At 40.6% G+C, this 72,089-nt stretch overlaps 1 protein-coding gene across 1 annotated transcript; it reads left to right on the forward strand.

Moving 5' to 3' along the window:
• The first annotated feature begins 12,152 nt into the window (after positions 1-12,152).
• Positions 12,153-54,763, forward strand: LOC127690775 (uncharacterized). The gene is made up of 7 exons (XM_052190299.1): positions 12,153-12,179; positions 15,334-15,510; positions 16,319-16,470; positions 17,593-17,724; positions 18,418-18,694; positions 47,277-47,449; positions 54,661-54,763. Exons 1-7 carry the CDS (start codon positions 12,153-12,155, stop codon positions 54,761-54,763), a joined length of 1,041 nt encoding a protein of 346 aa, XP_052046259.1.
• Positions 54,764-72,089: the final 17,326 nt, after the last annotated feature.

Raw genomic sequence — 72,089 nt, forward strand, 5'->3', positions numbered from 1 at the left:
ATTTATTACTTGGTAAAGATGACAACAAATTTACAAGTAATGTTTTTACACAAAGAAATACTGGCTGATGATAAGAGGATGTAGAGCTTCTTAAACTTTCAGAGTTGATCGATATTTGATCTTATACTCATCAATGCTGATTTTACTTAAATGTAGTACATATGACAACAAATATGATTAGGGCTATTTTGGAAATTATATCCTCAGAGAGAGAGAGAGAGAGAGAGAGAGAGAGAGAGGAGGGAGGGAGGGAGAGAGAGGAGGGAGAGGGAGGAGGGAAAGGGAGGAGGGAGACAGAGGCAAAGAAAGGTGCGAATAACAGAGAAAACAGGACCCCATGTCATGAATCAAGGGTCCTGGGAATCTGGGAACTACAGTTTGGAGACATACTTCTAGACAACCTTCCTGCTCAGTGGCCCACACAGTAATTTCCTCTAAAACTTCTGAGAAATGGATGTATGACGAACACAGATCAGAATGAGTTGAAGTCAGCAGGGAGACCATCTGTGGGCTCTCCTCCTCCCTCTAGCGGACGATCGCCGACACTACAGCCGGTAACAAGGGCTCCTCACTGTTAGGTTGTGGTTTCTTTGTGGATGAGGAGACCTGATAGTTTACAGCCACATTTCCTGCATTTGCTTGTGTTGGTTCCTTCTGAGACAAAAATACTGAAGAAAAACGTTTTTCACGTGTTTTCGCCTGCCTCCGTTTCTTCCCGAGGATTCAGCAGTGCTCCCTTCTAAGTTAGTTTTCTCTCACCACCAGATCTTTTCCGATGTCCCTAGCTGCTGAAGATATGGCCATGGAACCCTGTCCTTTACTCTCGGTCTTTTTTTTTTTAAGATTTATTTATTTATTTATTTATTTATTTATTTGTTTGTTTGTTTGTTTGTTTGTTTATATGAGCACACTGTCGTTGTCTTCAGGCAAACTGAAAGAATGCATCAATCCCATTACAGATGCTTGTACAAGATCCACCAGAGTGGTTGTAGGGAATTGAACTCAGGACCTCTGGAAGAGCATTCCGGTGCTCTTAATCGCTGAGCCATCTCTCCAGCCCGTTCTAGGTCTTTCATGTGAGTGGAATCACTCTACACTGCAAACCCCGTTTGGTGGGTGTACTGGCTGGTTTTGTGTGTCAACTTGACACAGGCTGGAGTTATCACAGAGAAAGGAGTTTCAGTTGGGGAAGTGCCTCCATGAGATCCAACTGTGAGGCATTTTCTCAATTAGTGATCAAGGGGGAAGGGTCCCTTGTGGGTGGTACCATCCCTGGGCTAGTATTCTTGGGTTCTATAAGAGAGCAGGCTGAGCAAGCCAGGGGAAGCAAGCCAGTAAGAAACGTCCCTCCATGGCCTCTGCATCAGCTCCTGCTTCCTGACCTGCTTGAGTTCCAGTCCTGACTTCCTTTAGTGATGAACTTCAAAGTAGAAGTGTAAGCTCAATAAACCCCTTCCTCCCAAACTTGCTTCTTAGTTATGATGTTTGTGCAGGAATAGAAACCCTGACTAAGACAGTGGGTCACCCCCAACTGCACAGAGCTGTGAGAACAGGAGCTCTGTCCACACCCTTGAGCACAGAGCAGCAAAGGTGCTGCCTCCCTTTTTCTAGGGTTAACCCTGACTTGGAGGCAGACCTCTGGTTCATCCTCCCCTCTCCCACAGAGAGATGCTGGTCAGCTCCTCCCTTCCTCAGGGCCTTGCTTTTCCGCTGTACCCCATTCACAGATGCGTGGTTCTTTTTGAGTAACTGTAGACCACCATTTGTGCTGACAGGAGCACACACCTAACCATGGATCGAAAGGGTTTTGCTTGGGTATAGGAAGGCCACTGATTTGCTTGAGTTGACTTTATAACCTGCCACTTTGCTGAAGTTGTTTATCAGCTGTAGGAGCTCTCTAGTGGAGTTCTTTGGGTCACTTAGGTAGACGATCATGTCATCTGCAAATAATGATAGTTTGACTTCTTCCTTTCCAATTTGTATCCCTTTGACCTCCTTATGTTGTCGAATTGCCCGAGCTAGTACCTCAAGTACAATATTGAAAAGATAAGGAGAAAGGGGGCAGCCTTGTCTGGTCCCTGATTTCAGTGGGATTGCTTCAAGTTTCTCTCCATTTAGTTTGATGCTGGCTACCGGTTTGCTGTATATTGCTTTTACTATGTTTAGGTATGGGCCTTGAATTCCTGTTCTCTCCAAGACTTTAAGCATGAAAGGATGCTGAATTTTGTCAAATGCTTTTTCAGCATCCAATGAAATGACCATGTGGTTTTGTTCTTTGAGTTTGTTTATGTAGTGGATTGTATTGATGGATTTCCGTATATTGAACCAACCCTGCATTCCCGGGATAAAGCGTACTTGATCATGGTGGATGATCGTTTTGATGTGTTCTTGGATTCAGTTGGGAAGAATTTTATTGAGTATTTTTGCATCGATGTTCATAAGGGAAATTGGTCTGAAGTTCTCTTTCTTTGTTGGATCTTTGTGTGGCTTTGGTATCAGCGTAATTGTGGCTTCGTAGAAGGAGTTGGGTAGTGTTCCTTCTGTTTCTATTTTGTGGAATAGTTTGAAGAGTATTGGTGTTAACTCTTCTTTGAAGGTCTGGTAGAATTCTGCACTGAAGCCATCTGGACCTGTGCTTTTTTTGGTTGGAAGACTTTCTATGACTCCTTCTATTTCTTTAGGCATTATGGGACTGTTTAGATGGTCTAGTTGGTCCTGATTTAATTTTGGTATTTGGTATCTGTCAAGGAAATTGTCCATTTCCTCCAGATTCTCCAGTTGTGTTGAGTACAGGCTCTTGTAGTAGGATCTGATGATTTTTTGGATTTCCTCAGTTTCCGTTGTTATATCTCCCTTTTCATTTCTAAGTTTGTTAATTTGGATACTTTCTCTGTGCCCTTTGATCAGTCTGGCTAAGGGTTTATCTAGCTTGTTGATTTTCTCAAAGAAACAGCAAACCGGTAGTTATGATCCACTATATAATCAAACTAAAAAAAAATCACTTGACCATTCCATTAGATGCTGAAAAATACTTTCAAAAATATAACACCCCTTCTTGTTATAAGTGTTGGAAAGATCAGTAATTCAAGGTCCATTCCTAAATATAAGAAAAGCAACATACAGCAAAACAGTAGCCAACATTAATCTAAAAGGAGAGAAATTTGATGCAATCCCATTATAATCAGAGAAAAGACAAGGAGACCCACCCTCCTCCTATATGTTCAATATAGTACTCAATGTCTAATTAGAGCAATTAGGCAAGAAGAGAAGATCAAAGGGATACAAATTCGAAGGGAGGAAATCAAGATACTACTATTTGAGGATTAAATAATATCATACCTAAGTGACACCAAAAAATCCAGGAACAAATTCCTACAGCTGATAAACAACTTCAGCAGATTGGATGGATATAAAATAAACTCAGACAAACAAGTCGCTTGCCTCTACTCAAAGAATAATTGGGCTGAAGAAAAGAAATTTGGAAAACTACATTCTTGACAATAGTGAAAAATAATACAAAGTATCTTGGTGTGACTTTAACAAAGCAAGTGAAATATCTGAATGACAAGACTTTCACATCTCTGAACAAAGAAATCAAAGAAGGCCTTAAAAGATGGAAAGATCTCTCATGCTCATTGATCACCAGGATGAATATAGTAAAAATGTCCATCTTACCAAAGCAATCTGCAGATTCAATGCAATTCTCATGAAATTCTGACTCAATTCTTCACAGAGACAGAAAGAGCAATTCTCAAATTGATCTGGAATAACATAAAACCAAGGCTAGCAAAAACCAATCTCAACAATAAAAGAACATATCAGGGAATCTCCATCCCTGATCTCAACCTATACTACAGGGCAATAGTGAAAAATGGCATGGTATTGGTCCAGAGAGAGGCAAACAGATCAATGGAATACAACTGAAGGCCTAATAATGAACCTACACACATATAGTCACTTGATCTTCAACAAAGGAGCCAAAATCATCTGGTGGAAAAAGGAGAGCATTTCCAACAAATGGTCCTGGTTCAACTGGCAGTCTGAATGTTGAAGTCAAATTGATCCATTCTTATATCTTGAGCAAAGCTCAAGTCCAAGTGGATCAAGGAATATGCTGAATCTAATACAAAGGAAAGTGTGAAAGAACCTTGAACACATTAGCACAGGAGGAAAGTTCCTGTACTGAATACCAATGGCTCATGCTCTAAGATCAACTATTGACAAATGGAACAAATTCAAATAGGTTTGAAAAGCTTTTGCAAGGCAAAGGACACCATCTATAGTACAGATTGGCAATCCACAGATAGGGAAAAGACCTTTGCCAACCCAACATCCAATAGAAGGCTAACATCCAAAATATACAAAGAAGTCAAGAAGTTAGACTCCAGAGAACCAAATAACCCTATTAATGAATGGGGTACAGAGCTAAACAGAGAATTCTCAACTGAGGAATCTTGAATGACTTAGAATTACTTAAAGAAGTGGTCACCATACTCAGTGTCTTAGTTAGGGTTTTACTGCTGTGAACATACACCATGACCAATGCACATTTTATAAAGGACAACATTTAATTGGAGAGAGCTTACAGGCTCAGAGGTTCAGTCCATTGTCATCAAGGCAGAAACATGGCAGCATCTAGGCAGATATGGTGAGGGGGAGCTGAGAGTTCTACATCTTCATCTGAAGGCTGCTAGTGGAAGACTGACTTCCAGGCAACTAGGGTGAGGGTCTTAAGCCCACACCCACAGTGACACACCTACTCCAACAAGGCAACACCTCCTAATAGGATCACTCCCCAAATCAATCATATACGAACCATCACCCTCAGTAATCAGGGAAATGCAAATCAAATAACCCTAAGATTACACCATCACAGGTAGAATGGCTAAGATCAAAAACTCAGGTGACAGCAGATGCTAGCAAGGGTGTGGGGAAAGAGGAACATTCCTCCATTGACAGTGAGAATGAAACCTGGCAAAACCACTTTGTAAGTCAATCTGGTAGTTTCCGAGAATTTTGGAAATAGTTATAGCTCAAGACCCAGCTATACCTACCATGGTGCATACACCCCAAAGATACTCCAATATGCAACAAGGTTACATGACCAACAATGTTCATAGCAGCTATATTTATAATAAACAGAAGGTAGGCAGAGGGCCAGCGGTGCATCTGGAGGCCGGCCACGGGGAGGAACCTTGTTCGAGGGAGTCCCTCTGACCAAGTAGAGCGAAGGATCCATCTGGAGGCCTCTGACGGGAGCCTTCCAGTCGCCACCTCTAGATCGGAAGCAGCCTGGGCCACACACCCCGTCCCAAAGCAGTGCAGAGGGCCAGTGGCGCATCCAGAGGCCAGCTGCAGGGAGGCATCTTGCAAGGGTGAATCCTGCATTGACAACAAGACCAACTAACACCAGTGAGATCTAGATGGCAAAAGGCAAACATAGGAACGTTACTAACAGAAATCAAGGCAATATGAAGCCAATTCTCCATTAACAGCAAGTCCTGGATACCCCAACACACCAGAAAAGCAGGATTTGGATGTAAAATCACTGGTCGTGATGCTGTTACAAGAACACATGAAGGACATAAATAAATCTCTTAAAGAAATTCTGGAGGGAAATGATCAAAAGCTAGAAGCCATTACAAGGGAAATACAAAAATCACTTAAAGAAATTCAGGACAATATGGGTCAAACGATACTAGCCAATAAGGAGGAAATGCAAAAATCACTGAAAAAAATACAGGAGAAATTTGATCAACAGGCAGAAGTCATGAAAGAAGAAACACAAAAATCTCTCAAAGAATTACAGGAAAACACAAACAAGCAAGTGAAGGAACTGAGCAAAAAACATCCAGGATCTAAAAACAGAAGTAGAAACAACTAAGAAATCACAAAGGGAGACAACTTTGGGGATAGAAAGCCTTGGGAAGAAATCAGGGACCATAGATGCAAATATAAACAACAGAATACAAGAGAAAGAAGAAAGAATCTCAGATTCCGAAGATGCCATAGAAACCATGGACTCAACAGTTAAAGAAAATGCAAAATGCAAAAAGCTTGTAACCCAAAACATCCAGAAAATCCAGGACACATTGAGAAGGCCAAACCTAAGGATTATAGGCATAGATGAGAGTGAAGATTTACAACTTAAAGGGCCAGCAAATATCTTCAATAAAATTATGGAAGAAAACTTCTCTAATCTAAAGAGAGTGATGCCCATGAATATACAAGAAGCCTACAGAACTCCAATCAGACTGGAGCAGAACAGAAATATCTCCCATCACATAATAATCAAAACCCCAAATGTACTAAACAAAGAAAGAATATTAAAGGCAGTAAGAGAAAGAGGCCAAGTAACATATAAAGGAAGACCTATCAGAATCACACCAGACTTCTCACCAGAGACTATGAAAGCTAGAAGATCCTGGGCAGATCTCATGCAGACTCTAAGAGAACACAAATGCCAGTCAAAACTACTATACCCAGCAAAACTCTCAATTACCATAGATGGAGAAACCAAAATATTCCATGACAAAACCAAGTTCACCCAGTATCTTACCACAAACCCAGCCCTACAAAGGATAATAGGAGGAAAACACCAATACAATCAGGGAAACTTCACCCTGGAAAATGCAAGATAGAAACCTTTCATCAAACCCAAAAAAAGATAACCAATCAAATATAAAAGATAACATCAAAAATGACAGGAAGTCATAATCACTATTCCTTAATATGTCTTAACATCAATAGACTCAATGCCCCAATAAAAAGACATAGACTAACAGACTGGATATGTAAACAGGATCCTACATTTTGCTGCAAACAGGAAACACCTCAGTGACAAAGACAAACACTACCTTAGAGTAAAAGGCTGGAAGATGATTTTACAAACAAATGGTCTCAGGAAACAAGCCGGAGTAGCCATTCTAATATCAGATAAAATTGACTTTCAACCTAAAGTAATCAAAAGAGACACTGAGGGACACTTCTTGCTGGTCAAAGGAAAAACACACCAAGAAGAACTCTCAATCATGAACATCTATGCTCCAAATGCAAAGGCACCCTCATTCATAAAAGAAACTTTACTAAAGCTCAAAGCACACATTGCACCTAACACAATAATTGTGGGTGACTTCAACACTCCACTCTCATCAATGGACCGATCAGGAAAACAGAAACTAAACAGGGACACTGTGAAACTATTGAAGCTTTGGACCAATTAGAGTTAACAGACATGTATATGTATTTATACATATATATAAAACAATTCACCCTATAGCAAAAGAATATACCATTTTCTCAGCACCCTATGGTACCTTCTCCAAAATCGACCATATAATTGTTCACAAGACAGACCTCAATAAATATAAGAAGATCAAAATAATCCCATGCCTCCTATCAGATCACTATGGAGTGAAAATGGTCTTCAATAGCAACAGAAACAACAGAAAACCCACATACACGTGGAAACTGAACAACACTCTACTCAATGATACCTTGGTCAAGGAAGAAATAAAGAAATAAATCAAAGACTTTTTAGAATTTAATGAAAATGAAGACACAACATACCCAAATCTATAGGACACAATGAAAGGAGTGCTAAGAGGAAAACTCATTGCCCTGAGTGCCTCCAAAAAGAAAATGGAGAGAGCATAGACTAGCAGCTTAACAACACACCTGAAAGCCCTGGAGCAAAAAGAAGCAAATTCATCCAGGAAGAGTAGAAGGCAGGAATTCATCAAACTCAGGGCTGAAATCAATCAAGTAGAAACTAAGAGAACCATACAAAGAATCAACAAAACCAGGAGCTGGTTCTTTGAGAAAATCAACAAGATAGATAAACCCTTATCCAGATTAACCAGAGGGCACAGAGACAGTATCCAGATTAACAAAATTAGAAATGAAAAGGGAGATATAACAATGGAAACTGAGGAAATTCAAATAATCATCAGATCTTACTACCATAGCCTATACTCAACAAAACTGGAGAATCTGGAGGGAATGGACAATTTCCTAGACAGATACCAAACACCAAAATTAAATCAGGATCAAATAGATCATCTAAACAGTCCCATAACCCCTAAAGAAATAAAAGGGGTCATAGAAAGTCTCCCAACCAAAAAAGCACATGACCAGATGGCTTCAGTGCAGAATTCTATCAGACCTTCAAAGAAGACCTAACACCAATACTCTTCAAACTGTTCCACAAAATAGAAACAGAAGGAACACTACCCAACTCGTTCTACAAAGCCACAGTTACAGATACCAAAACCATACAAAGATCCAACAAAGAAAGAGAACTTCAGGCCAATTTCCCTTATGAATATCAATGCAAAAAATACTCAATAGAATTCTTGCCAACCAAATCCAAGAACACATCAAAACTATCATCCACCACGATCAAGTGGGCTTCATCCAAGGGATGCAGGGATGGTTCAATATACAGAAATACATCAATGCAATCCACTACATAAACAAACTCAAAGAAAAAATACATATTATCATTTCATTAGATGGTGAAAAAGCATTTGACAAAATTCAGCATCCTTTCATGCTAAAAGTCTTGGAAAGAACAGGAATTCAAGGCCCATACCTAAACATTGTTAAAGCAATATACAGCAAACCAGTAGCCAACATCAAACTAAATGGAGAGAAACTTGAAGCAATCCCACTAAAATCAGGGACTAGACAAGGCTGCCCTCTCTCTCTCCATATCTTTTCAATATGGTACTTGAAGTCCTAGCTAGAGCAATTAGACAACATAAGGAGGTCAAAGCGATACAAATTGGAAAATAAGAAGTAAAATTATCACTATTCGCAGATGACATAATAGTATACTTATGTGACCCAAAAAACTCCACCAGAGAACTCCTACAGCTGATAAACAACTTCATCAAAGTGGCAGGACATAAAATCAACTCAAGCAAATCAGTTGCCTTCCTATACTCAAAGGATAAGCAGGCAGAGAAAGAAGTTAGGGAAATGACACCCTTCACAATAGCCACAAACAATATAAAGTATCTTGGTGTGACTGTAACCAAACAAGTGAAAGATCTTTATGACAAGAACTTCAGGTCTCTGAAGAAGGAAATCGAAGAAGACCTCAGAAAATGGAAAACTCTGCCATGCTCGTGGATTGGCAGGATTAATATTGTTAAAATGGCCATCTTCCCAAAAGCAATATATAGATTCAATGCAATCCCCATCAAAATCCCAACTCAGTTCTTCACAGAGTTGGAAAAAGCAATTCTCAAATTTATCTGGAATAACAAAAAACCCAGGATAGCTAAAACTATTCTCAACAGTAAAAGAACTTCTGGGGGTATTAGTATCCCAGACCTCAAGCAATACTACAGAGCAGTAGTGTTAAAAACTGCATGGTATTGGCACAGGGACAGGCAAGTCAACCAATGGAATAGACTGAATACCCAGAAATAAATCCACACACCTATGTTCACTTGATCTTCGACAAAGGAGCTGAAAACTTCCAGTGAAAAAATGACAGCCTTTTCAACAAATGGTGCTGGATCAACTGGAGGTCAGCATGCAGGAGAATGTGAATTGTTCCATTCTTATCTCTTGTACTAAGCTCAACTCCAAGTGGATCAAGGACCTCCACATAAAACGAGACACACTGAAACTAATAGAAAAGAAACTGGGGAAACCCCTTGAGGACATAGGCACAGGGGAAAAGTTCCTGAACAGAACACCAATAGCGTATGCTCTAAGATCAAGAATTGACAAATGGGATGTCATAAAATTACAAAGTTTCTGTAAGGCAAAGGACACTGTCCAAAGGACAAAATGGCAACCAACAAATTGGGAAAAGATCTTCACCAACCCTACATCTGGTAGAGGGCTAATATCCAATATATAAAAAGAACTCAAGAAGTTAGACCCCAGAGAACCAAATAATCCTATTAAAAATGGGGTACAGACCTAAACAAAGAATTTTCACCTGAAGAATTTCGAATGGCTGAGAAGCACCTTAAGAAATGCTCAACATCATTAGCCATTAGGGAAATGCAGATCAAAACAACCCTGAGATTTCACCTTACACCAGTCTTAATGGCTAAGGTTAAAAACTCAGGAGACAACAGGTGTTGGCGAGGATGTGGAGAAAGAGGAATACTCCTTCACTGCTGGTGGGATTGTAAGATGGTACAACTACTATGGAAATCAGTCTGGCGGTTCCTAAGAAAACTGGACATGACACTTCCGGAGGACCCTGCTATACCTCTCCTGGGCATATACCCAGAGGATTCCCCAGCATGCAATAAGGACACATGCTCCACTATGTTCATAGCAGCCTTATTCATAATAGCCAGAAGCTGGAAAGAATCCAGATGTCCCTCAATGGAGGAATGGAAACAGAAAATGTGGTATATTTACACAATGGAGTACTATTCAGCAATTAAAAACAATGAATTCATGAATTTTTTAGGCAAATGGATGGAACTGGAAAATATCATCCTAAGGGAGGTAACGCAATCACAAAAGAATACACATGGAATGAAATCATTGAAAAGTGGATATTAATTAGCCCTGAAGCTCTGAACACTGAAGATACAATTAGCATATCAAATGATTCCCATGAAGAAGGAAGAAGAGGGCCCTAATCCTGGAAAGGCTTGATCCAGAATTGTAGAGGAGTACCAGGACAGAAAAAAGGGAGGAGGAAAGACAGGAGAATGGATGGAGAGAAGAGGACTTATGGGACATATGGCGGGGGGAACTGGGAAAGGGGAAAGCTTTTAGAAAGCAAATATAGAATATAGACAATAAATTAAAAAATAAAAAAAGAAATTTAGCTATACAAAGAAAAAGAATAATAAACAGAAGGTGAACAACACCCATATCTCCCTCAACGGAGGAATGGATAGAGAAAATGTGGTACATTATACAATGGAGTAGTACTCAGTCATTAAAAACAATAACTTCATGAAATTCATAGGCAAACAGTTGGAAGTTGAAAATATTATCCCACGTGTGGTAAGAAAGAACACCTGTGGCATGTACTTACTAATAGATGGAGTTTAGCCAATAAATGCTTGGAATTCCCATGATACAATTTACAGACCATATGAAACCCAAGGAGAAGGAAGACCACATCAATGTGTGGATGGTACAGTTCTACTGAGATGAGGGAAGAAAAGAATCTTGGAAAGTAAAAGAAGGAGGGTTCTGGAAGGGAGAGAGAGGAGGGGGAGATAAAAAGGGGTGTCAGTTCAGATATTAGAAGAGATGGGGGGAGAAGTATAGAGGGTCAGTAATTTTAAAGGAAGTTTGTATCTGTGGGGGAGTAGGAACTGTGGATAGCCACTATAAAGTCCCAGATGCCAGGGACCCAAGAGACTCCCAGGGCCCAACAGGGAAGACATTAGCCTAAATGCACAACAAAGGGGAGATAGAAGGTATAGAGACCACATCCAATGGATAAGGAGTCTCCTGTTTGAGGGTCAGATAGCCACCTCAAAAATATTAATCGAGAATTCCTCCTGTCCAAAGGAATAAAGAGTGGTGTGGAGCCTGAACGAAAGGCCAACCAGAGACCTCACCACCAAGGGATCCATCCCATCTGCAGACACCAAACCCAGGCACTATTGCTCATGCCAAGAAGCCTGCTGTTGACAGAAGGCTGATATAGCTCTCTCCTGAGATGCTCTGCCTGATACAGATCAATACAAATGCAGAAAACTACACCCTAACATCAGACTGAGCATGGGGAAGATGACTGAGAAGTTAGGGCAAAGAATGAATGAGCTGAAGGTGTTTGCATCCCCCTAAGTAGTACAACAATATCAACCAACCAGAAGATCCAAAGATCCCAGGTACTAAACCACCAACCAAAGAGTATACATGGTGGGATCCATAGCTCCAGTTGGATATACAGCAGAGTACTGCCTTATCTGGCATCAGTGGGAAAGGAGGTCTTTGGTACTGTGTAGGACTGATTACCCAGTGTAGGGGAATGCTAGGGCACTGAGGGAGGAGTGGCTGAGGGTTTGAGGGAACATCCTGATAGTGACAGGTGTAGGTGTGAAGTCGATATTGGTTTGTGGAAGAGAAAGTGTGAAGGGAGATAACATCTGAAATGTAAGTAAAGAAGATAACCAATACAAAAAGAAGAAAGAACATTAAAATGGTCAGAAATGGGGACAGCCCTGGAGATGGACAATGTAAAAAGGAGATCAGGAGCTAGAGATGCAAGCATCACCAACAATACAAGAGATAGAAATGAGAATCTCAGGCGTAGGAGATTCCATAGATGATATTGAAAAGTCAATCAAAGAAAATACAAAGGGTACAAACTTCTAACCCATATCATCCAGAAAAATTCATGAGACAACGAAAGGTCAAACATAAGAATAATAGAAATAGAAGAGGATGTACCAATTTGCAACCCCACCAGCAGTGGAGGGGTGTTCCTCTTTCTTCACATCCTCTCTGGAAATCATCCTTTCTCCACAACCACTCTGGAAATCAGTCTGGCGGTTCCTCAGAAAACTGGGCACCTCACTTCCAGAAGATCCTGCTATACCACTCCTGGGCATATACTCAGAGGATTCCCCACCATGTAATAAGGATACATGTTCCACTATGTTCATAGCAGCCCTATTTATAATTGCCAGAAGCTGGAAAGAACCCAGGTATCCCTCAACAGAAGAGTGGATGCAAAAAGTGTGGTATATCTACACAATGGAGTACTATTCAGCCATTAGAAACAATGAATTCATGAAATTCTTAGGCAAATGGATGGAGCTGGAGAACATCATACTAAATGAGGTAACCCAGTCTCAAAAGATCAATCATGGTATGCACTCACTAATAAGTGGATATTAACCTAGAAAACTGGAATACCCAAAACATAATCCACACATCAAATGAGGTACAAGAAGAACGGAGGAGTGGCCCCTTGTTCTGGAAAGACTCAGTGAAGCAGTATAGGACAAATCCAGAACAGGGAAGTGGGAAGGGGTGGGTGGGAGAACAAGGGGAGGGAAGGGGGCTTATGGGACTTTCGGGGAGTGGGGGGCTAGAAAAGGGGAAATCATTTGAAATGTAAATAAAAATATATCTAAAAAAATAAAAAAGAATATATCTAATAAAAATGAATTATTTTTTCTTATTCAGAAGAAAAAAGAAATAGAAGAGGATGAAGATTACCAGTTCAAAGGCACAGAAAACATCTTCAACAAAAGAATAGAAAAAAACTTCCTTAACCTAAAAACAGAGACAGCCATAAATGTCCAAGGAGGCTACAACACACCAAATCAATTGAACTTGTACAAAAAATTGTAGTGTCACAATAATCAAAAGAGTAAATGTACAAAAGAAAGAAAATATTACAGACTGTAAGGGCAAAATGTCAAGTAACTTACAAAGGCAGACCTATGATGATTACAGCAGAATTCTCACTGATAAAATCCAGAAGATCCTGGACAAATGTCCTGCAGACTGTAAGAGAACACTAATGCCAGCCCTGGCTACTATACGAAGCAAAACTCTCTATCCTCATAGATAGAGAAACCAAGATATTATGCAACAAAATCACCTTTAAATACTTCTCCCAGACCTGAGCACATATGAGGGGCCAGACATAAGATCAATTGTGGGAAACTGACTTCACTGATGTCTGGCCTGGCAGCAGAAGGATAAGACTACAGGATTGTTTTTCATGATACTTTCTCTGGTTGAGTAGCAGGTCTAGCCACTAGTCTGAAAATGCTCAAAACCTCTTCCAGATACTGGAACAGCAATTTTATCACTCCCTTGGCATCCTGTCTGACAACAGTTGATTGTTCATAGCCAAAACTTGTCAATTACCAGAGAATGATTTCTGAATAGATGGAACCTTCATTGTGCATGCAGACCTCAGTGTTCTGGTGCCATGCAAATAAAGAAAAGTTCATGAATGGAAAAACTACAAAACTCTCAGGAGAGTTCAGAGAAAGGTAGATGGACTTCCTTCATACTTTGGTCCAATTGTACCCAATACCAGGAGGGATTCATCCCTACAGTATTTGTTTGGAATGCCTCCCCCATTTCTTTCCAGGATCAGAGGTCAGCAGTTAGCCAATCTCTATTTCTTGTTCATTTTCTAGGACCTCCAGTTTTCCATAATATCTATTCATCTGACTATCTGAGAGACAGACTGGACTTCTGACTTCCCCAACATCTCCACAGACACCGTTGAACCTTGTTGTCATATTACATGGCTGAAGGTGGCAGTCAAAAACAACACAATCAATTTGGAAAGGACTTGCATGATTTTTCACGTATAAACCTGAGAGGTGAGTGGGTATTTTGTCATACATTCAGCACACACGGCAAAGAATGCATAAGTCACAGGTTACAATGCCAAAAGGAGTCCCTCCTGAAATTATGGACCCATTAAAATGAAGATTTCAATGTTTCTGAGCCTTTCTAACCTGTATCCATCCTATTCAGTCATAGGTATCTTATGAATGCAGGATCATAGTCCAATCCCCAAGAGCTTCAGACCTAGAACAGGGAACTCAGACAGATAGTTACTGGAGAAGGGAGAGCTAATAGGACTACAGAGCAGCAACCCAATGTCCCTGTTGACCTTTGCCCACAGAAGCCTTCTCTGTCTGGTTGTAATTGAGAAATGGAGAATGTGGGATTTTTATCACTTAAAGAAGGGACATAAACTTTGTAATTTGATATTCTCTTGAACCTGAGGTCCTATATTGATAAGAACAGGGATTTTTTTATTGCAAAAATAAGATCCTAAAACACAGATTTCATGAAAGCACATGTCTGTCTATACTGAAACAACATCTCCTTTAAAGGCATGTGCACAATAAAAAAATACAATTGAACTTGTATAAAATTAAAGGTACAGCAGAATGATTGTGGCCTCTGGAAAACAAAGCCACCAGAGGACTTGGACTGCACGCTACATGAATGGACCCCAGAAGTAGATTTTTAATGGAGAAGAACCTCCCCCTTCCAAGAATCCTAGAGTGTTAGGTCCTTAGCAACGATGAGCTGCCCATGCCAAGGCCCTAACAAACTCTCCCCATCGAAACTGCTTGACTTGTAATGAAGCAGAGGGAAAACCCTAGCTTTGGAAGGAGAATGTGCCTAGGGCTCTCCTCTGGATCCAAAGAGAGACTCCAGGAAAAGACACTTCAGAAACTGGCCAATATGGGGCAAGATAGTTAGCAGGTAGGCCATGGTACTTGCTCATGTCATCATCAGTAGTCACTCCCCTGAACAATCTCTTGTATCCATGAGAACCCTAGAATATTCTGTGATGTCACCAGTGTTGTGGTGATACCAACTGCCTGTGGGGTATTTCTTCAGACCCTACTGTGTTCAGAAGCAGGCATGTTGTCCATGCTGCGTAGATTATTTCGGAGGGGGAATAGAATACAGACAGAGACCAGACCTAGGCAGAAGAGGCAGAAGGAGGCTGGCCTTCTGTCATGCTGGGAAACAAGAAGGAAGAAATGGTCATGGGGAAGGCACAATGAGTCCTGGGCAAGGGTCAGGGAGCTTCCTGGAAGAGGTGGGCTTAAGAGGGTGCTACCAGGAGTAGAGATTATGATCTGGATCATCAATATTACTCAATGGCAGACACAGATTCAAGAATTTCAGATGATTAGTTTTTCAGAGAGCCAAGAGTTGACAAGCCTGCAGTTGCTTTGCTCAGAAATCTTAATTTCCTCAGTTGCAAATTATGCCAGTGGGAAGTTCTGTGAGAAGAGCAAAATATTGCTGTCAGGATAGAGTATTGAAGCCCTTCGCCCTCAACAGTTTCCTGTAGTTTACATGAGAATGTGATAACAAGGACAGGGAAGGATATTCATCTGCTCATGAATCAAGGTCTCAGACACTTTGGTTTGAACAAACATGATGTGGCCTGATTCAATATATGGGATAGTGTAATAGAATATGAGCTCACATCACTCATTTAAGAAGTCCTGACAGGTATTGGCTTGTGGGAGATATTAGATGCTGGTGTTTATAGTCAATCTTTTTGTGCCAAACATTATGGACTATGTCAGATAAGAGCTGACAGTGCTCTCCACTTCTTCTTGCCTGGGTCTGCTTGAGGGCTAGGGGTACTGCAATAGTGAGTGAGTCATATGTTTAGTGATTGTGATTGGGAACAGGGACATAGCTGAGGAGTCCAGTTCAAAGATGATTTCCTGTTCTTTCAAGGATTTACTGTGTCTCTAGAATTTCCTTTTCCTCTGGCTTATGTTTGGGACTAAACATAGTTTCCCTATCCCCAGTCCTATTATCTCTACAAGTTTGTGTTGATCTACCTACAGGGTCTGTTCAGAAGGCACCATCACAACTCTCCACCATCAATGAGGAGGAGCAGAGAATGAAGAGGTTGGACAAGCTCAAAAGGGATCTCCAGAAGATGGAAAATGAGAGAGACGAACTCCGGGGAATCCTGGCCCATTACACTAACAAAGACTTGAATGACAGGTAGTCATTGTGCCCAGTTCTTTGTTGACTCCCTTGGGCCCTCTCTCCTCTTATTGCAGAATGCTACAACTCCAGGCTGACATCATGTCCTAATTCATTTTGCTGAATGGCTGTTCAAAATAGAACCTGAAGTTCAGATAGAAGTGAGATGGGGTCACAGGCTCTCTTGATTCCTCCAAAAGTATGTCGGCGCCTGTGGCATGAACCACAGTATGGGGATAAGGGGAGTAGTGTGTGAGATCTCATGGTGCATTTTCAGAAGCCTAGACAGTTGTTGGTTTGTTGGAGATGCTATGCACTGTGTGTTTATGGTAAATCATTATTGTAATAGACCTGGATGTACTTTGGGTGCTATTGGTCCTGCCAATAGCTAAAGGGGCCTGGTCCCACATGCTGCCTCTCATTGTGTCTGGATTGGATGCAGGTCATGACTGCTTTTCTCCAATTTTGTCCATGATACTTCAAGGTGATGCCACATCATTGTATTTATGTGGCATTCTGATAGTGTTTGAGTGTGTGTGTGTGTGTGTGTGTGTGTGTGTGTGTGTGTTTGTGTGTGTGTGCACATGCACGCAAGAGCGTGTGTGTATACATATATATGTGTGTGTGTATGTGTGTGTGTATGTGCTTCTGTGTTTTCCAGTTATGATCTGAGGATTCTGTGTAGTGTAATGGGGCCTGAAATTTTGCCTGACTCATATTCTAGGTAATGATGATGAGTCCAGGGAGCCCCACTTTGTGCAGCACAGCAAGTGGCATCTGTATTCATCTCAGGTTCCCAATAGTGATTATGCCCTTTGGAAATTCATGTGCAAAAGATCCAATGATTGATATGTACCCAGGCCTGTGGCAAAGCTCCTGGAAAGTTGTTGGAGAACTAGTGTATGCCTTTAAACCCTCTCAGGGAGCTAAAGCATGGCAGCTCCCATCTTTTACTTCCATGGCTTGACTGTCCCCAGGACAAGGGTCCTAACTTTAATAAGCACCTAGAAGAACCAGTACCAAGGAGGAAAGATGTAGCTTAAAAGGGCAGAGGTAGTCCACAATTCAGCTTGAATTGACTTGATCATTGTATCCTTAGTTCATGGGAATATTTTCTCAATGGGCAATGCTCTCCCACAGGAACAACTTTGAGAAGTTCATGCTTACGATGCAATACTACCAAATGATGACTGGCCTCAAGAAAATGCCACAAAAGGTCAGTGAAGCCTTGTCCAAGAGTGAGGAACTGACTAAAGAAAATCCGTCATACTGGTGAGTAACTAACATGGTCATGACACAAAGCACTAGGCACAGAATGTGTCTGCACATCCTTGTATTTGAACCAAAGTGAGGACTCAGGTTATATACTGTTTGCCTCTTAAAAGGAACCCTGCCTCCTTCAAAGCAAGGCTCTAGTTTTTTTACCTCTTGGATTCATTTTGACCAAGTATGAAGATACTATGAGACCCTCCAGCCATTGTCCTTTCCAACTCAGTATCCTTGAGATAGGAAAGGTTTGCACCATCATGGAGATATCAATCAACCTTGAGCCTCTTGAGCTCTGAAAGGAGATTTATAGTTCTGGTTTCCAGGAGACACATAGACAAATAGACATAGAAAGACTGTCTACATTTTGGGTGTCTTGTCCTCCACTAGAGAAGCTTAGCTCTCTAACTACGGGTAGGTTTTTAACACCATGGACACATTAGTACACATGGGGCCAATGTCCTCTTCTGGAAGATACATGAGAACCTATTGGTGTCAGTGTTTCCAGAAGTACCTTGAGTCTTCTGGAATGTGACTGTCCTCTGCATTTGGCTTTCCCATATGTAATATTCCGTGGCTAATCTGGACTGTAGTCTGAGGCTGATTGGGGATCAGGGCCCATGAAGTTGGTTGGTACATTGAGGAGTAAGAGGAATATGGATGCTCTCTGAGGGTCAACAGCTTTTGTTTTTGGCTCAGGATCAGGAATCGCCAACTCCTGTGTGACTCTAACCATCAAAAGCACAAAGTCAAGATGTTGTGGACTGATAACAGAGAACTGCTACAGGAGCAGATTGCACTGGAAGAAGACACCAAGCACACAAATATTTTGTGTATAAAAGCCTGCGAGGTTTTGAATGACTCAGGAACCAAGCGAGAAGCATCGGGTAGGATGAATGAGCATCAGGGGCAGGTTGCTCTCTTCTCTAAGCATAAACACAGTGAAGCCCATGTAACCATCCTGAACCTCATCCAGGTACTCTCCTATGTCTCATCCAGTTGTTCATTTCTCTGATCATTTACAAGACGTTCTGTGGAGTTAGCCTCTTGTAGGACACTGGAGGATAGGCAAGTAGACCCTCCTGCTGAATTAAAAGTTGCAGTTCATTAAGATGTAGAGTTGGAACAAATATTACACACCTAAATGACATTATGTTGGAAAGGTACTGTGTGGATGTACCCTTTTAGTAGAACAGAACGTTGATAGATAAAATCAGGTCTGTAGTTCATTTGCATTGTAGGAGTCATTTGAGTGTATTGCAAGATGGTATCTTTACTCTGCCTAGAGCCAGAATCACATCTTGCCAGTCTTGTTTTCTGTCAGCTTTGCTAGAATCCTTTCCTGGAGCTTAGATTGTGGAGCTGACTCGATGAACAGGGGTGTGTGAAAGACTTCTCTCAGGCTGAGAGTTGAGGTGAGACATGTGAGACTTCATGAATAAAATGTCTCCAAATCTCTACACATAGGCTAAGATGTGTGTTCCCTAAGCATTGTCAGTCCCCAAGGGATGGATAACAGTCCTGAGTCTCACTTGAAACATCAGCTTTTCATAGTCTACATTCAACTCTTCCTCTACCATTGTGGTCTCTTCATACATCCTGTTCACTTATGATTTCTGTAGAGTGTGTGCTTGTATGTGTGTGTGTGAGTGTGTGAATATGTGAGTGTGTGAATTGAATGTTTGTACAAATGTGTATATTGTTGGTTGTGTTGAGAGTCCAGGTATTTACCGGTGGTTTTGTTCAGGCTTTCTGTAACATAGTCCCTTGAGCCCATGTCTCTCACTGAGCTTCAAACTTGCTGAGTGCATCATGGCTATGGATTGCTTCAGTACAGATTCCAGTCTAATAGTTCTGCAGAGTGCTGCATTTCAGAAAAATCTTTCCCTGTTAATTCACTAGCCACCTTTGGACTGACAATCAGGATGTTTTTATATCTTATGACTTGTAATGAGTTGTAAAGTTCCTGGATACTAACCATGGAGGACTGTGTTTATTGGTACTATAAGGGTCTTTTGAGAAGTAGCTGGTAAGCTTAGGGAGCAGAATATGTTTCATCTTGGAGTTTTCTAGCTGATGATCTTAGGACCCTTAATCTTGTGCGTATCTTCTTGTCTCTGTAGAGTGTATAACATGCTTATAGAATCAGCAAGCATCTGCCTGGAAAAAGTGCCTGACAAGGAACTAAGTACTGGCTGGGCAAAACAACCCGGGTTAGTCATAGAGCCTTGTACACAGCTTAGTACCACTACCTCCTCAAATGACAGTAAATGTCCTGAAACATAGCAGTCTCTTATTGATTTGTTGGGGGGATGGGTGGGTGTGTATGTGTTTGTGCTATCGCCCAGGTATATGTTAGGATATTTATGTTGTGTATTTGAATAATGGTAGGTCATTGTGGTTGGTGCCTGTATATTCAAGTGTGTATTCATGCATGTTTTTTATGCATGTGTGTGCATGTGTGTGAAGAAATGCACTTGTTTCTATGTATATATTTTATGTATATATTCATATATTCACTTGGTAAGAAAACATCCTAAATGGTAATAGAAAACATCTTTAATGAGAAAAGTCTTCTGCGATTTCATTTTGCATCGGGGAAACATCAAATACAGCAGCCCATCCTCATGCCTCTCCACCTAGCTCATTAGAAAATAAGGAGACCTTTCACATGTTTGGTAAGAGTCACCCCAAGATACTTTATACTGTTTGTGGCTATTGTGAAGGGGGTCATTTCCCTAATTTCTTTCTCAGCCTGCTTATCCTTTGAGTATAGGAAGGCCACTGATTTGCTTGAGTTGATTTTATAACCTGCCACTTTGCTGAAGTTGTTTATCAGCTGTAGGAGTTCTCTAGTGGAGTTTATTGGGTCACTTAGGTAGACTATCATGTCATCTGCAAATAATGATAGTTTGACTTCTTCCTTTCCAATTTGTATCCCTTTGACCTCCTTATGTTGTCGAATTGCCCAAGCCAGTACCTCAAGTACAATATTGAAAAGATAAGGAGAGAGGGGGCAGCCCTGTCTGGTCCCTGATTTTAGTGGGATTGCTTCAAGTTTCTCTCCATTTAGTTTGATGCTGGCTACCGGTTTGCTGTATATTGCTTTTACTATGTTTAGGTATGGGCCTTGAATTCCCGTTCTTTCCAAGACTTTAAGCATGAAAGGATGCTGAATTTTGTCAAATGCTTTTTCAGCATCCAATGAAATGACCATGTGGTTTTTTTCTTTGAGTTTCTTTATGAAGTGGATTGCATTGATGGATTTCCGTATATTAAACCAACCCTGCATTCCCGGGATAAAGCCTACTTGATCATGGTGGATGATCGTTTTGATGTGTAATTGGATTCAGTTGGCAAGAATTTTATTGAGTATTTTTGCATCAATGTTCATAAGGGAAATTGGTCTGAAGTTCTCTTTCTTTGTTGGATCTTTGTGTGGCTTTGGTATCAGCGTAATTGTGGCTTCGTAGAAGGAATTGGGTAGTGTTCCTTCTGTTTCTATTTTGTGGAATAGTTTGAAGAGTATTGGTATTAACTCTTCTTGGATTGAAACCATCTGGTCCTGTGCTTTTTTTGGTTGGAAGACTTTCTATGACAGCAGGTGTTGGAGAGGATGTGGAGAAAGAGGAACACTCCTCCACTGCTGGTGGGGATGCAAATTGGTACAACCACTCTGGAAATCAGTCTGGCGGTTCCTCCGAAAACTGGGCACCTCACTTTCAGAAGATCCTGCTATACCACTCCTGGGCATATACCCAGAGGATTCCCCACCATGTAATAAGGATACATGCTCTACTATGTTCATAGCAGCCCTATTTATAATTGCCAGATGCTGGAAAGAACCCAGGTATCCCTCAACAGAAGAGTGGATGCAAAAAATGTGGTATATCTACACAATGGAGTACTATTCAGCCATTAGAAACAATGAATTCATGAAATTCTTAGGCAAATGTATGGAGCTAGAGAACATCATACTAAGTGAGGTAACCCAGACTCAAAAGGTGACTCATGGTATGCACTCACTAATAAGTGGATATTAACCTAGAAAACTGCAATACCCCAAACATAATCCATACATCAAATGAGGTACAAGAAGAAAGGAGGAGTGGCCCCTTGTTCTAGAAAGACTCAGTGAAGAAGTATAGGGCAAAACCAGAATGGGGAAGTGGGAAGGGGTGAGTGGGAGGACAGGGGGAGAAAAGGGGGCTTATGGGACTTTCGGGGAGTGGGGGGCTAGAAAAGGGGAAATCATTTGAAATGTAAATAAAAAATATATCGAATAAAAAAAAAGACAAAAAAATAAAGTCCACAAAAAAAAGAAAGAAAATAAGGAGACAAGATGGTGTAAAGTCAGATTTTCAAGGGTTTGTACAGGAAAAAGTATTTATGTGTATAGAAATCATTTGTAAGAAAACAAAGTACTGTGGGACATGGAGCAATGGAGGAGGCTGCTGGGTCAAATCTTTGTTCCTGAGAATCATAAAGGCTGGCTTAGTCAGCCCTTTATGTTAGTCCCTTGTCTGCTCTTGGTGAATCCTGCCTGTGCAATGGAAGGGCATGTGGCTCGGTGCATCATCTCAGCATCCCAGTTTGTTTTCTTCATTACCTACTACCATTTCCTTTCCAACTTTGACTACATTTGACTCAGTTTTCCTTGGCCATGGAAGATGTCCAGGGTGTTATAATTTTAATGACTGAGTGTTGCATTTGAACCAGGCCCAAGTGCCATAAATATGGTGAAGTGGAAGAACAGGGATGCCTTAGACACTTGAAAATCTTAAGCACAAACACTGTGTTCTGTCTGTAGCCCTGTCTAACTGCTGTTTTTCAAAATCATTTGTTCTGAGTTAAAATCATCCTAAAGTAGTGTTGGGAGAAATGATTACCCTCAGACATTGCTGGTGGAGTCAAATGGTGTATCCCTTTGAGATGCTATGAACAACTTTTCAGGAAGTTGAACTACAATCCCCAATGAGCCTGCAATTCCAGAACCAGAATTAGATGTCCACAGAGAAATAAGGGCACATCGTGGTTTTAGGGGTACTTTTCATAGCAGCTCCAAACTAGAAGCTATCAAGCTGTCCATCAGTCAAGGAGTAAAAATTACTGTAGTTCAGCCTTTCTAGGACTATTGCCAGTGTGATAATACATGCAACCATTTGGCTGTGAACTAATCTGGCTTATTTTCCTCAAAATATCCCTGATAGAATCTCCTTACAGAGAGAAAAGTTTCACTCTGCATCCTGGTTTTGGAGATTTACTAGTTGCCTGGGCTCATAGCTTTGGTTCCAAAGTCAAGCAGGCTATGGAAAATGGAGGGCCTATTGGAAGATGCTGCCCACTTTGGAGCCCCTGAGACACAGTGAATAAGAGGCAGGAACAGGCTGGTCCACCTCTGTCCAGTGTGCCATTACTTGATATATAATATGCATGAAATATTGGAGAAATGTTGTATTTTAACTACACCACAGTATGTAATTCATAGTTCAGTATCAAGCAATTTTTTAAAGCTGGGAAACATATTCAGGCCCAGGTACTCTTTGGTTCTTCTCCTTTGGGGATCCAGGACATGACCTCAGCTGAAGGGTCTTACTGCACTGACCAGCTGAGTAAACCTGGTGTCTGCTGGAGAGCTGACATGGCAAGTTCTCAGCAGGCCTTTTTCTCTTCCTCCACTAGGTCTGAAATATTCCAACCAAAGCTCAAACGGGGCACAGACCATGTCAAGATCTCTCTCAGACACAACTCTTCACCAGGAGCACTGAGTGTGTAAAGCAAGGGAACAACCATTGCATCTCATCCCTGCAACCACGGCCTTTTGCCTTCCTATAGGTGACGATGCCTTTATTTTGTCTAACCTCTGGTCCAGCAATGATGCATGTTTGTAAGGTTTCAGAGAAGTGCTTAGGGACATCAAGATCTGCTGGCTGTCCATGAAGATTCTGAGAAGGTCATTTTTTGCTGGTCCTGATGGGTTGTCAAGTATTATTTCATGGTGATCAATCATGTGAACTTGAATGCCTTTGAGTTATGGTCTGCAACATTTCACAGGCATAACCTTGGAAGGACATTTCCATTAGCCCCACCCCCATGAGGTATGCCTACTTTCATCTTGAAGAGATTCTTATCATCATTGACTGCCTTTGCACTATTTTTCAAAGGCCAGCAAAAGGCTTTAGGACTCTGCTTAAAATCTGCAGCAGTAGAATGATGTTTAGCTTAATTATAATATTTGGTTTTTGGTTAGAGTTTTGACTATTTTGGATATTTGGTTTTCTTTGTTTTCATTTGAAGTTTTTGTATTTATTTATTAACTTTTTGTTACTGTATTTAATTTACCGTTTAGCTAAATCTATATACTGTATAAGTTGACTCCCCATTTTAAGCTGGTATTGAATAAAATTAATGTATTATATTAAATAAAACATAATCTCTAATTTTTCTCTCATAAGGACCTATTGTGTTCATGTGTGGTTCACAATCCTCTAACACTAGTAGTATCTGGTGGGAATGGACCTCTTAAAGTTTCATGTGCCTGAGGCTTCAAAATTAGGTCCCAGGCATCCAGAGCTACACAGGGAATTGTGCTTTTGATGTAGGTAGTGGTTGTCTTAGTCGGGGTTTCTATTCCTACATAATCATAACCCAGAGACTAGTTATGGAGGAAAGGGTTTATTCAGCTTACACTTCCACATTGCTGTTGATCACCAAAGGAAGTCAGGGCTGGAAGTCCAGCAGGTCAGGAAGCAGGAGCTGATGCAGAGGATATGGAAGGGATGTTCCTTACTGGCTTGCTTCTCCTGGCTTGCTCAGCCTGCTCTCTTTATAGAATCCAACAATAGCAGCCCAGAGATGGCAGCAACCACAAGTGGCCCTCCCTCCTTGATCCCTAATTGAGAATATGCCCCACAGCTGGATGTCATGGAGACACTTTCACAACTGAAGGTCTTTTTTCTGTGGTAACTCCAGCCTGGGTCAGGTTGACACACAAAACCAGACAGTAGAGTGTGTCAAACTCTGTGGATCCCAAAGTCATGATGAAAAAAGTATACAGGTTGTATCTTTATAGTCATAAGTTTAGCTACAGTTATAATGTACTGCTCTGTGGATGATCATGTGGAACAAAAATAGTTGCAACACAACAGTATTTCTCTAATACATCCCAGGAAATAAAAATATTCATCTTGAGAAATTAAAAATCTTGTGTATCATACATGGAGGAGTTTGAATAAAAATGGCCCTCAAATGCTCATATACTTGCATGCTTTCTACCTAGTTCATGGAACTGTTTTAGAAACAGTAGGGGATATGTCCTTGCTGGAGGAGGTATGTCACTGGGGCTGTGCTCTGGTGTTTCAAAAGCTCAATCCAGTGCTTGACTCTGTCTTTGAATCTCTCTGTCTCTGTGTCTCTCACTGTTTGTCTGTTTTTGTCATTCTGTGTCTCTCTCAGTCTCTCCCTCTCCTGTTCCCTCTCCGTTTCCTCCCTATCCCACATCTCTTTCTCTTCCTCTATTCTCTCTCTCTCTCTCTCTCTCTCTCTCTGTCTGTCTATCTCTAAGCCAGCCCAAATGAAAAGTTGCCTTGGTTCTGGTGTCTCGTCACATCAATAAAACCCAAACTAAAATGTGACACAGTAGATCATCATATCAGGAAATTGGTAAGACTGATGGGTTGGAAGTCCTAGAAGCCACCCTGGACAGCAAGAGATTCACCTGCTTCCTACCAGGCCTCTCTCACATGACCAAAATCTCTGCATAGGAGCATGCCCTAGGCTCCTTTAGATAATAGAGTTCTCCATGCTACTGAGGTATCAAGAAATTGGTAGGGTTCTGCCAGTAAGCTTCCCTTCCTGGATATCTTTTCCTACAAGGCATTTAATCACTAGTCCAACCTGAGGAGGTGGTATGCACTCATTTCCATGATAAGCACTAAACAGTTCAGAACCAAAGACTGTCTCTCTCATTAAGAACAACTATGGGGAACATGGAGAAGGCCTTTGTCCACAGAGCCTTGCCACTTAAGTCTCCTGCAGAAGACCCCTCCATATTCCTGGGCTAGCCCCCACTGAGCTAAGCCAGAGTTCCCCATTCCCCTGCTTCAGGGCTTATCCTCAGTCTGCTGGTCTCCTCTATTCCAAGATCCTCCATGACATCTAGCAGTGACTTCATGTCCAAGATCCTAAGAATCCCTTTCCCTGGTCTCCTTGAAGGCCAGCACCTCAATTCTACTGCCAACTCCCCAAGACCCAGCAGTATATATATATATACTATATATATACTCTTCATCATAGGCCCATGGACACCAGATGCTCCCTTCAGGAATCTTCTGTGTGCCTTGCAGGTTCCAGGGGACTACAGGTTCAAGAAACACCAGCTTCACCCTCCCTCACCTAAGGCTTACCCCCCAAGTAGTGTATCTGGATTTCCATCGAGGTCAATACCAGACAGTGGGATTATGATAAATACAGTCTAGCATTTCTGTATTTGGTTGTCCCAGTAGGTCTTCCACACCTGGGCTGCAGGGCAAAAAGCAAAACCACACTAAGGCAAGATAGTCTGGAGGTGTGATAACTGAGTGAAGCCTTTTGAAAGGCCATATGGAAACCTACAATGGAAGAAGTTTTATAATATACAAACCCATATAAAGGAGGTTTAAATGGAATTACCCTGGTATAGTCTGACAATGCCTCCTCTAAACACCATAAACAATCAAATGAAAAGCCCAGGGCCAGGTTTGGGTTATCTTGTTTGTGTTGTTCATCACTGAATTCTCATAAACACTCCCCAAACATTAAGTGCTGTTGCCAGAAGATGGAAATAGGCACAGCCATCAAGTCAGGCACCTATCAAATTATTTTTGTATGTGTGTGTTGAGAACACACCAATTCCTCTTTAGCAGTTACTTTGAGATATTTGGCCAATTGCTGCCCACCAGAGTCTTTCCATAGAAGAGGTAATCCCTTGGTAACCTAGATTGCAACTCCCAGTCCATCATCACCCTCTCAACATCTGCCCCAAGATCTGGCAACTGTTATTTGTTTTCTGCTTTTCTAAGTGGGTGGTACTGGAGAGGGAGCCCAGGACCTAAGGAACACGAAGCAACTACCACTACACTGTACTATACTACACTACACTATACTATACTATCCTACACTACACTACACTACACTACACTACACTACACTATACTACACTAGCCAACCCTTGCACTCCTGTATCTGAGATAAACTGTTGACTTTCCACTGTGGGAAAGCCTGTTATTTATATTTCCACACTGGATTTAGGAAAATATGTTTTAACCAAGATAACTTTTGTGTTTGTCTAGCAGGATAGTTGCCAATGATAAGTTCACAAGGCTTTTTAACTGGAATGAAACTTTATTCTTTTGTGAAGATTCAATACAAGAATACAATGTACAACTATCAAATCATTTATCATTTCTTTTCTCCAGGACCTCCCATTTTTAGTTTGACCTAATGTTTTCTTGTTGTTTTGGTTTTTGGTAGAAGTAGCTCCTGACTCTTTAATTTTATCCTAACAGGTATAAAATCTATTACCATACTACCCTGAACACAGTTACCTCACCAGATACCTATAAAGTTGCTAAATACTCGTTTGCAGAAAGAGTATGTATTATGGAGAAAACAGAGTGTACGTGAAGATACTTTCATCAAAATGCCCAGAATCTAAAACCTCTAAATTAGTTCCTGGTTTATTTTAAAGCACCAGCTTACCTGAGCACAGTAGTGTAGGACTGTTATCCTGGTATTTCGGATGCTGGGGCAAGAGTTTATGGCCAGCTTAGGCAACATGGCAGGACTCAGCCTAATTAAATTGGAAAAGAGAAAGTGTCTTACTATCTGGTACAAAAAGCACAGCTACCAGCTTTGAATACATAGTGAGCAGCATGTAAATGTCTTTGACAAACAAGTACTTACTGTAACCATAAACTTCCTGTCTGTGATGGTTAGCTTTCGTTGTCATTTGGGCCCAACCTTGGTTCATATGAGAAGAGAGTCTCAACAAGGGATTGTCCATGTTGACTGGCCTGTGGATACATCTTTCGGGGTGGTCCTCTTAATCAAATTAATTGACTGAGCCCACCCCAGGAGCTGTTCATCTTTTTGAAAAATTAAAAAGCCCTTGAACAAACTGCAGAGACACAAGTCTGGTGCATTCTGCAGGAAACATACAGACCTCCTGTCAGTGGAAGTTGACGTCACTTTCCCTTAAATAAAAGTCAGCAAATGTTTGAAGAATAGCCATTTGAAAAGTCCCACATTGATTTTCTGGAGTTACCATAACCAAATACCACAAAGTAGATGCCTTAATGAATATGGAATTTTTATCCTAAATTCTGGAATTCAGGAGTTCAAAACCATGGGGACTTAGTTTCTTTTCCTGTTGCTGTTACTAAATACCCTTAGACAAGGACCATCTTACTGTACTGCTCAGGCAATGTGCAGGGCCCACCGTCATGAGTGATTCAGCTGGTGAGGAGCAGGGACAATTGTAACACTTTCATGGCCCCAGGCCCAGCTCTCCTGCCAGGAACAGTTGGGAAGGTGGGGGACTGCATCTCTCCTGTGGCCATGTCACCTTACAGAAGACAAGTGGCAAAGTCTTGTTGTGCATCTCTGTTGTGCTCACATTCTGGGGCTGGCTCACTGTTGCTCCTACAACCTGGCCCAGCTCTGTTGTGCTGTCCAGGTGATGTACTGGGCCTGATCCTCTGAGAGCCACAGCTGGTGAGGGGGTGGGTAAGCTGTCCTGCTCTCTTGTCTCTGGGAGAGCATTCCTGTCTACCTCAGATGGTAAAGGGTAAAGACAGAAGGGCATCTCCCCTGCATTCAGGCCACCTCACTTCAAAGGGGGGGGGCGCAGGGCCTGCTCTTCTGTTATGAAATGGGAATGTGTAAGGGGACATGGGCACAGGGGCAAAGTTCATGAACAGAACACAAATAGCTTATGCTCTAAGATCAAGAATTGACAAATGGGACCTCATAAAATTACAAAGTTTCTGTAAGGCAAAGGACACTGTTAAAAGGACAAATCGGCAATAAACAAGTTGGAAAAAGATTTTCACCAACCCTACATCAGATAGTGGGCTAATATCCAATATATACAAAGAACTCAAGAAGTTAGACCTCAGGGAACCAAATAACCCTATTAAAAATGGGGTACAGATATAAGCAAAGAATTTTCACCTGAAGAAATTCAGATGGCCTAGAAGCAACTTAAGAAATCCTCAATATCATTAGTCATTAGGGAAATGCAAATCAAAACAACCCTGAGATTTTACCTCATACCAGTCAGAATGGCTAAGGTTAAAAACTCAGGAGACAGCAGGTGTTGGTGAGGATGTGGAGAAAGAGGAACACTCCTCCACTGCTGGTGGGGTTATAAGATGGTACAACCACTTTGGAAATCAGTCTGGCAGTTCCTCAGAAAACTTGGCATGACACTTCCAGAGGACCCTGCTATACCTCTTCTGGGCATACACCCAAAGGATTCCCCGGCATGCAATAAAGACACATGCTCCATTATGTTCATAACAGCCTTATTTATAATAGCCAGAAGCTGGAAAGAACCAGATGTCCCTCAGTGGAGGAATGGATCCTAGACTCTTGCAAAGAATTATAGACTATTGATATTTGTGGGGCCAGGACACTTGGGGCTGAAGGAAGCAGGCCTGAAGCAGAGTCTGTTGAGGCCTGTCCAAACCCTGGACATCTCATTCTTAGATTGACAGCAATAGGATTGCTCCCTCCCTGCCAAGTCCTACCTGTTCTAATGCATGTAGCCCTGTTCCTCACCTTTGCCCACCATGGGAGGTCCCTTAGCCAAGTAGTCAGGTTAAATTTCCTTTTACCTTATATGGTCATGTCCAGGAGCACCTGGAATTCCACCTTATGCTAATGACGCATCCTCAGCACACTGGCCCTAACCAATGGTTTACAGTTAATTTGAAAGCTTTTTATATCTGTTGATGATTGTTTTGTGACCAATTATATGGTCAATTTTGGAGAAAGTACCATGAAGTACCTTCTGAGAAGGTATATTCTTTTGATTTAGAATGAAATCTTCTATAGATATATATTTAATCCACTTGGTCCAAAACTTCTGTTAGTTTCACTGTGTCTCTGCTAAGTTTGTGTTTCAATGATCTGTTCATTGAGGAGAGTGGGGTGAAGTCACCCACAATTATTGTGTGAGGTGTAATGTATGCTTTAATCTTTAGTAAAGTTTTCTTTTTACAAATGAGTATGCTCTGGTATTTGGAGCATAGATGTTCAGAATTGAGAGTTCTTCTTGGTAGATTTTTTTCTTTGATGAGTATAAAGTCTGTGTCTTTTTTTGATGACTTTTGGTTGAAAGTCTATTTTATTGGATATTAGAATGGCTACACCAGCCTGTTTTCTGGAAACATTTGCTTGGAAAACTGTTTTGCAGCCTTTTACTCTGAGGTAGTGTTTGTCTTTGATGTTGACAGGCTTTTCTGTATGCAGCAAAATGTTAAGTCCTGTTTAAGTATCCAGTCTGTTGTTCTATGCCTTTTTATTGGGAAATTGAATCCATTGATGTTAAGAGATATTAAGAAATAGTGATTATTGCTTCCTGCTATTTTTGATGTAATTTTTATGTTTGTGTGGTTATCTTCTTTTGGGTTTGTTGAAAGAAAATTAATTTCATGCTTTTTCCAGTGTGTAGTTTCCCTACATTTGTTGGTGTTTTCCATTCGTTACCCTTTGAAGGGCTGGATTTGTAGAAAGATACTGTGTAAATTTGTTTTTGTCATGGAATACCTTGGTTTCTCAATCTATAGTAATTAAGATATTTGCTGGATATAGCAGTCTGGGCTGGCATTTGTGTTCCCTTAGATTCAGTATGACATCTGCCCAGGCTCTTCTGACTTTCATAGTCTCTGGTGAGAAGTCTGGTGTAATTCTGATAGGTGGAACTTTATATGTTATTTGACCTTTTTCCCTTACTGATACACCATTCAGAATGGCTAAGATCAAAAACTCAGGAGACATCAGGTGCTAACTAGGATGTGCAAAAGAGGTACATTCCTCTACTGCTGGTGCGATTGCAAGCTGGTACAACCACTCTGGAAATTAGTCTGGCCTTTCCTCAGAAAACTGGGCATGATAGCAGTTGCTGGCTAGGATGTGCAGAAAGAGGAACACTCCTCCACTGCTGGTGGGAGTGCAACCTGGGACAACCACTCTGGAAATCAGTCTGGAGGTTCCTCAGAAAACTGGGCATGATACAACCAGAGGACTCCATTATACCACACCTGGGCATATACCCAGAGGATTCCCCAGCATGTAATAAGGATGCATGCTCTAGTATGTTCATAGCAGCCCTATTTATAATAGGCCGAAGCTGGAAAGAACCCAGATGTCCCTCAACAGAGGAATGGATACTGAAAATGTGGTATATTTATACATTGGAATACTATTCAGCCATTAAAAACAATGAATTCATGAAATTCTTAGACAAATGGATGGAACTGGAAAATATCATCCTGAGTGAGGGATCCCAATCACAAAACAACACTCATGGTATGCACTCACTGATAAGTGGATATTAGCCCAGAATCTTGGAATACCCAAGGCACATTTCACAGATCAAATGATGCCCAACAAGGAGGAAGAACAAAGTATGGATCCTTTGGACCTCTGTAGAAAGGAGGAAATACCCACAGAAGGATATACAGAGGATTAGGGTGGAGGAGAGTCTGAGGAAAAGACCATCCAGAGACTACCCCACCCAGGGAGCCATCCTATATACAGTTACAAAACCCAGACCCTATTGTGGATGCCTACAAGTGCTGGCTGACCAGAGCTGGATATAGCTCACACTTGGGAGGCTCTCTTAATGCATGATAAATACAGAGGGGGCCACTCTCAGCTAGCCATTGAACTGAGCACAGGGTCCCCAATGGAGGAGCTAGTGAAAGGACCCAAGGACCTGAAGGGGTTTGCAGTACCACAGGAGTAACAACAATATGAGTCACCCAGTACTCCCAGAGCTCCCAGGGACAAAACTCTCAAACAAAGAGTATACATGGAGTTAACCATGGTTCAAGACACATAGACAGTGGAGGATGGTCTTGTTATACACCAAAGGGAGGTGAAGCCCTTGGACCTAAAAAGACTAGAAGCAGTAGTGTAGAGGAATATCAGGATAGAAAAACAGGGGAGGGTTGACTGGGAAAGGGGAGATAGCTTATGTGATTTTTGGGTAGGGGGGAACTAAGAAATATAACAACACTTGAAATGTAAATAAAGAATATATCTAATAAAAAAGTATTAAACAGGTCTGATAGAATTCTTCACTAAAACCATCTGGTCCCGTGCTTTTTTTTTTTTTTTTTTTTTTTTTTTTTTTTTTTTTTTTTTTGGTTGGGAGACTTTCAATGACCCCTTTTATTTCTTTAGGGGTTATGGGACTCTTTAAATGATCTATTTGATCCTGATTTAATTTTGGTGTTTGGTATCTGTCTAGGAAATTGTCCATTTCCTCCAGATTCTCTAGTCATGTGGAGTATAGGCTTTTATGGTAGGATCTGATGATTTTTTGAATTTCCTCTGTTTCTGTTGTTATATCTCCCTATTTTTGTTTTTTTTCAAGACAGGGTTTCTCTGTGTAGCCCTGGCTGTCTTGGAACTCACTCTGTAGACCAGGCTCGCCTTGAACTCAGAAATCCGCCTGCCTCTGCCTCCCAGAGTGCTGGGATTACATGCCTGCGCCACCACCGCCCGGCCTTCTCCCTTTTCATTTCTAATTTTGTTAATTTGTATACTTTCTCTGTGCCCTTTGGTCAGTCTGGCTAAGGGTTTATCTATCTTGTTGATTTTCTCAAAGAACCAGCTCCTGGTTTTGTTGATTCTTTGTATCTCTTTGTTTCTACTTGATTGATTTCAGCCCTGAGTTTGATGATTTCCTGTCTTCTACTCCTCCTGGGTGAATTAGCTTCTTTTTGTTCCAGGGCTTTCAGGTGTGTCATTAAGCTACTAGTGTATGCTCTCTTCATTTTCTTTTTGGAGGCACTCAGGGCCATGGGTTTTCCTCTTAGCACTGCTTTCATTGTGTCCCATGACACAATGAAAACATACCCATAGATTTGGGTATGTTGTGTCTCTGTTTTCATTAAATTCTAGAATGTCTTTGATTTCTTTCTTTATTTCTTCCTTGACCAAGGTATCATTGAGTAGAGTATTGTTCAGTTTCCATATGTATGTTTTTCTGAAACATAAAAGCTTTCTGTTGTTTTTGTTGCTATTGAAGACCACTTCTACTCCATAGTGATCTAATAGGAGGCATGGGATTAGTTCGATCTTCTTATATTTGTTGAGGTCTCTCTTGTGACCAATATATGATCGATTTTGGAGAAGGTACCATGAGGTACTATAAAAAAGGTATAAGCTTTTGCTTTAGGATACCTACAAAAAGGTATACTCAACACAACCAGAAAATCTGGAGGAAATGGACAATTTCCTAGACAGATACCAAATACCAAAATTAAATCAATATCAAATAGATCATTTAACAGTCCCATAACCCCTAAAGGAATAGAAGTGGTCATTGAAAGTCTTCCAACCAAAAAAAAGCACAGGACCAGATGGTTTTAGTGCAGAACTCTATCAGACCTTCAAAGAAGACCTAACACCAATACTCTTCAAACTATTCCACAAAATAGAAACAGAAGGAACACTACCCAACTCCTTCTATGAAGTCACAATTATGCTGATACCAAAACCACACAAAGATTCAACAAAGAAAGAGAACTTCAGACCAATTTCCCTTATTAATATTGATGCAAAAATACTAAATAAAATTCTTGCCAACCAAATCCAAGAACACATCAAAACGATCATCCACCATGATCAAGTAGGCTTCATTCCTGGGATGGTTCTATATATCGAAATCCATCAATGCAATCCACTACATAAACAAACTCAAAGAAAAAAATCACATGATCATTTCATTAGATGCTGAAAACGCATTTGACAAAATTCAGCATCCTTTCATGCTAAAAGTCTTGGAAAGAATAGGAATTCAAGGCCCATACCAAAACATAGTTAAAGCAATATACAGCAAACAGGTAGCCAACATCAAACTAAATGGAGAGAAAGTTGAAGCAATCCCACTAAAATCAGGGACTAGACAAGGCTGCCCTCTCTCTCCATATCTTCTTTTTAATTTTCTATATTCTTTGTTTACCTTCCAAATGATTTCCCCTTTCCCGGTTCCCCCTTCCCCATTTGTCCCATAAGCCTTCTTCTCTCCACCCATTCTCCAATCACCTCCCTCCTTTTTCTTTGTCCTGGTACTCCCCAACAATGCTGGATCAAGACTTCTGGGATCAGGGCCCTCTCCTTACTTCTTCATGAGAGTCATTTGTTATGCTAATCATGTCTTGGGTATTCAGAGCTTCTGGGCTAATTAATATCTACTTATCCATATCTTTTCAATATAGTACTTGAAGTTCTAGCTAGACCAATTAGACAACATAAGAAGGTCAAAGGAATACAAATTAGAAAGGAAGAAGTAAAAATATCACTATTTGCAGATGATATGATACACTACTTAAGTGACCCAAAAAACTCCACCAGAGAACTCCTACAGCTGATAAACAACTTCAACAAAATGGCTGGTTATAAAATCAACTCAAGCAAATCAATAGCCTTCCTATACTCAAAGGATAAGCAAGCTGAGAAATAAGTTAGGGAAATGACACATTCACAATAGCCACAAACAATATAAAGTATCTTGGTGTGACTCTAACCAAACAAATAAAAGACCTGTATGACAATAACTTCAGGTCTCTGAAGAAGAAAATCGAAGAAGACCTCAGAAAATAGAAAAACCTTCCATGCTCATGGATTGGCAGGATTAATATAGTTAAAATGGCCATCTTGCCAAAAGCAATCTACAGATTCAAAGTGATCCCCATCAAAATCCCAGCTCAGTTCTTCATAGAGTTAGAAAAAGCAATTCTCAAATTCATCTGGAATAACAAATAAACTCAGGATAGCTAAAACTATTCTCAACAGTAAAAGAACTTCTGGGGGAATCAGTATCTCAGACCTCAAGCAATACTACAGAGCAATAGTGTTAAAAACTGCATGGTGTTGGTACAGGGACAGACAAGTGGACCAATGGAATAGGATTGAAGACCCAGAAATGAACCAACACACCTATGGTCACTTGACCTTCGACAAAGGAGCTGAAAACATCCAGTGGAAAAAAGAGCCTTTTCAACAAATGGTGCTGCTTCAATTGGAGGTCAGCATGAAGAAGAATGCGAATTGATCCATTCTTATCTCCTCATACTAAGCTCAACTCCAAGTGGATCAAGGACCTGCATATAAAACCAGACACACTGAAACTAACAGAAAAGAAACTGGGGAAAACCATTGAGGACATGGGCACAGGTGAAAAGTTCCTGAACACAATACCAATAGCTTATGCTTTAAGATCAAGAATTAACAAATGGGAGCTCATAAAATTACAAAGTTTATGTAAGGCATAGGACACTGTCAAAAGGACAAAATGGCAACCAACAAATCGGGAAACAATCTTCATCAACCCTATATCCAACAGAAGGCTAATATCCAATACATACAAAGAACTCAAGAAATTAGGCCCCAGAGAAACAAATAACCCTATTAAAAATGGAGTACAGAGCTAAACAAAGAATTTTCCCCTGAAGAACTTCAGATGGCTGAGAAGCAACTTAAGAAATGTTCAACATCATTAGTCGTTAGGGAAATGCAAATCAAAACAACCCTGAGATTTCACCTCACACCAGTCAGAATGGCTAAGATTAAAAACTCAGGAGATAACAGGTGTTGGCAAGGATGTGGAGAAGGAGGAACACTCCTCCACTGCTTCTGGGATTGTAAGATGGTACAACCACTCTGGAAATCAGTCTGGCGGTTCTTCAGAAAACTGGGCATGACACTTCCGGAGGACCCTGCTTTACCACTCCTGAGCATATACCCAGAAGATTCCCCGGCATGCAATAAGAACACATGCTCCACTATCTTCATAGCAGCACTATTTATAATAGCAAGAAGCTGGAAAGAACCCAGATGTCCCTCAATGAAGGAATGGATACAGAAAATATGATATATTTACACAATGAAATACTACTCAGCAATTAAAAACAATGAATTCATGAAAATTTTAGGCAAATGGTTGGAACTGGAAAATATCCTAAGTACCCAATCACAAAAGAATACACATGGAATGCAATCACTGATAAGTTGATATTAATTAGCCAAGAATCCCTGAATACTCAATACATAATTAGCATATCAAATGATTCCCATGAAGAAGGAAGGAGAGGGCCCTGGTCCTAGAAAGGCTTGATCCAGCATTGTAGGGGAGTACTAGGACAGGGAAATGGGAGGGGGTGATTGGGGAGTGGGTGGAGAGAAGAGGGCTTATGGAACATATGGGGATGGGGAAGCTGGGAAAGGGGAAAACATTTGGAAAGTAAACAAAGAATATAGAAAATTAAAAAAAAAAGAGTTCAGTAATTCAAGTTCTATTCCTAAATATAATAAAAGCAACATAGTGCAAACCAGTAGACAATATCAATATAAATGGAGAGAAATTTGAAGCAATCCCATTAAAATCCAAGACTAGACAAGGCTGCCCAATCTCCCCCATCTACTCAATATAGTACTAGACATCTAGCCAGAGCAAATATGTAAGAAGAGGGGAACAAAGAGATACAAATTGGAAAGGAGGAAATCAAGATACTACTATTTGAGGATCATATGACAGTATACATAAGTGACCCCCAAAAATCCAGGAAGAAATGAAATTCCTATGGCTGATAAACAAATTGGATGAATATGAAATCAACTTGAACAAACCAGTAGCTTTACTCTACTCAAAGGATAATTGGGCTGAGAAAGAAATTAGGAAAACTACACCCTTCACAATAGTCAAAAATAATATAAAATATCTTGGTGTGACTTTAACCAAGCAAGTGAAATATCTGAATGACAAGATTTTCAAGTCTCTGAACAAGAAAACAAAGAAATTGAAGAAAACCTTAGAAGATGGAAAGACCTCTCATGCTCATTGATCATCAGGATGAATATAGTAAAAATGTCCATCTTACCAAAGCAATCTGCAGATTCAATGCAATTCTCATCAAAATTCAGATTCAATTCTGCACAGAGACAGAAAGAGCAATTCTCAAATTTATCTGGAATAACCTAAAATGCAGGATTTCAAAAAACATTACCAATAATTAGAGAACATATGGCAAAATCCTTATCCCTGATCTCAAGCTATACTACAGAGCAATAGTGGGAAAAATGGCATGGTATTGGTAGAGAGAGGCAAGTAGACCAATGGAATAGAATTAAAGGCCTAGAAATGAACCTACACATATATGGTCACATGATCTTTGACAAAGGAGCCAACAACATACAGTGGAAAAGACAGCATTTTTGACAAATGGTACTGGTTCAACTGGCAGCCTGCATGTTGCAGAAGCAAACTGATCCACTCTTATCTCTTGGACAAAGGTCAGGTCCACATGCATCAAGGAATTCCACATAAAACCAGATATGCTGAATCTAATACAAGGGAAAGTGAGAAAGAACCTTGACCACATTGGCACAGGGGAAAAGTTCCTGTACAGAACACCAATGGCTCATGCTCTTAGATCAACAATTGACAAATGGAACCTCATAGGATTGGAAAGGTTTTATAAGGCAAAGGACACTGTCTATAGGACAAAATGGTAACCCACATATAGGGAAAAGACCTTTACCAACCATACATATGATAGAAGGCCAACATCCAAAATATACAACAAACTCAAAAAGTTAGAATATAGAGAACCAAATAACCCTATTAATGAATGGGGTACAGAGCTAAACAGAAGATTCTCAACTGTGGGATCCTGAATGGCTTAGAAATACTTAAAGAAATGTTCAACATCCTTAGTCATTAGGGAAATGCAAATCAAAACGACCCCAAGAATGCCCATAATACCAGTCAGAATCACTAAGATCAAAACTTCAGGTGCTTCAGATGCTGTCAATGGTGTGGGGAGCATGGAACAGTCCTACTTTGATGGTGGAACTAAAACCTGGCAAAACCAGTATGGAAGTCAAACTGGCAGTTTCTGAGAATTTTGGAAATAGTTCTACCTCAAGACCCAGTGCTACCCACCACAGTCCATATACCCAAAAGATGCTCAAATATATAACAAGGTTACATGACCCACAATGTTCATAGCAGCTTTATATATAATAGCCAGAAACTGATTACAATCTACATGTCCCTCAATAAAGGAACGGATAGAGAAAATGTGGAATATTATACAATGGAGTAGTACTCAACTATTTAAAACAATGACTTCATGAAATTCATAGGTAAATGGATGGAACTTGAAAATATTCTGATAATTGTAACCCTGTCAAGAAAGAACATGTACGGGATGTACTCGCTGATAAGTGGATTTTAGCCAATAAATGCTTGGAATAACTGAGATACAACTCACAGACCCTATGAAACCCTAGAAGCAGAAAGACCACATCAACGTGTAGATGCTACAGTTCTACTGAGATGGGGGACGAAAAGAATCTTGGGAAGTGGATGATGAGAGGGATCTGGGAGGGATAGAGGACAGGGAGGTAAAAAGAGGTGCTGGTTCTGATATGGGAGGAGATGGGGAAGAAGTATAGAGGGGCAGTAATTTGAAAGGAGGTGTGCAGCTGTGGAGGAGAGGGAACTGTGGGTAGCTATTGTAAAGTCCCAGATGCCAGGGACCCAAGAGATTCTCAGGGAGGACATAAGACTAAATATCCCACAAAGGGGAGTTAGAACATGTAGAGACCATATCCAATTGATAAGGACTGCCATGTTTGAGGAATGGGATCAGACAACCACTTCAAAAATATTAAATCAGAATTCCTCCTGTCTAAAGAAATGCAGGGACAAAGAGTGGTGCAGAGCCTGAAGGAAAGGCCAGCCAGAGACTGCATCACCTACGGATCCATCCCATCTGCAGACACCAAACCCAGGCACTACTGCTGATGCCAAGAAGACTGATGTTCACAGAAGCCTGATGTAGCTGTCTCCTGAGATGCTCTGCCTGAGCCTGATCAAAACAGATGCAGAAGCCTACACCCAAACATCGGACTGAGCATGAGCACCCTGATTGAGAAATTAGGGCAAGGACTGAAGGAGCTGAAGTTGTTTACATCCCCATAAGAAGTACAACAATATCAACCAAACAGAACACCCAAATTTCCCAGTTACTATACCACCAACCAGAGTACACATGGCAGGATCCATAGCTCCAGTTGGATATGCTGCAGAGGACTGCCTTGTGGGAGAGGAGGTCTTTGGTCCTGTGCAGGATTGCTAACCCAGGGTAGGGAAATGCTAGGGCACTGAGGCAGGAGTGGGTGGGGGTTTGAGGGAACATCCTCATAGTGACAGGTGTAGGTGTGGAGGGGAGATTGGTTTGTGATGGGGAAATTGTGAAGGGTGATAACACTTGAAATATAAATAAAAAAGATAACCAATAAAAAAGAAGAAATAACATAAAACAATCATAAATGGAAGCATTGATGGAGATAGTGTAAAAAGGAGATCAGGAGCTACAGACCCAAGCATCACCAACAGAATACAAGAGATAGATATGAGAATCTCAGACATAGGAGATACCATAGGTTGTATTGAAAAGCCAGTCAAAGAAAATATAAAGTGTAAAAAAACTGCTAACATCCATAACATCCTGAAAATTCCTGACATAATGAAAAGATCAAACATAAGAATAATAGAAATAGAACAGGGTAAAGATTATCACTTAAAAGGCCCAGAAAAGATAGAAAAAAAACTTCCTTACCCTAAAAACAGAGACAGTCATAAATGTCCAAGGAGCCTATAACACACCAAGTCAATTGGACCTGTACAGAAAATCATCCTGTCACATAATAATCCAAAGAGTAAATGGACAGAAAAAGAAGGAAAATATTGTGTACTGAAATGGGGGAAAAGTCAAGTAATTTACAAAGGCAGACCTATGAGTATTCACCAGAATTATCACCATAGATGATAAAATCCAGAAGATCCTGGACAAAAATCATGAAGACCCCAAGAGAACACAAATGCCAGCCCTGGCTACTATACAAAGCAAAACTCTCTATTATCATAGATGGAGAAACTAAGATATTCTGCAACAAAACCAAATTTAAACAATTTCTTTCTACCAATGCATCACTACAGTGGATACTTGGAGCACAATTCCAACAGAGGAGTGTCACTGTACCCAAGAAAACACAAGAAATGAATCATCTCACAAGAACCCCCAAAGAAACGAATCTCTGTCACTCACAAAACCACCATGAAAAGAAAAATAACTGAAATTAACAATAATCTCACTCTAATATCTTTCAACATCAATGGATTCAACTTCCCAATAAAAAGACATAGGCAAGGAAATTGTAAATAGAAATAGTATGCAGCATTTTGCTGCAGACAAGAAATATACTTCAGTGGCAATGCCCAGGCAGTGAAGCAGGAGTGGGGAGGTGGGTGGGGGTGTACCTCATAGAAATAGGGTAAAGTGGGGAAGGGATACCGGGTTTGTAGAGGGGAAACCTGTAAAGAGGTTAAGATCTGAAATGTAAATAGATAAAATATCCAATTAAAGAAAAAATAAGTTAGTGATAGAAAAAAAAAAAAGAAGGATTTGGAGTCATCTTATACCAGGACCTTAAAAGCACACCTGAAATGTCTAGAATGAAAACAAGCAAACATATTTAAGAGAATTATATGTCAGGAAATACTCAAACTCTGGACTGAAATAAGCAAAAATTAAATAAAGAACAAGATACAAAGAATCAAAAAAAAAAAAAACCAAATAGTCAAGAGCTGGTTCTTTGAGTAATCAACAAGATAGATAAACCGTTAGCCAAACCAACTAAAGAGCATAGAGATAGTACCCAGATTACCAAAATCAAAAATGAAAAGGGAGACATAACAACAGAGACTGAGGAAATAAAAAACTTATCTTGTCCACAAGAAAAACCTATGCTCAGCAATTCTGTAAAATATAGAACAAAAGGAATATTTTATTTTATTATTTTTAAATTGATGAGTGCTCTGTTGCACACAGACCCACATGTCAGAATGGGGTATTAGATCCCCTTAGAGATTGTTGTGTGATCCCCTCTGATTGCACGGAATTGAATCCAGGACCTCTGGAGGAGCAGCTAGTGCTCTTACCTGCTGATTCACTCTCCAGCCTAATAACACATACCAAAGTTAAATCAAGATAATATACACTATATAAACAGTCCCATAACCCCTACAGAAATAGAAGTAGTCAGTAAAAAACATCCAAACCAAAACCAGCAGCACAAATTAGGGAATTGATTCTCAAATCTGGAATGAGTTTGCACATATCATGTTTGAGACCTTAAAGACAGGTGATTTTCGATCCAACCCTAGTACTTCCAGATGCCTTCAAGCCTTCTCATCTACAGACCCATGAAACAAAAGTTACTGAAAAGGGTGAGGAACCAGATATATTAGGTCCATGGAAGCACTGTGTAGTGGACCTATCCAGGCTCTTTGATAATGCATCATCAGGCTGGTCCACTTGTCTAAGAGCTGGGATGGCTACCAGTATTCTAATGAAAGAAGCAGAGAAGTGAACTCTGGGTAAGCATCTTATACTTACAGCAACCCATGCAGTTGATATTCTTCTCAAAGAAACACCAGAACCCTGGCTGTTCATTGCATGTGTGAAACAACAGCAGGTCTGGGAGTCTGGTTTGAAAAGCCCAATGTCATCAATCCTGCTACCATCTTGCCAGATGATGGCCCACAGAAGTTCATCAAGAATTGTATGAGCTAGTACCTCAAGTACAATATTGAAAAGATAAGGAGAGAGGGGGCAGCCCTGTCTAGTCCCTGATTTTAGTGGGATTGCTTCAAGTTTCTCTCCATTTAGTTTGATGCTGGCTACCGGTTTGCTGTATATTGCTTTTACTATGTTTAGGTATGGGCCTTGAATTCCTGTTCTCTCCAAGACTTTAAGCATGAAAGGATGCTGAATTTTGTCAAATGCCTTTTCAGCATCCAATGAAATGACCATGTGGTTTTGTTCTTTGAGTTTGTTTATGTAGTGGATTGCATTGATGGATTTCCGTATATTGAACCAACCCTGCATTCCCGGGATAAAGCCTACTTGATCATGGTGGATGATCGTTTTGATGTGTTCTTGGATTCGGTTGGCAAGAATTTTATTGAGTATTTTTGCATCGAGGTGCATACCATGTCTGTTCTTTTGTGTATGGGTTACCTCACTTAAGATGTATTTTTCAGTTCCACCCTTTTGCCTAAGAAATTCATAAATTCATTGTTTTTAACAGCTGAGTAATATTCCATAGTGTAAATATACCACATTTTCTGTATCTATTCCTCCATTGAAGAACATCTGGATCCTTTCCAGCTTCTGGATATTATAAATAGAGGGATGCTATAAACATAGTGGAGCATGTGTCCTTATTACATGCTGGGGAATCCTCTGGGTATATGTCCAGGAGTGGTATAACAGGGACCTCCAGTAGTATCATGCCCAGTTTTCTGAGAAACCACCAGACTGATTCCCACAGTGGTTGTACTACTTTGCAATCCCACCAGCAGTGGAGGAGTGTTCATTTTTCTCTACAACCTCTCCAGCACCTGCTCTCTCCTGAGTTTTTTAACTTAGCCATTCTGTCTGGTTTGAGGTGAAATCTCAGGGTTATTTTGATTTGCATTTCCCTGATGACTAAGGATGTTGAACATTTCTTTAGGTGCTTCTCAGCCATTTGATATTCCTCGGGTGAAAATTCTTTGTTTAGTTCTGTACCCCATTTTTAATAGGATTATTTGGCTCTCTAGAGTCTAACTTCTTGAATTCTTTGTATATATTGGATATTAGCCCTTTCCCAATTTGTTGGTTGCTGTTTTGTTGAATTGACAGTGTCCTTTGCCATTCAGAAATTTTGTAATTTTATGAGGTTCCATTTTTCAGTTCTTGATCTTAGGGCATAAGCTATTGGTGTTCTATTCAGCAAATTTTCCCCTGTGCCCAGGTGCTCAAGGGTCTTCCCCAGTTTCTTTTCTGTTTATTTCAATGTGTTTGGTTTTATGTGGAGGTCCTTGATCCACTTGAACTTGAGATAAATTACAAGGAGATAAGAATGAATCAATTAGCCTTCTTCTGCATCCTAGCTGCCAGTTGAACCAGCACCATTTGTTGAAAAGGCTATCTTTTTCTACTGGATGGTTTTAGCTACTTTATGACCACAGGTGTGTGGGCTAACTCTGCCAGAAAATATTCTCAGGGCTCTAGGAACTAAGCTTCACGAGCTATCTGACTAGTATCCACAATAGTTTCTCAGTTGGTCAGAACAAAGAATGTTATAATTAAACCACCTGGCCTGATTTATCAATGCAGTGTCAGTTTTATAGTGAAATAAAGGCAACCAGAAATATTTCTTCCAGAATTGGGCACACATGAGGGGCCAGAGATATGGTCAATTGTGGGATACTGATGTCAGTGATATCTGGCCTGGTAGCAGAGGATAACAGTACATGCTTGTTTTCAATAATACTTTCTCTGGCTGGGTAAAAGGTATAAAGACTAATCTGAAAATGCTCGAAAACTTGTCCAGGTACTGGAATTTTACCACTGCTTTGGAATAGTTTTAGATAATAGTTGAGTGTTCATAGCCAAAACTTGTCAATTATTTATGAATTATTTATGAATAGATGGAACCATCATTGTGCATGCAGACATCATAATTCTGTTACCATGGAAATAAAGAAAAGTTCATTAATGGAGACACAACAAAACTCTCAGGAGAGTTCAGGGAAGGGTAGATGGGCTTCCTTCATAATTTGGGCCTATTATACCCAAATATAGGAAGGGATTCATCCTTATAATATTTATTTGGAATGCCTCCCCAATTTCTTTCCAGGCTCAGAGATCATCAGGTACCCAAACTCTATTACTTTTTTCGTTATCTAGGCCCTCCAGTTCTCCATAAACGATATTCATCTGACTATCTGAGACCCAAACTGGACTTCTGACTTCCCCAACATCTCCACAGACACCTTTAAACCTTGTTGTAGTGATTATACGTGGCTTAAGGTGGTAGTCAAAGAAAACACAATCAATTTAGAAAGGACTTACATGATGTTCCACTCTTATACCTGAGAGGTTAGATGGTATTTTGCCACAGATTTGGCACACCAAGGTCAAGAAGGCAAAAACCGCAATTGACGATGTCAAAAGGAGTCCCTCCTGAAATTATGGACCCATTAAGATAGGCGTTCACCAGACCTGAAGTTTTTCTAACCCTTACCCATCCTATTCAGTCTTAGGTATCTTATGAGTGCAGGATCATAGTCCAACAAGGGCCTCAGGCCTGGAACAAGGAACTCAGACAGGTAGATACTGGAGAAGGGAAGGCTAACAGGACTACAGAGCAGCAATCCAATGTCCCTGTTGAACTTTGCTCACAGAAGCCTACCTTGTATGGTTGTAATTCAGAAATGGAGAATGTTGGATTTTATCTTTCAAAGAATGAACATAAACTTTACAACTTGACATTCCCTTATACCTAAGTTCCTGTATTAATAAGAACAAAGGAGCTTCATTGCAAAAACGGGTTCCTAAAACACAGATTTCATGAAAACCCATTATCTTTATATATGGAAACCATGTCTCCTGTCAAAGCATATGCACAATAAAAATACAGTCCAACTTGCATAAAATTAAGGCCCCAGGAGAATAATTGTTGCCTCTGGGAAACAAGGAGACCTGGGAACTTGGACAGAATATTACATGAATGGAACAGGGAAGTAGACTTATAATGGAGAAGAATCTCCCTCATCCAAGTATCCTAGAGATGTAGGTACTACTGAAGATGAGCTGCCCATGCCAAGACCCTAACAAAGTCTCCCCATCCAAAGTTCTTGACTTGTAATAAAGCAGAGAGAAATCCCTAGCTTTGGAAGAGGAATGTGCCAAGGGCTATCTCCTGGGTCAAAAGAGCAACCCCAGAAAAGAGCACATCAGAAACTGGCCAATATGAGCCAAGCTTGTTAGCAGGTAGGCCATGGTACTTCCTCATGACATCATCAATAGTCACTTCTCTGGACAATCTCTTGTATCCAGGAGAACCCTAGAATCTTCTGTGATGTCACCAGTGTTGTGGTGACACCAACTTCCTGTAGAGTATTCCTTCAGAGCCTACTGGTTTCAGAAGCAGGCATGCTGTCCATGCTGCGCAGGATATTTCGGAGGGAGAATAGAATACAGACAGAGAACAGGCCTAGGCAGAAGAGGAAGAAGGAGGCTAATCTTCTGTCATGTTGGCAAACAAGAAGGAGGAAATGGTCATGGGGAAGGCACAGTAAGTCCTGGGCAAGGGTCACGGAGCTTCCTCGAGGATATGGGCTTGAGCCAGTCCTTCCAGAAATAGGGCTTATGACCTGGATCCTCAATATTACTCAAAGGCAGACCCAGAGTCAAGAATTTGAGATGATTAGTTTAGCAGACATCCAGGAATTGACAAGCCTACAGTTGCTTTGCTGAGAGATATTAATTTACTCATAAGTGGCAAATTATGTCAGGGAGAAGCTCTGTGAGAATAGTAACATGTTGCTGTCAGCAAAGAGTGTTGAAGCCCTTCATCCTAAATAGTTTCCTGCAGATTTCATGAGTATTGATTCCAAGTACAGAAAGAGATATCCCCTGTTCATGAATCAAGGTCTTAGACACTTTGGTTTTGAACAAACATGATGTGACCTGGCTCATTATATGGGCTAGTGTAGTAGACTGTGCTCACATCACCCATTTTATGAAGCCCTGACAGGTGTTCACTTGTGGGAGATATTAGGTGCTGGTGTTTATGGTCACTCTTCTTTGTGCCAAGCATTATGGACTACATTGTCTGATAAGAGCTGCCAATGCCCTCCAATTCTTCTTGCCTGGGTCTGTTTATATAATTCAGGGCTAGGGGGACTGCAGTAATGAGTGAGGCTTATGTTTAGTGAAGGTGGTTGGGATCAGGGGCATAGCTGAGGAGTCCAGCTTGAAGATGATTTCCATTTCTTTCAGGGATTCACTGTGCCTCTAGCATTTCCTCTTCCTTGGTCTTATGTTTGGGAGTAAGCATGGTTTCTCTGTTCCCTGTCCTATTATCTCTACAAGTTTACTAGTGTTGATCTACCTGCAGGGTCTGTTGGGAAGGCATCATCACAACCATCCAACATCAGTGAAGAGGAGCAGAGAATGAAGAGTTTGGACAAGCCCAGAAGGGATCTCCAGAAGCTGAAAAGTGAGAGACGAACTCAGGGAAAACCTGGCCAATTACACTAACCAGGATTTGAGTGACATGTAGTCATTACGCCCAGTTTTTTTTGCTATCTTGAGCCCTCTCTGTTAATCCCGGGTTTTCTCTTATCACAGGAGGCTATACCTCCAAGCTAACCTCATGTACAAATTCATTTTGCCTATTGGATGTTCAACTCAGAACTTGAAGTTCACATAGGAGATGTGGTCACAGGCTCTTTTGATTCCTCCAAAAGTATATCAAAGCCTGTGGCATGATTCACAGTCTAGGGATAAGGGGTGTGTGAGCTCTCTTCCTGCATTTTTAGAAGCCTGGACAGGTGTTTGTTTGTGGGAGATGCTAAGTACTGTGTGTTTAAGCAAATCACTTTTGTAATTGACCTAGAGTTGCTTTGGGTGCAATTCGTCCAGTCAAGAGCTACAGGAGCATGGTCCCAGGTGCTGCCTCTCATTGTGTTTGGATTGGCTGTCTGCTTTTCTCCGATTTTTTTCATGATACTCTGAGATGCCACATCATTGTATTTATGTGACACTCTTATTATATTTGTGTGAGTGTGAGTGTGTTTGTGTGTGTGTGTGTATGTGTGTGTGTGTGTGTGTGTGTGTGTGTGTGTGTGTTTTCCACTAATGATCTGTGGAGTTTGTGTTGTGTGAGGTGGTTTTGTCTGACTCAGTTTCTACGTAATGGTAGTGATGAGGCCAGGGAGCCTCATTTCCAGCAGCACAGCATGTGACCTCTGTGTTCACCTTGGGAGAACAATGAAAACTTCTAGTGTATGTTATAAAGCCTTTTCCCTATAAATACTGATTAAGTCATTTGTGAATTAATGTACAAAAGAACTAATGATTGACAATTCATTATATGAAAATGGAAGAAGAGTCATCACAGGATTAAGGTTGACCTAGGCCAGTGGCACAGGCTTCTGGAAAGTTGTTCGAGAGCTATTATATTCCTTCAAGCCCTCTCAGAGAGCTAAACCATGCCAGCTCCCTTCTCTTACTTCCCTGGCTCTACTGGCCCCACGTGAAGGTTAACAGGTTTCATAAGCACCTGGGAGAACCAGTACCAGGGAGGAAGAATGTGGCAGATAGGGGCTGGGTTAACTGATGATTCAGCTTGAAGTGATGTGATCCTTGTATCCTTAGTTCATGGGCTCATTTGCTATTTGCCCTACACCTTCCCACAGGAAGAACTTTGAGACATTCATGCTTAATATGCAATACCAGCAAAAGATGACTGACCTCAAGAAAATGCCACAGGAGCTCAGTGTGGCCTTGTCCAAGTACAAGGAACTAAGTAAAGAAAATCACTCATACTGGTGAGTGACCACCATGGTCATGACCCAAGCATTAGGCACAGAGTGTGTCTGCCCATCCTTGACTTTGAACCAAAGTGAGGGCTCAGGTTATATATACTGCATACCTCTTAAAAGGAATCCTGACTCCTTCAAAGCAAGGCTCTAGGTTTTTTACCTCTTCAAGTCATTTTGACAAAGTGTGAAGAGTCTGTGAGCCCCTCCAACCATTATACTTTCCATCTCAGCATTCTTGAGATAGAAAAGGTTTGAACAATGATGGGGATATCAATCAACCTTGAGCCTCTTGGGCTCTGAAAGTAGATTTATAGGTCTGGTTTCCATGAGACACATAGACAGATTGTGTAACTTTTAGGTGTATAATCCTTTCCTAAAGAAGATTGGCTCTCTAATTACAGGTGGTTTTTAACACCATGGGCACATTAGTGCACATGGAGCCCATGTCCTCTTCTGGAAGATATAAGTCTCCCTATTGCAGTCAGTGTTTTCAGAACTACCTTGAGTATTCTGTAATATGGCTGTCCTCTGCATTTGAAATTCATCTATGAGATATTCCATGGCTAATCTGGACTGTAGTCTGAGGCTGTCTGGGGATCAGGACCACTTGAAGGGGTTTGGTACTTGGAGGAGTAGGATGAAGATGGATGCTCCCTGGGAGTCACCATATTTTGGTTTTGGCTCAGGATGAGTAATAGTCACTTCCTGGGTGAATATAACCATCAAAAGCACAAAGTCAATATATTGTAGACTGAGAACAGACATGTGCTATGGGAGCAGATTTCACTGGAAGAGGACACCAAGTTAACAAACATTTTGTGTATAAAAGCCTTCAAGATTTTGTATGACCCACTACCAAGCAGTAGCAGGTAGGATGAATGAAACATCACAGGCAAGCTGCTCTCTTGTTAACTATAATCGGAGTCAAGTACATTTAAGCATCCTGAAACTTATCTAGGCACTCTACTATGTCTCATCCAGTTGTTCATTTCTCCTATTAACTACAAGACTTTCTGTGGAGTTAGCCTCTTGTAGGACACTGGACAATAGACAAGTAGATCCTCCTGCTGAAGTTAAAGCTGCAGTTTATTACGATGTATAGTTTGAACACACATTATACACCTACATTATCTTAGAAGGTTCTATGTGGGTGCCTCCCTTGTAGTAATAGAGAACTTTGATAAAGTCATGTCATTAGCTCATTTGCTTTGTAGGAGTCATTTGAGAGCATTTGCAAGACGGTCTCTTTACCCTGCCTAGATATTTGTTCACACTGAAAGAGACTGAGTAGCATCCTGTCAGTCCCGATTTCTGTCAGAATTGCTAGAGTTCTTTCCAAGAGCTTATATTGTGGAGCTGACTAGATGAACAGGGCTGTGTGGAAGACTTCTCTCAGGCTGAGGGTTGGTGTGAGAGATGTGAGGCTTCAAGACTAAAATTTCACAAGCTCCCTCAACATAGTCTAAGATGTGTGCTCCCTAATCACTTTTAGTCCCCAAGGAATGGATAGAAGAGTCCTTAATCTCACTTGAAACACCAGCTTTTCATAGTCTATATTCAACTGTTGCTCTACCATGTGGTCTCTTCATACCTTCCTGCTCACTTATGATTTCTGTACAGTGTGTGTGTGTGTGTGTGTGTGTGTGTGTGTGTGTGTGTGTGTGTGTGTGTGAAATACATGTATGTGCAAATGTGTATATTGGTGGGTGTGCTGAGAGGCCAGGTACTCACATGTGGTTTTGTTCAGTCTTTCTGTAACATACTCCCCTGAGCCCAGGTCTCTCCCTGAACTTGAAACTTCCTATTTTGCTTCAGCTGTCTGACCAGCATCTTAGAATATTCTGTCACCTTTTAGACAGAGATCTTTGTATCATTTGATCTCTTGTCGTTTTTTACAAGGTTCATCTGGACATAAAGAGGAAAGACATGGTGGTTTTTGGTATATTTTAATGCAAACATTTTAGTGTTTTTGCTTTTTCTGTTCCTTTTTGTAAGCACCAATTTTTTGTCATGGAGGAATCCAATTCCTTCTCCTTCAGCTGTCAGACACACACTTTGGCCTACTGTTCCTTCTCATGAGCTTTCTTTTCATCAGGCTGAAATCACCAGGAAGCGGAAGGAGGGTGTTGGTGGGCCAGGATAGGTCTTACCCAACAAACCTGGGCTCCATGTAACCCACAGGTGTGGTTTTCAACCCAATAATGCCTTATTAAACAATCAGAAACCATATTGTCAACACTTAAAAGTGAATAACTTCATATTTAGCTCAGCCCACCCTTCCCAAATCTAACCATGTGACCTCAGATTCAATTTCCCAATCCTTTCCTCATATGTGACAACTTCCAGACCCTGGGTTTGGAGGCCCATCCATGTGAGGAAGAACCACAAGGCAGACACAGTATTGTTGTAACCAGAGCAGGACGTGGCACACAATAGGGGGTTTCAACAACAGCTAGCTGCAGACATGAGACAAATCATGGCTCCAAGGATCTAGGTGGTCCTATTGAAAGAACCGTTAGGGACCTGAACACCAGCCTCTCATTGTAACATGAAAGTGTGGGGCACTTGGAGGTCAAGGGGCACGAATTCAGGCATTCAAGGCTCACAAAAGTTGGCTGCCTGGCCTGGTGGGAAATCGGTGTGGTTGGTTGAGGGACCACTAGGCTACCCCACCTGGGTTCTCCTCAGAATCCAGTAGCCCCAGAGATCAAGTGTCTTCCTGAAGTTCCATGTCTGGGTCTCTCCACTGCCCTGGGACCTTCACACAGTGCTCTTTGTCTCCCTACCTTGTGGATGGCATCAGCTGTGGCAGAGGCCACACAGACCCTGGGATCAGGGGCTTTCCAGGCATCTTCCACTCCTGCCTCACCCTCTCTTCCTACCCCAGTCGGCCACCATTAGCTTGTCACTCTAGAGGAGTTCCTGCACGCCTGACAGCAACCCCTTCCAGATCTAAGGTATGGAGTGCTGCCTCAGGATGCTACTTGTGGAATTATCTAGGAAACAGGTCCTCTGCTCTGCCCTGTGGCTCCTCCCTCAGAGGGTCTTGGGCCACAACCCCTCCTAAGACAAAAGGCCAGGCCCCAATCTAACTCTATTTTAATTAAAGTCATTAGTAATAAACAAAAAGTCAAACTATATAAATATTTTAAAATTAAAAATTAGACTTCTTTTCCTTCCTTGCCCTAAATAACTCTCTGGAAATTCATGGTGTCTCTTACTGGCTTCACCAGGAGGATTCACAGAATCCTAGGTTTCATCCCTCTGCTGATATTATTTTGCTGATTATATCATATGCATGGCTTTCTTCAGTACAAATTCCCTCCCACAGATTTGTAGAGTGTTGCTTTTCAGAAAAATCATTGCCTGTTAATTCACTTGCCTCCTTCTGACTGACATTCAGGACTTTTTTAAACGCATGAACTATAATGTGTTGTAAAGTTCCTGGATAATAACCATGGTGAACTGTGTTAATTGGTAATACCAGGGTCTTCAGAGAAGTAGCCAAGGTAGGTTTAGAGAGCACAATATGCTTCATCTTGGAGTTTTCTTGAAGATGATCTTGGAACCCTCTATGTTAGAACCTTGAATCTTGTGTGGATCAGCTTGTCTCTACAGAACTTACAACATAATTGTTGGATCAGCAAGTATGTGCATGGAAAAAGTTCCTGACAAGGAAATAAGTACTGGCTGGGCGACACAACCTTGGTTTGTCTAAGAGCCTTGTATACAGCTTAGCTTCCACTACTTCAAGTGACAGTAAATGTGCTGAAACATAGCAGTCTTTTTATTGATATTTGTGTATGAGATGGGTGTAGTGTGTATGTGTTTGTGCTTTTGCCCAAGTGTGTGTTATGGTATTTATGTCAGGTATTTGAGTTATGATAGGTCCTTGTTGTTGTTGCCTGCATATACAAGTGTGTACTAATGTATTTCTTCTATAGGGGTATTTGTGTGTGTGCATGTGTGTGAAGACATGCACTTGTCTCTGTACATATATGTATATATTTGTATGTATAGATTCATATATTCACTTGGTAAGTAACATTTTAAATAATAATAGAAAACACCTTTAATGAGAAAAGTCCTCTGCCATTTAATTTTGCATCAGGGAAACATCAAACACAACAGCCCAACCTCATGCCTCTCCACCTAGCTCATTAGAACATAAGGAGACAAGATGGTACAAAGTCAGATTTTCAAGGTTTGTAGAGGAAAAAGTATTTATGTGTACAGAAATAATTTGTAGGAAAACAAAGGACTGTGGTACGTGGAGACATGAATGAGGCTGCTCTGTCAAATCTATGTGTCTGAGAATCATAAAGGCTGGCTTAGTCTTTGTGTCCCTTGTCTGCTCTTGGTGAATCCTGCCTGTGCACTGGAAGGTCAGGCGGCTCAGCGCATCGTCTCAGCATCCTAGTTTGTTTTCTTCATTAACTACTACCATTTTCTTTCCATCTTTGACTAAATTTGACTCATTTTTCCTTGTCCATAGAGTTTGTCCAGGGTATTATAATTTGAATGATTGAGTTCCTTGGTGCTGCATCTGTACCAAGCCAAAGGGCCATATATATGGTGAAGTGGAAGAACAGGGCTGCCTCAGACTCTTGATAGTCTGAATCACAATGATTCAGCTCTGTCTGTAGCCCTCTGTAACTGCTATTATTCAAAATCATTTGTTCTGAGTTAAAATCTTCTCAAGGAGTGCTGGGAGAAATGAATACCCCCAGACATTACTGATAGTGTAAAATGGTGTATCCCTTTGAGATGCCATGTACAGCTTTTCTGGAAGTTGAACTGCAATGCCCAATGAGCTGGCAATTCCAGAACCAGAAGTAGGTGTCCACAGAGAAATAATGGTATATCATGGTTTTAAGAGTATATTTAATAGCAGTCCCAAACTAGAAACTATTGAATTGCCCATCAGTCAAGGAGTAAAAATTACACTGTAGTTCAGCCTTTATAGGGACTATTGCCGGTATGATAATACATGCCACCATTTGGCTGTGAACTAATCAGTCTCATTTTCCTCAAAATATCCCTGACATAATCTCCTTTTTTTTAAAGATTTATTTATTTATTTATTTATTTATTTATTTATTTATTTATTTATTTATATGAGTACACCATTGCTCTCTTCAGACACATCAGAAGAGGGCAACAGATTCCATTACAGATGGTTGTGAGCCACCATGTGGTTGCTGGGAATTGAACTCAGGACCTCTAGAAGAACAGTCAGGTGCTCTTAACCGCTGAGCCATCTCTCCAGCCCCCTGACATAATCTCCTTACAGGGAGAAAAGATTCACTCTGCATTCTGGTTGTGGAGATTTACTAGTTTACTGGGCTCTTCGCTTTGGTTCCAAAGTACCACAGGCTATGGTAAATGGAGGGCCTATTGGAAGGTGCTGCTCACTTTGGAACCACTGAGGAACTGGGAATAAGAGGCAGAAACAGGCTGGTCCACCTCTGTCCAATGTGCCTTTGCTGGGAACCAAGCCTACTGTGCAGCTTTAAGGTGCTAAGCAGTTTTGGCTAAGAAGTCAGTACCACAAATTTCTATCTTTTTATAGAAAGCACATTATTGACTGAACTGTCTATAGGCTATGCCTACTATGCTTTTATCCCATTCAAGGTTTTTTTTTTTTTTAAAAAAAAGATTTATTTATTTTATGTATGAGTGACTATACTGTCACTCTCTTCAGACACACCAGAAGAGGGCATCGGATCCTACTAAAGACAGTTGTAACCCATTAATCACATGGTTGCTGGGAATTGAACTCAGGTATTCCAGAAGACCAGTCAGTGCTTCTAAAAGTTGAGCCACCTCTCCAGCCTTTTATTTTCAATTCAAATTGATTTATTTTATGCCTTTATAGTATCCTTGATAATCTCATATTATCATTAACTGGGAACATAAACATGTTTCAGCAATCAAGTACAGTTCTATCTGTGAATACATGTGCTTATGGGTGTTCAGGACTATGTATGTGTGTGTGTGTGTGTGTGTGTGTGTGTGTGTGTGTGTGCCTGTCTGTTTGTCTGTCTGTCTCTGTCCCTCTATCTCACTCTGTCTCTGTCTCTTTCTCTGTGTGTGTGTGTGTGCCTGTTTGTCTGTCTGTCTCTGTCCCTCTATCTCACTCTGTCTCTGTATCTTTCTCTCTGTGTGTGTGTGTGTGTGCGCGCGCGCACGCGCGCGCGCGCGCGCGTGCCTGTCTGTCTATCTCTGTCCCTCTCTCTCACTCTGTCTCTCTGTCTCTCTGTCTCTCTCTCTCTCTCTCTCTCTCTCTCTCTCTCTCTCTCTGTGTGTGTGTGTGTGTGTGTGTGTGTGTGTGTGTGTGTGTGTGTGTGTGTGTGCAAGGCTTGCCTGAAATGATGCAGCATCATTTTGATGTCTCTGAGATGACTTGACAGGAACCAATTTCCTCTACCTGTAAACTGTGTTATTTTGGTGGGAGGAGTCTTTGTCCTTCTTCATGCCTCTCCGCCTCAGTCAGCAGGTAGGAGAACCAAAGAATACGGTTCTAATAAAGTTCAAAAGAACTTCTGCCCATGAAATATTTGTGGTCCATGGAGTTTCTGGTGATTCTGAACTCCTTCTTCCCTTCTGAGCTCTCTGGTATGACCTGAGACATTTGTCCCTTAAGTCTCCCAACAAATAATCCTAAAGGAGCCATAAATGTAGCAGAGGTATCTCTTCTTTTCTTCATCAATATCCCTTTTAGACTTCAATGCTTACTCTTTGGAAGATCTGCATGCAGTACACACTTGCTGATTATAGTATCTCTTCAGTGTGCATTTCCTGTGAGATGGATTCTCTGGGGCTTCACAGATATATGGTTTCACTGTGGAACTCAGGCAGTATTATCACTGTAGATATAATAAGAGCCTTTACTTCAATGCTGGGTAGGCTTGTGAGAAGGACTTGTGTATAATGTTCAATTCAGACATTGTATCACAGTTATATTTCAATATATTATGCATGAACTATTGTTACTTCAAGTCCACCCAGTGTGTAGTTCACAGTTCCCTATCAAGCAACATTTAAAGCTGTGCAAAACATCCAGGGCCAGGTCCACTTCGGCCTTTTTCCTTTGGGGAACCAGGACATGACCTCAGCTGAAAGTCATTCTGCATTGCGCTGCTGAGTAAACCTGGTGTTTGCTGGAGAGCTGACATGGCAAGTTCTCAGCAGGCCTTTTTCTCTTCCTCCTCTAGGTCTGAAATATTCCAACTGAAGCTCAAACGGGGCTCAGACCATGTCAAGATCTCCCTCAGACACAACTCTTCACCAGGAGCACTGAGTGTGGAAAGCAAGTGAACAACCACTGCATCTCATCCCTGCAACCACGGCCATCTTGGGCTGCATTTTTTTCCTTTTTGCCGTTTTATATGTGATAATGCCTTTATTTTGTCTAGCCTCTAGTCCAGCAAGACTGCATGTCTGGAAGGTTTCAGAGAAGTGCTGAGGGACATCAAGATCTTCTGTGCATCCAGGAGGAACCTGAGAAGGTCAATTTTTGCTGGTCCTGATGGGTCATCAAGAATTTTTCCACAGTGATCAGTCATGTGAACTTGAAAGAGTTTGAGGTATCATCTGTCACATGTCTTGCACAGGAGTAATACCTTGCATAGCCTTAGAAGGACTTTTCCATCAGCAACTCCCCGACACACAAATATGAGGTATACCTACTTTCATCTTGAAGAGATTCTTATCGTCATTGACTGCCTTTGCACTAATTTTCCAAGGCCAGCAAAAACAGGCTGTAGGGTTGTGATTAAAATCTGTAGCAGTAAAATGCTGCTTAGCTTAATTATTACGTTTGGTTTTTGGTTAGAATTTTGATTGTTTTGGGTATTTAGTTTTCTTTTATTTCATTTGAACTTTTGGTATTTATTTATTATTCTTGTGTTGCTGTATTTAATTTGCTGTTTTGCTAAGTCTATATACTGTATACATTGACTCCCCACTTTAAGCTAGTATTGAATAAAATTAATGTGATTTTATGAATAAAACATAATCTCTAATTTTTCTCTCAAAAGAACTTACTTGTATTCATGTGTGTTTCACAGTCCTATAACATTAGAAATATCAGGTGGGAATGGACCTCTTCAAGTATCATGTGACTTATGTCTCAGAATTAGTTCCCAGCCAGGCATAGTTACACTGGGAATTGTGCTTTTGATGTGTATAGTGTGTTAAACTCTGTGGATCCCAATGTCATGATGAAAAAGGTATCCATGTTGTATCTTTATAGTCATGAATTTAGCTACAGTTATGAAGTACTGCTCTGTGGATGATCATGTGGAACAACAGTAGTTGAAACACAACAGTGTTTCTCTAATACCTCCCATATTCAACTTGAGAAATTAAAAAAAAAATCTTCTGTATCATAAATGGAGGGGTTTGAATAAAAATGGCCCTCAAAGGCTCATATATTTGTGTGCTTGCTACCTAGCTCATGGAACTGTTTTAAAAACACTAGGAGATATGTCCTTGCTGTAGGAAGTATATCAATGGAGGTATGGTTTGGGGTTTTAAAAGCTCATGCCAGTCCCTGTCTCTGCCTCTGTCTTGAATCTAATGCTCTGTCTGAGTCTCTCACTGTTTGTTTTGTTTTCACTCTGTGTCTGTCTCAGCCTCTCCCATTCCCTCTCCCTACCTCCCACCTCTCTCTCTCTCTCTCTCTCTCTCTCTCTCTCTCTCTCTCTCTCTCTCTCTCTCTCTCTCTCTCTCTCTCTCTCTCTGTCCTCTGCCTCCACCTTGTGGATCAGATGTGATTTCTTCTACTTCTCTGTTGCTATGCCTGCCTGTATGCCTGCCTGTCTGCCTGCTGCTATTCTCCGAACCATGAAGATATGGATCATCCTCTGAAAGTGTAAGCATCCAGTCCCAATTAAATACTTTGTTTATAAGTTGTTCTGGTAAAGATGTGTCCTGACAGCAATAGAAAAAAACAAAAGAAACTCTTAATCAATTGAAGGGTCAGCCTATAGGATGAAAGAGAAATCTTCACAAGTGTACATGTAACAGAGAGTTTCAAAACAATATGACGGTATAAAAACCTAAATACCAGGAAACCTGCCATGTTAAACATTTAAACATTTCAAGTTTAAAAATTTCAAAATGTTCTATGTCTGTACATTGCAGTGGACATCTTTAATACCAGCACTCAGAACAAAGAGGCAAGAATAAGTCTGTGAGGTTGTGGACACCCTGGTCTAAGTACAAGGTTTGGAACAGCCAGGGATATGTAGAGTCCCTGTCTTAAACACCACCCCTCCAATGTACTGTGGAACTAAACAGAATCTTAAAATGAAGAGAACGAAATGGACAGTAAATATGTTTTTAAATGTTCAATATGCTTAGTCATCTGAAAAGTGCAAATTAAAATCACTTTGGCATTCCATCTTACCACAGTCAGAATGGTATTATCAGTAGAGTAAATGACAACAAGTGTTGGCATGGGGTAGGAGAACATGGATTCACATGTACAGTCACTATGGAAATCAGAACAGATATTCCTGAAAATATTCCTAGAAACATATCTACCATAGGAATCAGCTGTACTATTTGTGGTGGTTTGAATGAGGTTGCCAATTGGCTCACAGAATTGAATAATTGGTCACCAGGGTGTAGCACTATTTGATAGAATTAGGAGGTGTAGTCTTATTGTGGGGGTGGGCTTATAAGTTTCAAAAGCCCAGCTCAAGAATATTCCTGCTTTCTGCAGATCTAGGTAAAGAAGTTTCATCAATTTCCCCAGCACTATGTTTGCCTCTGTGTTGCCATGCTTCTGTCAAGACAATAATGTACTACACTGCTGAAAGTATAAGCAGGCTCCACTTAAATGTGTTCTTTAAAAGGAGCTGCCAAGGTCATGGTGTCTTTTTATAGCTATAAAACACTGACTCAGATTCTATTCCAAAGCATATACACAAAGGACATTTTCCTATGTCAGAGATCCAGGTTTGTTCATGTTCTTTGCTGCTTGATTCACAGTAGCCAGGATATGAGAACAAACTGGATGCCCTATAACTTCTGCAAAGAAGATGAAATGTGGATCATATAAACAATGGATTTGAGCTATGAAAAAATGAATTTTACAAGTAAATGGGTGGAGCCAGAAATAATCGTTCTGAGGGATTTGACAAGACTCAGAAAGACAAATGCCACATGTTGTGTATTACTTGGATGGTAATATTGACTCTTAAGTGATATATATTTAAATTGGATTACCCATAGGAGATAATGTTCTAGCGAGGTATTATGGAAGGATATTTCAATAAAATGGTAGAATGCAGATTTTTGTAAAAGATAAAAAGGAAAAAGCAGGACAGAAAGTGTTAAATGTGGTGAGATATTATAGAGGGGTGTGGTGGTTTGAATATGCTTGACCCTGGGAGTAGTACACTTAAGAATTGTAGGCAAATTTTTACCTTTCTCTTTATTTCTTCTTTAATATTTCATTATCCAGCAATGAGTTGTTTAATCATCATGAATTTTGTACCAACTAGAGATTTGTTTGCTGTTGATTTGAAGTGTTACTGTACTGTGCTACAACAGGATATATGGACTTATTTCATTTTTGCTCAAATTTGTTTTGTAGCCTAGGATCTGCTCTACTTTAGTGAGGAGTCCCTGGGTGGTTGAGTAGAATGTATATTCCTTGGTACTTGGGTAGAATAGTCTGCATTTATCTGTTAGGTCCATTGGATGTGTGATGTTATTCATTTCTGATGTCCCTCTCTATCTTTTGTCTAAATGAACTGTGTTCAGGAGAGAGTAGAGTAGTGCAAAAACTCATTTTTATTCAATTGGTATCAATCTGGATTAACCAGACAAAACAAACATGTAAACGGAGATGATGTGAGTAGTAGGGGCTAGCAGGATACATGTGATACATCTACATGCTTGTAGGCTGTGCCCCAAATTTGCCCTACATTTAGGGCACATAGCCATATGAACAGGAAAATGGGAAAAATAGGGAGAGGTTTAATTTGAGCAGGGAGTGGGGGGACAATACAGAACGAAAGAGAATTTGTAGGAAAAATTAAGTGTTTGCAACAACCTTAAGGAGTTGCATTACTTTATGTTGACATAAAAAGGTATAACCCACAAGCACACACACACACACACACATACACACACAAACACAGACACACACACACAGTGAAACACACAGAGAGAAAGAGAATGTAAGTGATAGAGAGAGAAAGAGAGAGACATAGAGAAAGACAAAGACTACAACAGCTATGTCACTGGGTTACAAGTCTCCCCCAAGAGCCATAGGCTATCTAATAGAAATATTCAAGCACAAGGCACGGCAATCCTCTTTGGATGTGTTGGTCACTAGATTCCAAGACTCTCTCAAAGATTATAGAATATTGATTTTTGTGGGACCAGAGAGCTTGGGACTGAAGGAAACAGGCCTGGAGCAAGATTTGGTTGAGGTATATCCAAGTCCTTGAAATCTCATCCTCAGATTGGCAGCAATCACTTCCTGACCATGGCTACCTGTTCCAGTGCTTTAGCCTGTGCCCCCAAATTTGTCCTACATTTAGGGCACATAGCCAGGTAGCCAGGTTATAATTCCTTTTACCTTATAAGGTCATGTCCAGTAGCACCTGGAATTCCTCCTTATATTAATGATGCATCCTCAGCACACTGGCCCCGTCCAAAGATATACACTTAATTTGAAAGGTTTTACCCACCTTCCAGAGGTTTAAATAGCCTTTGATCCCCTCATTAAAAGCGCTGTCTCACTGAAGCTGCCTCCCTAGAATCTGTTTTCAACATGCTCACGGCAGCCTGTGAACTATTTTGCTCTTTCCATCCCACCTTGATTCCCATCCCAAGATCTCCTGATTGGGGTAAACTAGGCTTATCAGGCCATTCACTGTAGGTAAGGAGTCAGATTCTGAATAGAAGATGCCTTTTGGTTGCTTCCTAGGATCTGAAGGTAAGTTTCCTTTGGTGAAGACACTACGGGTTTTGAACTTAGGACTTGGAGAATTCAAGCAACATCTGACACAGAAGCCTCCACTCTGAGAAGTAGTTGTTACAATACCTGAGAGTGTTATTTAAGCTCTCAAGAGATGAAAACAGTCAATAATCCTAACTAGCTTTAATGTCAGTGAACTACAACATGGCAAGTTTTCTTCAAAGGTACAGAAGTGGTGCTTTTTTCTTGGTAATCAACAACTGTCTATTTGGACTCAAGGTCAGCTCAACAGGAGAGAAATGCCAACTGAAAACTTCACAAGCTATGTGAGAAGTCAGGACATGGATCTTGGTGAACATGCTACTACTGCTTTCCTAAACCAGTACAAATCCTAACTGCATTCTGAATACTCATCCTTCTATCCAGAGATAAGTACAGCTCTCACAGTTTATTAAAGAAGCTTCTTATTACAACAGAAAAGGACCAGACTAGAAAGCCATAGCTTGTCAAAATGCAGGTAGCCACTGACAGGAAGATGCCCAGCCCCACTTGATACAACACAACCCTATACCTTAGACTGAGGCCATATCTCAGAAGAAGGGGTAGAAACGTTTTAAGTGCCTTAGGACCAGGAAGTCTTTATTAAGACTGTGTCTTCTTGATATGACAGGGAAGCCTCATCCATGAAATCTCAACAATGTGGCTGCTCAAATAAGACCCAAATGAATGACATCTGCTGACATGCCAATGGGATGGAGTAGTCTCACATGGCTCTAAATAAATAAAAAGCTCTCTAAATAAAAAGCTGTGGTCAATGAACAACAGCTGAGAGAGGTGGAATTAGTCTTCCCCAGGACGAGCCTTCTTACTGGCTATCTAATACCAAGTAGCCATCCCTACAAACATCAATGCATAGGCTACAATAACTGGACCTAGCAGGCAACATTTATATATTTATTCTTGTGTATATCAAGAGTGATTTTCAAAAAGAGGCTGTGTATTAGATAGTGAGTAGGAGGCATAGGTGTAGTTAAAGAGAAAAAGGGGGACTGTTGAAGACATATTTAATTAAGAAAATCATTAAGAAGGAAAGAGGGCGAAAGCTAGAAATTTAGCTGAGTGCAGGAATTCCCATTCTCCCTTATCCCAATTGGCTATGAAATGAGCAAGTAGCTTTACATATCTGTCATCACATCTTCCACACCATGATGATCCAATAGTTAACCAAAATAAAACTTGCCCTAATTTTGTTCTTGCCAGGAATTCAGTGACCAAAAGGAAAATAGCGACTAAGACACAGATCCATCTGACCCTTGTAGGACCCCATCTTAAGTTGTTATCTCTGTAATGTGTCTGTCTTAGATACTGTTCTAGTGCTGCCCATATCCAAGGTAACTCTTGTAAAAAAAAAAAAAAAAAGCATTTAAATGGGGGCTCACTGACAGTTTCAGATATTTAGTACATTGTCATCATGGTGGATAGCATAGCAGAATGCAGGCAAACACCAGAGCACTATAAGAGAGCTACATCTGATCTATAGGCATAGAGATATGTCTAAAACTGTGCTTAGCATGGGCTTCTGAAACCTCAAAGTTTGACCTCTTGCAAAGCCGCACCTCCTAATCCTTCTCAAATAGTGCTATTCACCAATGACTAAGCAGTCAAATATGTGAACGTGTGGGGGCATTTTTATTCAAACCACCCTACATTTTATTACCAAACAAGGTCACAGTTTTAGAATATTGAGTCTTAAGATCAGGAATCAATCAAATCAACCTATAAGAGGGTCATTGTATTTTGTAAGAGTGCCCGTATTGGTTTGGCCAGGGATAGAAGAGGAAGAGGAAGAATTTGAATTATCGGGGAAAAATGGAACTTGTTTGTAGAATGGAGAATTAGTATGATTGATTTCAGGAGTGGAGTTCTTTATCCTTTAGGCTAAATCTAAATAAAAATAAAAACAACTGCTTATAGAAAGGTTGTGTTTTCCAAAGCTGTTAGAAGTGGTTCGCAGTGTCATTTTATACCCTGAATCAAATGTCATAGTAAGAGAAATGATTCATTATACAAGTAATCTTTGAATACTAAAATGATAGTTTGGATTTTTAATCAGGTACTAAAAAAAAAGGTAGTTACACAAGCTAAGGAAAGATCAAGTGCATTATGGACAATCAAAGATAAGTTGAGCCCATATGTGTATCTTTAATAAATTCTGGCATTTCATTGCAAATACGTAATGGGTCACTCTTTGGGAGTTGTAATGTGTACTTTTTGTTGTAAACCATAGGATCTATAGGTTATGTGAGGGCATTACTAGGAAGGAGAAGCTGAAGATAAAAATCCCTCCCCCAGGGTGGATTACACTTTCTGGCAGCAAAGAACTTGAGTAGCTGGTCAGTCTGCCTTTGCTTTTTATTGTTGAGTGTGTCTATTACTACTGATGCTTCCTGCAAAATTCTTTATACATTTCAAACTTCACCTTTTCTGTCCTTTCAATGTTAACCAAAGAAAAGCAGTTCTCCCAGAATCTAGTATTTTTAAAAATTCCAATTAAAAGTTAACATAAGAATATTCACATCAACATTGGATCTCCCCTACTGAATACTTAAAGACAAACATTATGATAGTTGGGCCAGAAATATATCTCAGTGGGCTTGCCATGCAAGCCTATGAAGAAAGTTCATGATGACAAAATCCCATGAAAAGGTAAAAGTAGGGGAACTGACTCCACCAAGTCTTCTGACCACGACTTTGGTGCTCTGTCCTTATATGGGCTTTCATCTCCTTCACAACCATTTCATTATAATCCAAATGCCAAGTTGGAAAAAAGATAATAAATCATGCATTATATTCTGATATTTTGTTCTAGATGAACAAAAGCCTTTCTCTGTGATTATTCTAAAGTCATTACAGGAATTCTAAATTATCTAGACAGTTATATCATTTTGGAACAATAAATCACAACAGTTTAAATATAGTCCTTAGTCTCAGGAATATACATTACAATAAAGTCACAAGGTAGGATTTATAAATCCTGTAATTTTTAAATCCAAGAAGACTTAAGCAATATAGTTGGTAGAATAAAAACTTAAGCCATGGCCTCCAGATCAGGTATATCCCTTGCCACAGCACGCCATCTCCAACTGGTACAGGAAGACAGATATCCACCCATCAGCCAGCATGGAGGAGGCAGCCTGCACAGGTGAGACTGGCCCTCAGATCTGAGTGTCCTGAATGGAGGCCTCTGGCAGAAGCATTCCTCTGCCACAGCATGCCATCTCCAAGTGGCGCAGGAAGACAGACATCCACCCAGAAGCCAGCATGGAGGAGGCAGCCTGCACAGGTGAGACCGGCCCTGCAGATCAGAGGATCCTGTATGGAGGCCTCTGGAAGGAGCCTTCTGGTTTCCACATCTGGATCAGGAACATCCCCTGCCACAGTGAACCATCTCAGTGGTTCAGGAATCCAGCTATACACCCAGCTGCATGGAGAAAACAGCCAGCACAGTCTGCATCCAGAGTTGATCAGGGCCACTGACCTACATACCCAAATACAACTACAAGAGAGTGGGTCTCAGCTGCCATATTTGCTCCTGTGACTGTGTAATAGATGAGTAGGCACAGTAGAGGATCGCTCGGGACACACTACACCAAGACTCCACCTGCATCCAGGAGCTCGGCAGCACCACAGCAATTAGTGCCAGAGGAAAGCAGGTCACCCAGGGTTGCTGAGATAGGCCTACAGGCACACAGGAGGGGTAATCACCAGCCAGTGACTGCAGGACCAATTAATACCAGAGATAACCAGATGGCAAAAGGCAAACATAGGAATGTTGCTAACAGTAATCAAGGCAATATGGCACAATCTGGACCCAATTCTCCAACAAAAGCAAGTTTTGGATACACCAACACACCAGGAAAGCAAGATTTGGATTTAAAATCACAGGTCATGATGCTGATGGAGGACTTCATGAAGGGCTTCAAGAAGGACATAAATAACTCTCTTAAAGAAATACAGGAGAGCATAAGTAAACAGGGAGAAGCCCTTGAAGAACTAAGGGAAAACACAACGAAACAGGTGAAGGAATTAAAGTCATCCAGGATCTAAAGAAGGAGGTAGAAACAATAATGAAATGACAAAGGGAAGCAACCTGAGACATAGAAAACCTAGGAAAGAAGTCAGGAGCCACGGATCCAAGCATCAACAACAGAATACAAGAGATAAAAGAGAGAATCTCAGATGAAGAAGATACCATAGAAAGCACTGATACAACAGTCAAAGAAAATGAAAAATGCAAAAAACTCCTGACCCAAAACATCCAGGAAATCCAGGACAAAATGAGAAGACCAAACCTAAGGATTTTAGGTATGGAAGAGAGTGAAGATTTCCAACTTAAAGGGCCAGTAAATATCTTCAACAAAATTATAGTAGAAAACTTCCCTAACCTAAAGAAAGACATGCCCATGAACATACAAAAAGCCTACAGAACTCCAAATAGATTTGACCAGAAAAGAAATTCCTCCTGTCACATAATAATTAAAACACCAAATGTACTAAACAAAGAAAGAATATTAAAAGTAGTAAGGGGAAAAGTTCAAGTAACATATAAAAGTAGACCTATCAGAATTACACTGGACTTCTCACAGAAGACTATGAAAGCCAGAAGAGTCTGGGCAGATGTCATGCAGACCCTAAGGGAACACAAATGCCAGTCCAGACTGCTGTATCCAGCAAATCTCTCCATTAACATAGAGGGAGAAACCAAGATATTTCATGGCAAAAAAAATTTACACAGAATCTTTCCACAAATCCAGCCCTTCAGAGGATAATGAATGGAAAACACGAACAAAAGAAAGGAAACTACACACTAGAAAAAGCAAGAAAGTAATCTTCTTTCAACAAACCCAAAAGAAGATAACCACACAAACATAAAAATTACATCAAAAATAGCAAGAAGCAATAATCACTATTCCTTAATATCTTGTAACATCAATGGACTCAATTCCCCAATAAAAAGACATAGACTAACAGACTGGATTCATGAACAAGACCAAACATTTTGCTACATACAGGAAAAGCATGTCAGTGTCAAAGACAAACACTACCTCAGAGTAAAAGGCTGGAAAACTGTTTTCCAAGCAAATGTTCCCAGGAAACAAGCTGGAATAGCCATTCTAATATCCAATAAAATAGACTTTGAACCAAAAGTCATCATGAAAGACACAGAAGGACACTTTATTCTCATCAAAGGAAAAAATCTACCAGGAAAAACTCTCAATTTTGAAGATCCATGCCCCAAATACAGGGGCAACCTCATTTGTAAAGGAAATTCTACTAAAGCTTAAAGCACACATCACAACCCAGACAATAATCGTGGTTGACTTCAACACCCCACTTTCCTCAATGGACAGATCAGGGAAGCACAAACTAAACACAGACACAGTGAAACTAACAGAATTTTTGGACCAAATGGATTTAATAGATATCTATAGAACATTTCATCCTAAATCAAAAGAATATACCTTCTTCTCAGCACTTCATGGTATCTTCTCCAAAACTGACCATATAATTGGCCACAAAACAGACCTCAACAGATATAAGACAATCAAACTAATTCCATGCCTCCTATCAGATCACTGTGGAGTAAGGGTGGTCTTCAATAGCAACAAAAACAACAAAAATCCCACATACACATGGAAGCTGAACAATGCTCCACTCAATGATACCTTTGTAAAGGAAGAAATAAGGAAAGAAATCAAAACCTTCTTAGAATTTAATGAAAATGAAGGCACAGCATACCCAAATTTATGGGAAACAATGAAAGGAGTGCTAAGAGGAAAAGCTCATACCTCTGAGTGCCTACAAAAAAAAGCTGGAGAGAGCATGCACTAGCTTAACAGCACACCTGAAAGCTTTAGAGCAGAAAGCTAATATACCCAAGAGGAGTAGAAGGCAGAAAATCATCAAACTCAGGGCTGAAATCAACCAAATTGAAACAAAAAGAATTATACAAAGAATCAACAAAACCGGGAGCTCATTCTTTGAGAATATCAATAAGATAGATAAACCTTTAGCCAGGCTAACCACAGGGCACAGGGACAGTATCCAAATTAACAAACTCAGAAATGAAAAGGGAGAAATAACAACAGAAACTGAGGATAGTCAAAAATTATCATAACCTACTGCAAAAGCCTATACTCAACACAACTGGAAAATCTGGATGAAATGGACAATTTTCTAGACAGATACCAAATACCAAAGTTAAATCAGGATCAGATAGACCATCTGAACACTCCCATAACTCCTAAAGAAATAGACACAGTGCTTGAAAGTCTCCCTACCAAAATAAGCACAGAACCAGAAGGTTTTATTGCAGAATTCTATCAGACCTTCAAAGAAGACCTAATACCAATACTCTTCAAACAATTCCACAAAATAAAAACAGAAGGAAGACTACTCAACTCATCCTATGAAACCACAATTGGACTGGTACCAAAACCACACAAAGATCCAACAGAGAAAGAGAAGTTCAGAACAATTTCCCTAATGAATATTGATGCAAAAATACTCAATAAAATTCTTGTCAATCGAATCCAAGAACGCATGAAAATGATCATTCACCATGATCAAGTAGGGTTCATCCCAGGGATGCAGGGACGGTTCAATATACAGAAATCCGTCAATACAATCCACTACATAAACAAACTCAAACAAAAAAACCGCATGGTCATTTCATTAGATGTTGAAAAACCATTTAACAAAATTCAGCATCCTTTCATGTTAAAGTCTTCGAAAGAACACGAATTCAAGGCCCATACCAAAACATAATAAAAGCAATATACAGCAAACCAGTAGCCAACATCAAACTAAATGGAGAGAAATTTGAAGCAATCCCACTGAAATCAGGGACTAGACAAGGCTGCCTTCTCCCTCCATATTTATTCAATATAGTACTTGAAGTTCTAGCTAGAGCAATTAGACAACATAAGCAGGTCAAAGGGATACAAATTGGAAAGGAAGAAGTCAAACTATCACTATTTGCAGATGATATGATAGTATACTTAAGAGACCCAAAAAACTCCACCAGAGAACTCCTACAGCTGTTCAACAACTTCAGCAGTGGCTAGATATAAAATTAACTCAAGCAAATCAGTAGCCTTCCTATACTCAAAGAATAAACAAGCTGAGAAAGAAATTAGGGAAATGACACCCTTCACAATAGCCACAAAAAATATAAAGTATCTTGGTGTGACTCTACCCAAACAAGTGAAAGATCTATATGACAGGAACGTCAAGTCTTTTTTTTTGTTTTGTTTTGTTTTTTTGTTTGTTTGTTTTTTGTTTTTTTATTCGATATAATTTATTTACATTTCAAATGATTTCCTTTTTCTAGCCCCCCCACACCCCGAAAGTCCCATAAGCCCCCTTCTCTTCCCCTGTCCTCCCACCCACCCCTTCCCACTTCCCCGTTCTGGTTTTGCTGAATACTGTTTCACTGAGTCTTTCCAGAACCAGGGGCCACTCCTCCTTTCTTCTTGTACCTCATTTGATGTGTGGATTATGTTTTGGCTATTCCAGTTTTCTAGGTTAATATCCACTTATTAGTGAGTGCATACCAAGATTCACCTTTTGAGTCTGGGTTACCTCACTTAGTATGATATTCTCTAGCTCCATCCATTTGCCTAAGAATTTCATGAATTCATTGTTTCTAATGGCTGAATAGTACTCCATTGTGTAGATATACCACATTTTTTGCATCCACTCTTCTGTTGAGGGATACCTGGGTTCTTTCCAGCATCTGGCAATTATAAATAGGGCTGCTATGAACATAGTAGAACATGTATCCTTATTACATGGTGGGGAGTCTTCTGGGTATATGCCCAGGAGTGGTATAGCAGGATCTTCTGGAAGTGAGGTGCCCAGTTTTCGGAGGAACCACCAGACTGCTTTCCAGAGTGGTTGTACCAATTTGCAACCCCACCAGCAGTGGAGGAGTGTTCCTCTTTCTCCACACCCTCTCCAACACCTGCTGTCTCTTGAATTTTTAATCTTAGCCATTCTGACTGGTGTAAGATGAAATCTTAGGGTTGTTTTGATTTCCATTTCTCTAATGACTAATGAAGTTGAGCATTTTTTAAGATGCTTCTCTGCCATCCGAAGTTCTTCAGGTGAGAATTCTTTGTTTAACTCTGTACCCCATTTTTTAATAGGGTTGTTTGGTTTTCTGAAGCCTAACTTCTTGAGTTCTTTATATATATTGGATATTAGCCCTCTATCTGATGTAGGATTGGTGAAGATCTTTTCCCAATTTGTTGGTTGCCGATTTGTCCTCTTGATGGTGTCCTTTGCCTTACAGAAACTTTGTAATTTTATGAGGTCCCATTTGTCAATTCTTGCTCTTAGAGCATACGCTATTGGTGTTCTGTTCAGAAACTTTCTCCCTGTACCGATGTCCTCAAGGGTCTTCCCCAGTTTCTTTTCTATTAGCTTCAGAGTGTCTGGCTTTATGTGGAGGTCCTTGATCCATTTGGATTTGAGCTTAGTACAAGGAGACAAGGATGGATCAATTCGCATTCTTCTGCATGCTGACCTCCAGTTGAACCAGCACCATTTGTTGAAAAGGCTATCTTTTTTCCATTGGATGTTTTCAGCCTCTTTGTCGAGGATCAAGTGGCCATAGGTGTGTGGGTTCATTTCTGGATCTTCAATCCTGTTCCATTGATCCTCCTGCCTGTCACTATACCAATACCATGCAGTTTTTAACACTATTGCTCTGTAGTATTGCTTGAGGTCAGGGATACTGATTCCCCCAGATTTTCTTTTGTTGCTGAGAATAGTTTTAGCTATCCTGGGTTTTTTGTTGTTCCAGATGAATTTGATAATTGCTCTTTCTAACTCTGTGAAGAATTGAGTTGGGATTTTGATGGGTATTGCATTGAATCTGTATAGTGCTTTAGGCAAAATGGCCATTTTAACTATATTGATTCTACCGATCCATGAGCATGGGAGGTTTTCCCATTTTTTGAGGTCTTCTTCCATTTCCTTCTTCAGAGTCTTGAAGTTCTTGTCATACAGATCTTTCACATGTTTGGTAAGAGTCACCCCAAGATACTTTATACTGTTTGTGGCTATTGTGAAGGGGGTCATTTCCCTAATTTCTTTCTCAGCCTGCTTATCCTTTGAGTATAGGAAGGCCACTGATTTGCTTGAGTTGATTTTATAACCTGCCACTTTGCTGAAGTTGTTTATCAGCTGTAGGAGCTCTCTAGTGTATTGGTGTTAACTCTTCTTTGAAGGTCTGGTAGAATTCTGCACTGAAGCCATCTGGTCCTGTGCTTTTTTTGGTTGGAAGACTTTCTATGACTCCTTCTATTTCTTTAGGCATTATGGGACTGTTTAGATGGTCTAGTTGGTCCTGATTTAATTTTGGTATTTGGTATCTGTCAAGGAAATTGTCCATTTCCTCCAGATTCTCCAGTTGTGTTGAGTACAGGCTCTTGTAGTAGGATCTGATGATATTTTGGATTTCCTCAGTTTCCGTTGTTATATCTCCCTTTTCATTTCTAAGTTTGTTAATTTGGATACTTTCTCTGTGCCCTTTGGTCATTCTGGCTAAGGGTTTATCTATCTTGTTGATTTTCTCAAAGAACCAGCTCCTGGTTTTGTTGATTTTTTGTATGGTTCTCTTTGTTTCTACTTGATTGATTTCAGCCCTGAGTTTGATGATTTCCTGCCTTCTACTCCTCCTGGGCGAAATAGTTTCTTTTTGTTCTAGGGCTTTCAGGTGTGTCATTAAGCTGGTAATGTATGCTCTCTCCATTTTCTTTTTGGAGGCACTCAGGGCTATGAGTTTTCCTCTTAGCACTGCTTTCATTGTGTCCCATAGATTTGGGTATGTTGTGTTTTCATTTTCATTGTGTTCTAAAAAGTCTTTAATTTCTTTCTTTATTTCTTCCTTGACCAAGGTATCATTGAGTAGAGTATTGTTCAGTTTCCACGTGTATGTGGGTTTTCTGTTGTTTCTGTTGCTATTGAAGACCACTTTTACTCCATAGTGATCAGATAGGAGTCATGGGATTAGTTCTATCTTCTTATATTTGTTGAGGTCTGTCTTGTGACCAATTATATGGTCGATTTTGGAGAAGGTACCATGAGGTGCTGAGAAAAAGGTATATTCTTTTGTTTTAGGATAGAATGTTCTATATATATCTGTTAAATCTAATTGGTCCAAAGCTTCAATTAGTTTCATTGTGTCCCTGTTTAGTTTCTGTTTTCCTGATCGGTCCATTGAGGAAAGTGCAGTGTTGAAGTCACCCACAATTATTATGTTAGGTGCAATGTGTGCTTTTAGTTTTAATAAAGTTTCTTTTACGAAAGAGGGTGCCCTTGCATTTGGGGCATAGATGTTCAGGATTGAGAGTTCTTCTTGTTGTATTTTTCCTTTGACCAGCAAGAAGTGTCCCTCAGGGTCTCTTTTGATGACTTTGTGTTGAAAGTCAATTTTATCTGATATTAAAATGGCTACTCCAGCTTGTTTCCTGAGACCATTTGCTTGTAAAATTGTCTTCCAGCCTTTTACTCTAAGGTAGTGTTTGTCTTTGACCCTGAGGTGTGTTTCCTGTAAGCAGCAAAATGTAGGGTCCTGTTTACGTATCCATTCAGTTAGTCTGTGTCTTTTTATTGGGGCATTAAGTCCATTGATGTTAAGAGATATTAAGGAATAGTGATTGTTACTTCCTATCATTTTTGACGTTATTTTTTAAATTTGAATGCTTAACTTTTTTTGGGTTTGATGAAAGGTTACTATCTTGCTTTTTCCAGGGTGAAGTTTCCCTCCTTGTATTGGTGTTGTCCTCCTATTATCCTTTTTAGGGCTGGGTTTGTGGATAGATATTGGGTAAACTTGGTTTTGTCATGAAATATCTTAGTTTCTCCATCTATGGTGATTGAGAGTTTTGCTGGATATAGTAGTTTTGGTTGGCATTTGTATTCTCTTAGAGTCTGCATGAGATCTGCCCAGGACCTTCTAGCCTTCATAGTCTCAGGTGAAAAGTCTGCTGTGATTCTGATAGGTCTTCCTTTATATGTTACTTGGCCTTTTTCTCTTACTGCCTTTAATATTCTTTCTTTGTTTAGAACATTTGGTGTTTTGATTATTATGTGACGGGAAGTATTTCAGTTCTGGTCCAGTCTGTTTGGAGTTCTGTAGGCTTCTTGTATATTCATGGGCATCTCTCTCTTTAGGTTAGGGAAGTTTTCTTCCATAATTTTATTGAAGATATTTGCTGGCCCTTTAAGTTGTAAATCTTCACTCTCATCTATGCCTATAATCCTTAGGTTTGGTCTTCTCATTGTGTCCTGGATTTCCTGGATATTTTGGGTTACAAGCTTTTTGCATTTTGCATTTTCTTTAACTGTTGAGTCCATGGTTTCTATGGAATCTTCAGCATCTGAGATTCTTTCTTCTATCTCTTGTATTCTGTTGTTGATATTTGCATCTCTGTCCCCTGATTTCTTCCCAAGGCTTTCTATCTCCAAAGTTGTCTCCCTTTGAGTTTTCTTAGTTGTTTCTACTTCTGATTTTAGATCCTGGATGGTTTTGCTTAGCTCCTTCACTTGCTTGTTTGTGCTTTCCTGTAATTCTTTAAGAGATTTTTGTGTTTCCTCTTTCCTGACCTCAGCCTGTTGACCAAAGTTCTCCTGTATTTCTTTAAGAGATTTTTGTGTTTCCTCTTTCATGACCTCAGACTGTTGACCAAAGTTCTCCTGTATTTCTTTAAGTGTTTTTTGCATTTCCCCCTTGTTGGCTTTTGTATTCTCCTGGATTTCTTTCAATGATTTTTGTGTTTCCCTTGCAAGGGCTTCTAACTTTTGATCCATTTTCTCCTGAATTTCTTTAAGTATGTCCTTCATGTGTTCCTGTATCAGCATCATGACCAGTGATTTTAAATCCAAATCTTGTTTTACTGGTGTGATGGGGTATCCAGGACATGTTGGTAGAGGAGAATTGGGTTCAGATGTTGCCATATTGCCTTGATTTCTGTTAGTGACGTTCCTGCGTTTGCCTTTTGCCATCTAGTTCTCACTGGTGTTAGTTTGCCTTGTCAGTGCTGGACTTACCAGTGCAAGCTGCCCCTTCCCAGTTGGCCTCTGGTGCACAGCTTACCTCCTGCACTGCTTGTAGACAGGGTGCTGCTGCCCAGGCTGTTCAGATCCCAAAGCAGGTACCCGAAGGCTCCCGCTGGGGCCCGCTGGATTCACTGGAGCACACTGACTTCTCCCAGCTGGCCGCCCGGAAGCCCAGCTAGCCTCTTGTAGGACTTGGAGATGTGGTGCTGCAGCCCAGGCTGATCTCAGTCTGTCCGATCCCTGGAGTCCGAAATCAAGATGGATGCACCTCTCCTGACTGGTGGGAGGCCGAGTTCTGAAGTGGCTTCCGTGCAGGAAAGGCGCCGCACAACTGCAGCTGCTTGCCGCCCGGCTGGTCAGCGAAGGTCAGTGGTCGTGGGCGCAGAGCCTGACTGGACCCTGTGTCGCCTTGGTTCCACTGCTGATGGCCCTTCAGCTGGACCAGCCACTGCTGCACTGCTGCCGCTGCCGCCGCCACTGCCGCCGCCCGTCAAGTCTTTTAATAAAGAAATCCAAGAAGACCTCAGAAGATGGAAAAATCTTCCATGCACTTGGATTGGCAGTATTAATATA

Source organism: Apodemus sylvaticus, chromosome 8, assembly GCF_947179515.1.
Source record: "Apodemus sylvaticus chromosome 8, mApoSyl1.1, whole genome shotgun sequence".
Classification (NCBI taxonomy): domain Eukaryota; kingdom Metazoa; phylum Chordata; class Mammalia; order Rodentia; family Muridae; genus Apodemus; species Apodemus sylvaticus.

Coding starts and splice junctions, on each gene's coding strand:
- LOC127690775 (XM_052190299.1), top strand. CDS start 12,153: ATGGGGACAGCCCTGGAGATGGACAAT. Junction 12,180..15,333: donor CAGCCCTGGAGATGGACAAT/GTAAAAAGGAGA, acceptor GTATTTCTTCAG/ACCCTACTGTGTTCAGAAGC. Junction 18,695..47,276: donor CCATCCTGAACCTCATCCAG/GTACTCTCCTAT, acceptor TTGTATCCTTAG/TTCATGGGCTCATTTGCTAT.